A 72,089-nucleotide genomic window follows, 5' to 3' on the forward strand; every position below is an offset into this window, starting at 1 on the left:
AGCCCTGAAACCATAAAACATCCTAAAGAAAATGTAGGGAAAATCTGCTCAGAATTATGCATCTTGGCAAGGATTTTTTTTTTTTTTTATACTAAAGCAAGAGTCATCGTTGCATTTAGATAACCTTTGTATCTCCATATACTCGCCAAGCCTGTATGTTCTTTGCATCTTTCTGTCTTCTCTTACCAGGGTGCCAGTGAATCTGAAACAGACTTAAAACAAGCATGGATAATGAATGGTATCTTATGGGTTTATTTGTTTTACAACACAAGGTTACAATGATCATACAGTTTCAGGAAGTTGAGGACTTGGAGCCCAATTCAGAAACCAAGTTTTTGACATAGCTCTTCAACCAGTTGATCTCTTGTTTGCAAAAACTTGAAATTTCTTGGCCACGATTAATCCTTATTTAGTAACAACTCTAGGGTAATTATTTTTATTAAGCGACTAAAACATCCCACAGACTATTTTGAGACTTAAGGATGGAGTGTAGGTATATGCAGGGTCTTCACAGTAGGATTAAAACCACAAAATTTAAAGATAAAAAGATGATACATACCAATTTACCAGCCAAAGAAGTAAATTATACCTAAGTTTAACAAAAAATGACTACATTTCTGCTTTCTGATGACATACTTTCTATTTGAGATATATTCCATATAGTTTCTTTTTTTTTCTTTTTTAGATTTTTATATATTTTTTAATTTTTTTAAAACCAGAATTGAAAGAGACACGTGTACCCCAATGTCCATTAAGTTTCTAAAAGACTATTTATTTTAAAATTGCTTCTATAAATTTGCATATTTTCAATAAAATTCATTTTGCTTTCTTTTACTACAGATTCTATTTTCTTAAATCTATTCAAAAACTTTATATTTCACTTTTTTTCCATACACGTGACCATTAATTTTTGTCCTCTTGACATATCACTTATCTTTGTCTTTTAAAGCATAATTATAAGTTAATACACTACGTTTTAACTTAATTGAGTTCTGTGAAGTTAAACAGGCTTATTGCTTCACTTAACCTCACCACTACCCTTTACCTAATAGTTGTTTACAAAATGTAAGACTTCCCATTTTTAAATGAACCAATGAAAATTATTTTTGTGTATGTTAGTTTATACTTAACTAATTTAAATAAAACATTATTTTTATATATTAACACCTACTGTCTCTGCACATTTCTTCTTCCTTAAATGTAAGACTCCAATAATTTCACCTTTTTGGAAGGTTGTATATTTGAATCTTTGTGATTATTTCATCCTTTCCAGTGTGTTTGCTTAATTTTCCAACTGTATGACATTCACAGGTTTTGTAAGTTAGTCTCTGATTTCCCAGAATTGCTGATGAATATTGACTGAACAAAGCATAAAGGCATGGGTTTCAAAATTCATTAACTTTAGTAAATAAAATACTCAAAAACCCTTGAATAAGGCAATACATAGTTGATAAGTGGTAGGTGGTAATGTTAAATGTTTAAGTGAAATAAAAGACAGGGACATTAGAGAAACAGAAAGAAATGCAAATAGCAAAAGGCACAAAAGGATGCTACATTCATAAGGGAGGGTTTAATAAATATTGTCTTCTAAAGAAGAGAAGGATAAAATCAAACTCAAAGTTAGAGGTCTCAATGTTTTTACAATCTAAATTTCTTTTGAGTCAAAGAAAATTAAAAAAATATTTTGAATATATTTTACATAAATTCCTTGAATGAGCAAGAAAATATGATTAAAATAATTTTCACAAGCAATTAAAGGCTAAATAATCTTGAGCTATATAAGCAGTACATATTGAGTTAATTAAAATTAACAAATATAATTAAGTGGTAATAGTTCCCAAAGTTGGAAATATTTGAAGACTTTGCAAATGAAAGTAACTAAATATAAGAGACTAGACTTAGAGATTAGAGAACAAGGTTCAAAATATGATATGCAGAATTTTGTGTTTAGTCACTCAGTCGTGTCCAACTCTTTGCGATCCCATGGACTGTAGCCCACCACGCTCCTCTGTTCATGGGCTTCCCCAGGCAAGAATACTGGAGTGGGTTGCCATTTCCTTCTCTAGGGGATCTCCCTGACCCAGGGATCAAACCTGTGTTTCCTGCATTAGCAGGCAGGTTCTTTACCGCTGAGCTTCCGGGGAAGCCCTAAATCACAGAATAAATGGATTTACTCTTCCAAACATTGTTTCTATTTCTAAATTATATTAGAAATTAAAGCATTTGATGCAAGGAATATAATATTAATATTTATTAATGAAATATCTTGACCATGTATATGATTTCATTGAATACTCAGGACAGGGAAAGCATAAAAATATAGCCAATGAAACCAGCTGGTGCAGAAAAATGTGGATGAGTCACTCAATGAAGGAGAGAACCATCTCTGAGAACAGTCTGATTAGTCTGCTGCATGGCCTCCAGGACCAGATACCCTTTGGACCTGTAGGGAAAGAGCATGGTCCAGGGATGAACCAACAATATTGAGGACTTCATGAATATCCCTTTGGTGAAGATTAACTATGTGGACCATAGGGCGATGGATGTTAGGACGGACTGACCTTTCATGCCAGGCCATAAAGTTAGCTCGACAGCATCTCAGGGCTTGTCTCCTCAGCAAGTCCAAGTTTCCTCCAGAGTCCTACTAAGCCAGCTTCCTACCTAACTCCATATAATGCTTAACTTTAACATTAAGACACATCTTAACTCATTTTTATTGCTAACTTGATAACAGATTCCCATACGCAGGAAATCCATGAACTTGTTATAAAGAATATGTGTCACATTCATTCACTGAGCATTGACCTACCTGCTTTGGAGTCATGTACTGTTTAAAAATTGCCATCGTTGAATGTGTGTGCTTGTGGCTTGTGTATATGTCTCAGTCTTGGAGAGAGAAAGTGAGAAAAACATTGGAAAATCTATGGAGAATGGAAGGAATCCAAAGAGTGCTACTTTAATTGGTGCATTCCAGTCAGTCAGCAATTTTCTTGCTAGCATATGTTTGTATAAGCTCATACTTATTATTTAATGAACATATATGTGCATGAGGAGAAGAAGGGAAATAAAAGATCGATTGCTACAATTAAAAGTTGAGTATTGAAATATGACTTAAGCATCTCCTGGGGAAAATAATTAAAAAACTTAAAATGGAAGTCAATTTTAAGCATTTTTGACATATGCAATATATCAATATCTCTTATTAATACTAATCATGAATTCTGACAAAGAAAGCCAAAGGAAAAGCTAAATGGACCTTAAAAATACTCTACATGATTCAGTTCAGTTCAGTTCAGTTCAGTCACTCAGTCATGTCTGACTCTTTGCGACCCCATGAATCGCAGCACGCCAGGCCTCCCTGTCCATCACCAACTCCTGGAGTTCACTCAAACTCACGTTCATCAAGTCAATGATGCCATTCAACCATCTCATCCTCTGTCGTCCCCTTCTCCTCCTGCCCCCAATCCCTCCCAGCATCAGTCTTTTCCAATGACTCAACTCTTCACATGAGGTAGCCAAAGTTCTAGAGTTTCAGCTTTAGCATCATTCCTTCCAAAGGACACCCAGGACTGATCTCCTTTAAAATGGACTGGTTGGATCTCCTTGCAGTCCAAGGGATTCTCAAGAGTCTTCTCCAACACCACAGTTCAAAAGCATCAATTCTTCATTGCTCAGCTTTCTTCACAGTCCAACTCTTACATCCATACATGACTACTGGAAAAACCATAGCCTTGACTAGATGGACCTTTGTTGACTAGATCATATGATATTGTAACTTTTGTCTCTAAATGATCAGGCACTCAGTCCTTTCCCTCTCTGCTACCCCATGGCAGACTGCAGCTCACCAAGCTCCTCTGACCATGGAATTTTCTTGGTAAAAATGCTGGAGTGGGTTGCCATTTCCTTCTCCTGGGGGTCCTTCTGACCCAGGGGTTGAACTCATGTCCCCTGAATCTCTGTCATTGGTAGGCAGATTCTTTACCTCTGTGCCACTTGGGAAGCCCAATAATTAGTCTTTTTATTCTCTAATCAAAGTTTCATTAAAACACATCATACTTTTGAGAACTCAGTAGAAATACAGAACAATTAGATGAAAGTTTTAGAGTTTCATATAAATTTAATAATTTAGCTTATCCTACTGGATATGAGGGTTAGTTGCTAAGTCATTACCAATTCTTTGCAGCCCCAAGGACAGAGAAAACCTCTAGACTTCTCTGTTAATGGGATTTCCCAAGCAAGAATACTGGAGTGGGTTGTGATTTCCTTCTCCAGTAAGATTCATATATTTGGATATAAATACAACATGATTACTTAGAAAATATTGTAATGAAAAATGTTGATCCAGCATTTTAAAGTTCAATATGTACTCTACTAAGCTAAGAAAATGAAGCCCACAATCATAGTAAGCTTCAACCAGTATTTTAAAATTCATTATATACTCCATTTAGTTCATAAAATTAAACAAACGACCCCAGAAATGAAGGGACTCTTTTCCTAGTAATTACATTCCATAAAGCCTTCTTCACTTCCCTGTTCTGGAGGCTGTAGATCAGAGGATTCAACATGGGGATGACCACTGTGTAGAACACGGAAGCCACTTTGTCCTGAGTCAGGGAGTAGCTGGAGGAAGGTCTGAGATACGTGTAGATGGAGGTGGAATAGAACAGGATGATGGCTGTCAGGTGAGACGCACACGTGGAGAAGGCTTTGCGCCTCCCCTCTCCTGCATGCATGCGGAAGATGGAGAAGAGAATGTAGCAGTAGGAGGTGAGGATCACCGTCAGACTTCCAACTATATTCACACCAGCGAATGTGGACAAGATGCTTTCATGCAGGCGTGTGTCAGAATATGAGAGCTTAAAAATTGGAGGACTATCACAGAAGAAGTGATGGATGATATTGGAACTGCAGAATGACAAGCTGCTCACATAACCTGTGTGAATCACAGAGTTCAACAGTCCTGCTGTAAAAGCCCCTGCTGCCATTTTCAGGCAGACGGTCCTGGACATGATCAAGGAGTAAAGGAGAGGGTTGCATATGGCCACATAGCGGTCATGGGCCATTAACCCAAAAAGGATGCATTCAGTTGTGGCAAACGCTATAAAGAAGTACATCTGCAGGAAGCAGCCAGCAAAGGAGATGGTTTTCTTCTCTGATAAAAAGTCTACCAGCATCTTTGGGGTGATGGTGGATGAATAACTAACATCTGCAAAAGATAGGATTGCCAGGAAGAAATACATGGGTGTGTGGAGTCGATAATCAGTCCTGATTAAAAGGATCATCCCAATATTTCCCACAACTGTAAGTGTGTAAATCACCAAAAAAAGAGAAAAAAGGATAGCTTGTAGCTCCAGTGTGTCTGCTAATCCCAACAGGATGAACTCCGTCAGCAAAGTACAATTATTTCTGGCCATTTATTAAAGATGTTGTAGGCTTAAACTTCTATTCCTTGTAAATGTCATTGTCCAAATTTCACAAAAAATAATAGAAATGTTAATGAAGTTTCTAACACATGGAGAAAATAAAATCCTGGGATAATATAGTAGAGTAAGCAGGGTGGCTATCAGTTCAGTTCAGTTCAGTCGCTCAGTCATGTCCGACTCTTTGAGACTGCATGGACTGCAGCACGCCAGGCCTCCCTGTCCATCACCAACTCCCGGAGTGACTGTAGTAAAGGAGAAATTTGTGGACAAATGAACAATCATTGGAATTCAATAAGCAATTGTCTGTATTGAATCTGGGTTGTGGAACTCCCTGTTTGCTGGTCAAAGTCCATTAAAGTTTCTGAAAACGCAGCATATACATTCTATTCTTTCTCTTCTAGCCCACTCACACCCAAAATGCAAAATATAGAGCTATTCTTGCTGAATTCTCTCTCATCCACTGCACAAGTATGTATGGTTAACTCAAATGCCTTCTTTGCTCATCAAAACTACTCTGTACACTCTTCAGCAGCAAAATTCATGCATCACCATCTGGAAATCACTCCGGTGTTCTTCAAGCAGCAGAAACAATGCCTACTGCAAATAACCAATATTTTGACATCTATGACATTCTTAAGAATGCTTTTGTAGTGTTTTGCAAGTGGACCAAAGCAACTGCACTTATTACAAAGCATGCTAGCAAATTAATTCCATGTAGTTGCATATACTGTACCTGTCCACAACAGAGAATGGCAGCAACAAGTATTTATAGCTTCCCTGGTGGCTCAGACCATAAAGCATCTGCCTGCAATGCGGGAGAGCTGGGTTCGATTCCTGGGTCAGGAAGATCCCCTGGAGAAGGAAATGGCAATCCACTCCGGCACTCTTGCCTGGAAAATCCCATAGATGGAGGAGCCTGATAGGCTACAGTCCATGGGGTCGCAAAGAGTTGGACACGACTGAGTGACTTCACTTCACTTCTTAGAGTCTTAGTTATGCTGTCCATTATTTTCCTTTTTATTAGAATTCTTAATACGCTCAGGTGAAATTTAAAACAAAAAGATTTACATTTTTTTAATGAAATGAAAAGTCATAAAACTTTGAATTCAGTTCAGTTCAGTTACCTCTCTGCAAAAAATTCAACCCTCCTTCTGAGCATGTACACATGACTGCCTTTTATTTTGCTTTCCTTAAAGAGGGTTGGGTAAACCATGGGGACTAGATTATAGGTTTTAATTGTGAGTCAGTCCTCTTAAGACAGAAGCTTCAGTCTCAAAGCAATTAAAATATGATCACATGCAGATAACTGAATAAAACATTATGTGGCACTTGGATCATATGAAAATAAATGAAATAAAGCATGCTGCACTTTGATCATAAAGTGGTTTCTGATCTCTATATTACTGTAAAATTTTTTGTCCAGGTAAAATATAATAATTTTAACTGGATATTTAATTGCCTCTTTATTTATAAGTTAAGCTGAATCAAAAAGGCACATGAGCCACAACAAAATTATTATATGTCCCTTTGTATGTATGGGTGTGTACTCCTCCTTTGGTCTGGGTCAGTTTACCTTCTAACTCTGTTCTTGAGTGAAATGCAAAGGGGACACTGACTACATCGTTTGCTTAAAAGAATACTGTACCATGAGCATTAAGACAGTGGATTAAGAACATTTAACTTTTCAAATCTGGGTATACTTGATTTACAATATTGTACTAGCTTCAGGTGAACAGCCTAGTGATTGTTTTGGCAGATTATACTCTAGTCAAAGAGCTAGAGGCGTAGGGTAGGGTAGGGGGAGGGAGGCTCAAGAAGGAAGGGGATATATATATATATATATATACCCTGATTTCATTAGATATAATTATCCTATGTATATGTATCTATGTATAAATATATGCATAATTATAAATTATATCATAAATAATTATATATATAATTATAATGGATTTGTGTTATACATCAGAAACCAAGAAAACTTTTCCACCAATTAAAAATAAAATTAAAAAAATTACAAGACAGTGGCTATAATTTCTTATGCTATAAATACATCCCTATAGGCCATCTATTTTACACACAGTAGCTTGTCCATCTTAATTGTATACCCCTAAACTCCCTCTTAGGCTGTGACATGATGGAGTGGTGAGTGGCCAAGAGGACATACCCCACATTCAAGATCAGAGAAATCACAGTAAGATGGTAGGAACAGGCAGAAGGCATCAGAGGGCATACAGACAGAAACCACAATCACAGAAAGCTAACCAATCTAATCACATGGACCACAGCCTTATCTCAATGAAACTATGAGCCATGCCATGTAGGGCCAACCAAGAGTCAGGTCACGGTGGAGAGTTATGACAAAATGTGCTCCACTGAAGAAGGGAATGGCAAGCCACCTGAGTATTATGGCCTTGAGAACCCCACGAACAGTATAGAAAGGCAAAAAGATAGGACACTGAAGGATGAACTCCCCAGGTCAGTAGGTGCCCAATATGCTACTGGAGATCAGTGGAGAAATAACTCCAGAAACCTGGAATGTTAGGTCCAGGAGTCATGGAAACTTGGAAGTGGTCAAACAGGAGATGGCACGGGTGAACGTCACTACTTTAGGAATCAGGGACTTAAAATGGACTGGAATGGGTGAATTTAACTCAGATGACCACTGTATCTACTACTGTGGGCAAGAATCCATTAGAAGAAATGGAGTAGCCATCATAGTCAACAAAAGAGTCTGAAATGCAGTACTTGGATGCAATCTCAAAAATGACAGAATGATCTCCATTTGTTTCCAAGGCAAACCATTCAATATCATGGTAATCCAAGTCTATGCCCTGACCAGTAATGCTGAAGAAGCTGAAGCTGACTGGTTTTATGAAGATCTACAAGACCTCTTAGATTAAACACCTCCAAAAAGATGTCCTTTTCATTATAGGAGAATGGAATGCAAAAGTAGAAAGTCAAGAAATATCTGGAGTAACAGGCAAATTTGGCCTTGGAGTACAGAATGAAGTAGGTGAAAGGCTCATAGAGTTTTGCCAACAGAACGCATTGGTCATAGCAAACACATAAGAGAAGAGTCTACACATGCACATAGCCAAATGGTCAACCCCGAAATCAGATTGATTATATTCTTTGTAGCCAAAGATGGAAAAGCTCTATACAGTTGGCAAAAATAAGACCAGGAGCTGAGTGTGGCTAAGATCATGAACTCCTTATTGCCAAATTCAGACTTAAATTGAAGAAATCAGGGAAAACCACTAGACCATTCAAGTATGATGTAAATTAAATCCCTTATGAATATACAGTGAAAGTGGGAAATAGATTTAAGGGATTAGATCTGATAGACAGAGTGCCTGACGAATTATGGACAGAGGTTCATGACATTTATACAGGAGACAGGGATCAAGATCATCCCCAAGAAAAAGGAATGCAAAAAAAGCAAAATGGCTGTCTGAGGAGGTCTTTCAAATAGCAGTGAAAAGAAGAGAAGCAAAAAAACAAAGGAAAAGGGGAAGGATGTATCCATTTGAATGCAGAATTACAAAGAGTAGCAAGGAGAGATTAAAAAAAAAAAAAAGCCTTCCTCAATGATCAGTGCAAAGAAATAGAGGAAAACAATGGAATGAGAAAGACTAGAGATCTCTTCAAGAAAATTAGAGATACCAAGGGAACATTTCATGCAAAGATGGGTTCAATAAAGGACAGAAATAGTATGAACCTAACAGAAGTAGATGATATTAAGAAGAAATGGCAAGAATACACAGAAGAACTGTACAAAAAAAGATTTTCACAACCCAGATAATCAAGATGATGTGATCAGTCACACTTACCTAGAGCCAAACATTCTTAGGAAGCATGACTACAAGCAAAGCTTGTGGAGCTGATGTAATTCCAGGTAAGCTATATCAAATCCTAATAGATGATGGTGTGTAAGTGCTGCACTCAATATGCCAGCAAATTTGAAAAACTCAGCAGTGGCCACAGGACTGGAAAAGGTCAGTTTTCATTCTAATCCCAAAGAAAGGCAATGTCAAAGAATGCTCAAGCTACCGCACAATTTCACTCATCTCACATGCTAGTAAAGTAATGCTCAAAGTTCTCCAAGCAAGGCTTCAACAATACATGAACTGTGAATTTTCAGATGTTCAAGCTGGATTTAGAAAAGGCAGAAGAACCAGAGATCAAATTGCCAACATCTGCTGGATCATCGAAAAAGCAAGAGAGTTCCAGAAAAGCATCTATTTCTACTTTATTGACCATGCCAAAGCCTTTGACTGTGTGGATCACAACAAATTTTGGAAAATTGTGGAAGAGATTGGGATACTAGACCACCTGACCTGCCTCTTGAGAAATCTGTATACAGATCAGGAAGCAACAGTTAGAACTGGACATGAAAATACAGACTGGTTCTAAATAGGAAAAGGAGTACATCAGGGTATATATTGTCACCCTGCTTATTTAACTTATATGCAAAATACTTGATGAGAAATGCTGGGCTGGATGAAGCACAATCTGGAATCAAGATTGCCAGGAGAAATATCAAAACCTCAAATATGCAGATGATTCCACTCCTATGGCAGAAATTGAAGAACTAAGGAGCCTCTTGTTGAAAATGAAAGAGGTGAGTGAAAAAGTTGGCTTAAAGCTCAACATTCTTAAAACTAAGATCATGGCATCTGTTCCTATCACTTCATAGCAAGTAGATGTGGAAACAGTGGAAACAGTGCCTGACTTTAATTTTGGGGGCTCCAAAATCACTGCAGATGGTGACTGCAGCCATGAAACTAAAAGACATTTACTCCTTGGAAGGAAAGTTATGACCAACCTAGACAGCATATTAAAAAGCAGAGATACTTTGCTAGCAAAGGTCTGTCTCGTCAAGGCTATGGTTTTACCAGTAGTCATGTATGGATATGAGTGTTGGACTAGAAAGAAAACTGTGTACCAAAGAATTGATGCTTTTGAACTTTGGTGTTGGAGAAAAGTTTTGAAAGTCCCTTGGACTGCAAGGAGATCCAACCAGTCCATCCTAAAGGAAATCAGTCCTGAATATTCATTGGAAGGAATGAGGCTGAAGCTGGAACTCCAATAGTTTGGCCACCTGAAGCGAAGATCTGACTCATTTGAAAAGACCCTGATGCTGGGAAAGATCGAAGGTCGCAGGAGAAGGGGATGACAGAGATGAGATGGTTGAATGGCATCACCGATGCAATGGACATGAGTTTGGGTAAACTCCAGGAGTTGGCGATGGACATGGAGGCCTGGTGTGCTGCAGTCCATGGAGTTGAAAAGAGTCAGACATGACTGAGCGACTGAACTGAACTGAATCTCCCTTTCCCTCTTTCTCTTATTGCTTTTTCCTTCAGAGACAGATCCCAAATATTTTGCTGTGACATACGTCAAAGTGTGTTTGGCCTCTGTTCTCTTCTAGGGAGTTTATGGTTTCTAGTCTTACATTTAGCTCTTTAAGCATTTTGTATTCATTTTTGTGAGGTAGTGTTCTAATCTCACTCTTTTACATATAGCTTTCCAATTTTTCCATCACCACTTATTGAACAGACTGTCTTTTCTCCATTGTATATTTTTCCATCCTTTGCCAAATAGCTAAAAAAAAAAAAAAAAAAAAAGAAAGAAAAGAAAAATTGATCCTAGTTGCAGGAGTGTATTTCTGTGCTCTGTATTCTGTAGAGTTGCTCCCAGTTCCCAGCTAAACTTTCAAGCCTAAATCACCATATGTTCAGAAGGGGTAATCAGGCTCTTACTGTGATAAATGAAATTCTGTTAAGTAACGTTTGTACAAGTAATACCAGATATGAACAAACTCCTTTTTATAAACATATTATGTATTTATTTATTTTAGCTCTGCCAGGTCTTCGCTGCTGTGCACATAACTCTGTAGCCACGGACAGCAGGACTACCCTCTAGTTGTCGTGCGTGGACTTCTCATTGTGGTAGCTTCTCTGCTGCAGAGCACACTCTCCACTCCTGGGCTTCAGTAGTTGTGATCCTTGGGCTTAGTTGCCCCGTGGCATGTGGAATCTTCCTGTCCCAGGGCCCAAATCTGTGTCCCCTATTTTGGCAAGCAGATTCCTAACCGCTAGACCACCAGAGAAGTCTCCCAATCGCTTTTGAATACACACTCAAACCTAGGAATACAGTCATTATTTTCTTAAAGCTTTTAACATGTTTATATCTTACCCTAGATATATGACTGTACCAACATATAAGTTTTCATACTAGTGAGGTGACATTATGTGTAACTAGAAAACATAAGATGAAGTTTGACTCAATCTTCTTGTACCCAAATCTGATTGCTGTTATATACATAATTAATCATCTTCTGTTTTCTAAAAAACTTAAGTAACTACAATTTTATTTAAGACGTGTAACTGCATAATATTTGACCCTGATGGAACAGTAGGCTCTGTAGATATACTTCTGAACAAATGATAAAGGCTTGTGAGCCTGATGGCAATCTTAAAACTAGTAAATTAAATTTTCACTAAAATTTAAAGACTGAATTTAATAGAAGCATTATTTTATATTATCTAGATCACTAACATCTTAAAAATATCTATAAAAGCCATCAGTAGGTAGGGCTGACAGAGTCGGACACGACTGAAGCGGCTTAGCAGCAGCAGCAGCAGCAGCAGCAGCAGCAGCAGCAGCTCTAGGAGTCATTTCAAAGTTTCCCCGGAATCAAGTGGCTTTTTATTCTATCTACACTTCTCTCCACCAGATGGTTGAATCTTTCTGTGGGTTACAAGATCTTCAGATTCTGTGTAACCATCGTTTCTTAGCACTCTCTTAAACAGCAGACCAATATCCAGAATTAGGCATCTGAGCTCATAATAGCCATCCTTCAATGACAAGGCCTTATGCACAAACTGATCCAATTTTTTTTTTTTTTAAGTAAGTAGCAGACATAGGGTTGTCTTCTGGAATGCAAACTTACTACATTCCTGCACTTTTTCCATGTCTCCATAGAATAAGGAGGAGATTGTTGTTTGGTCACTGAGTTGGGTCTGACTCTTTGTGACCACATGGACTGTAACCTGCCAGGCTTCTCTGTCCACAGAATTTTCTGGGCAAGAATACTAGAGTGGTTGCCATTTCTGACTCCAGGAGAACTTCCCAACCCAAGGATTGAACTCACATCTCCCGCTTGGAAGTCAGATTCTTTTCTGTTAAGCCACCTGGGAAACCCACTTTAAAAAAAAAAAAATATATATATATATATATATTTAAGAATAAACACTTTTATTAATTTTTAAATTTAAATTTATTTATTTTAATTGGAGGCTAATTACTTTATGATATTGGATTGGTTCTGCCACACATCATCATGAATCTGCAAAGGGCGTACACGTGTTCCCCATCCTGAACCCCCCTCCCACTTCTCTCCCCGTACCATCCCTCTGGGTCATCCCAGTGCACCAGCCCCAAGCATCCTGTATCATGCATTGAACCTAGACTGGCGGTTCTTTTCTTATATGATATTATTCACTTTTTAAAATATTTCTGCAGGCTTAAAGTCTAGCTGGAAAACTTACCTTGACAGTAACTGATGCTCTTGCTATTTATTTTATAAGCTATTCATTAGCATAATATATAAATAAATATTTCAAGGGATAAATTTTGAGCTCATTAGAATTATTTTCCACAAAAAAGGGGAACCATGAAATACATGTTGGTGTTCAGACATGACAGCGTTACATTCTGCACAGTGTCTTTCCCATGGAAAGCTTTCTCTTCAATGTCATCACTGACTTGCGTTTTGCTAAGTATAGTAGATTTATTTTAAATTTAATATCATTTAAGAATTTTATACATCTCTGGAAACTTCCTTTTGTGCATGTATATATTTTTTGTTTCTGATTATCTTGTGAGGAATTAAAGAATTTATGTAATAATTTGCATCAGAGATAGACTTTTGCATTTCCATAATTATCATTTGATTAGGTGTAAATTGAGTATTCATCAAAGGGACATTGCAGTTTATGTGATATAGGATAAGATCTATATTACCACATGACACTTAACTCAAATATGACCAAAGGAAACTCTACAAAAGGATAACTTTAAATGAGATAGCTATTTTTGTTAATTATCAAGTTATCTCATAAAGATAATACTTAATTTTTGTCAATTCAGTTTTCCACATATAGTGATTTTATTAGATAAAATTATCATATATTCTTTAATTAAACATTTTTAAAGGCTTCAACATCAAAGATAGAATGAAATCCTTAATTCTAAAGATTTATTAAATTATATTAAAATATTCATTAGTAACAGCATTGTTTTCAATTATTTGTTTATATTTTTCTTGTTTTTACTCTTCTAATAAATTTTTTAGAGCACAAATCTTTATAAAGATTGGTCAGGCTGGCAGAACAGTTTCTGTTACATAGTAGACAGTCATTAAATATTTGTGGATAGATGAGAAAATAAATGAAGATATTTGATTATACTTTAAAATGTAAATTTAAAAATAAGTCAATTTTATAAATGAATAGGTTAATGATTAGGTTAATAAAAAAATTATTTTTTAGATTGTGAACATTTTACTGCAAGTCATCTATATAAAGATTAACCTCAGTGTGCCAATATGTTACTGTAATAAGTTTATTTGAAATAATAAAGCAAATACATGTAGTAAACTGTAATTTAAGAATCTAGGAAAAACAGGGCCTTATTTGCCCACTTCTTTTACTAAGATCTAGCTGCATTTTTTTTTAATATTGGAGAATGAAAAATATATTGATTCATTAAATAGCTGTAATGTCTATTGATTTCTCTTAAGATTCAATAAGAAATAACATAATTAGACATTTTTCAAAGGGATTTCATCACACTAAAAAAAAAAGGCAAGAAAGAGTTCTCAGTCCTTTAAAATTTATTCATCAGTTATCTCTCAGGATAATCATTGCTTATGGTAGTTATCCTTTCAGCAATAATTGCACTGTATACTGTTTAAATTTAAGCTAAAAAAATGCACCAAAGATTATTGTTAATGAGGCACATTGGGCATTCACTTTGCATAGTTAGGTCTGTCTCAAAAGATGGCAGCATTAGCAGCAAATTTGTGGATTAAAAAGATGAAATGAAAATTCTTTCCAGAATACTGGACAGTTACCTTGAATGTTACATCTTCTTTCACAATTTAATGGTTAAAAGTTTACAATTTATTTGCTTGATTTTTTTCTTAAAGATTTACTATTGCAAATAAGCTTTTCCTCCATCTTCTTTTATGTCAATAATGATGCATGGAAAGCTGGAGAAATTGCATTTGTAGGTTCAGACATACAGTTAATTAGGACTTAAAACTGAATTGACATCTTTTGATCAAAATTAATGAACAGAAGTTCACAGTTATTCACTTTAAAATTCCTTTAAATGTAAAGGAAAATGATGCCCAACATTACCAACTCTGGGTAATAATTCACTGGAGGGTGCTGCTAGCAGAGGAAGATATCCCAAAACAATAAATTACAGATTTTTAAGATATATAAAGAAAAGACTCATGTAAAAGGGTAAAATGAAAACTATGGGTGTTAATAAAATAGTCTGTGTGGATTGTTAACTATAGAATCAATATTTGATCTGAAAATTAGTTGTATTTTCTCATAACTGTAGAAAATATTTAGATCATAATTTTTAAACAATGGATATTTATTATATAAGGCCCATATGGAAATATATCTTATCAATCAAAACTTTATGTTTATGATAAAACATAACTAAAAGATTTTAAATAAATAGCATAAATAAACAGTGACATCATGTTTATGAGAATAATTCAATATTTGAAAGATATAAGTTTTACAGAATTGGTCTATAAAGGAAATTCACTCCAAATGTAAAAAAAACAATATTCTAAGAGTGACAAGCCTTTTTTAAAGTTTTGGTGAAATAGGTCAGAACAAAAAGATCAAGTCTTTCTTGCAAAATTATCTAGCAGTGTCTGCCATTACATAAAGGAAAACTTATCAATAGACTGATGATCAGAAAACAAGGTCCAGAAACGGATCCACAGATAAATGAAGATTTGATACAACATAGGGTGTCATTAACAATAAATGGAGAACACATTAAAAAAAAAAAAAAGATCGGTAGGGAAAACATGCTATCTGAATTCAAAAAAGAGAAAATTCTAACATAACACAATGGAAAAAATATATATTTCCAGATGTGTTAAAGATTTAAGTAACTGAGAGGTGGAAAAGTGGTAAAAAAAAAAAAAAATTGCCTGCTAATTCAGAACGTGCAGGAGATGCAAGTTTGATCCCTGGGTCAGGAAGATTCCCTGGAGTAGGAAATGCAACTTATCCCAGTATTCTTGCCTGAAGAATTCCATGGCGAGAGGAGCCTGGTGGGCTATAGTTCATAGGTTTGCAAACAGTCAGACATGGCTACACACACACACCTCCATAATGATGGCAAAATATGTTAACTGTCTGACTATAACAGGTATCAAAAAGGATGTAAAAGCTAAGGTCAGATGTGCTGCTCTTGAGGATATAAATATGAAACATAAATTAGGAAAATTCTTGTTATACTTTAAAGCTGAGCATAAGTATATCCTGTATCCAATCAATGTCATATCTAGGGATGGACCTAGACAAACTCCTGTAGAAGTGCGCTGAGTGACCTGTAACATAACATTCGCATCAGCACTGATCATGATAGAAGGAAAGTTACCATTAAATAGACACATTAAAGAAAAATCATCCTATACATTTTTGAAATTAAGAGTACAGGGATACACATGAGCTTCTCGTGGGTAACATTTTCATGTGCAGCAGCTTTTCATGATAACGTTTTGATGGGAAAATGTTAGAAACTAATATTGAAGAAAATCACAAGCAAAGTAGAAGACAAGCTGTATGACAACACATTTATAATGTGATTCAAACAGATTTATTAAACACATAGTTTAGGATATGGATGAATTTATTTTTAAAACTGAAAGCTAGGGATGGTACGGGGAGGGAGGTGGGATGGGGTTCAGGATGGGGAACACGTGTATGCCTCTGGGGGATTCATGTTGGTGTGTGGCAGAACCAGTACAGTATTGTAAAGTAATTAGCCTCCAATTAAAATAAATAAATTTAAATTAAAAAAAAAGAAAGCTAGAGAATAAGAAAAAACAGAAGAGTATTTTATTCATATTTAACTGAGGTACATTTGATTTACAATATTGTATTAGTTTCAAGGGTTCAACATAGTGATTCAGGTTTTTTTTGTCATTCTACACCATTTTGAGTTATTGTAAAATATTGAATATATTCCCTGTACTATACAATATATCCTTGTAGGTTATTTAGTTGGTATTAGTCTGTATTTTTAAAAATATTTTTTTATGTGGACCATTTTTTTTTTTGTCTTTATTGAAACTGTTAGAATGTTGCCTTTGCTTTTTGTTTTGGTGTTTTGACTGTGAGGCATAGGGAACCTTAGCTCCCTCGCCAGGGACTGAACTGGAGCTCTCCTGCATGGGAAGGTGAAGCCTTAGCCACCTGGGCACCAGCAGAGCCCCTCGTTTGTACCTTTGAATGCTCTGCCTCTTGCCCTCTTCCTGCCTCCTTCTCTCATCCCATCGGCCACCACTGGTTTGTTCTCTATCGGCCCGTTTCTGTGTTCTTATATTTCTTATGTGTTTTAGTTTTTTAGATTCCACATAGAAACGGTAACACACAGTATTTGCCTTTTTCTATCTGACTTATTTCACTGAGCGTAATACCCTGCAGGTCCATCCACATTACTGCAGATGGCAAAATTTCATTCTTTTCTAGAACTAGCTAATATTCAACTCTGTATGCATTCCACAGCTTCTTTATCCATTTATCTGTTGATGGACTCTTAAGTGGCTTCCGTATCTTGGCTGCAGTAAATGATGATATGAACACTGGGGTATGCATATCTCTTTGAATCAATGTTTTTGTTTCCTTCAGAAATATACCCAGGAATGAAATTGCTGGGCCATATGGTATTTTCAGCTTTTTTGGAAATCTGTCTACAGTTTTCAACAGTGGCTGCACCAATTTACATTTGCAGCAACAGTGTACAAGGATTCCCTTTTCTCCACATCCTCGCCAATCAGCTATTTGTGGTCTCTTTGATGATAGCCATTTTGACAGGTCTGAGATGATATCTTATGATGGTTGTAATTTTCAAGAAAGTAGGATAACAGAGGTGATCACAGAGAACTTCTGATTTCAGCAATACTCAGTTTTGTTTTGTTTTACTTTATTTTACTTTCCAATACTGTATTGGTTTTGCCATACACCAACATGAATCCACCACGGGTGTACATAAGTTCCCAATCCTGAACCCCCCCCCACCCCCTCTCCATACCATCTCTCTTGGGTCATCTCAGTGCACCAACCCCAAGCATCCTGTATCCTGCATCGAACCTAGACTGGTGATTCATTTCTTACATATTATACATGTTTCAATGCCATTCTCCCAAATCATCCCACCCTCTCCCTCTCCCACAGAGTCCAAAAGTCTGTTCTATACATCTGTGTCTCTTTTGCTGTCTCACATACAGGGTTATCATTACCATCTTTCTAAATTCCATATATATGTGTTAGTACGATGGCACCCCACTCCAGTACTCTTGCGTGGAAAGTCCCATGGATGGAGGAGCCTGGTGGGCTACAGTCCTTGGGGTCTCAAAGAGTCAGACACGACTGAGTGACTTCACTTTCACTTTTCACTTTCGTGCATTGGAGAAGGAAATGGTAACCCACTCCAGTATTCTTGCCTGAAGAATCCCAGGGACAGAGGAGCCTGGTGGGCTGCCGTCTACGGGGTCGCACAGAGTCGGACACGACTGAAGTGACTTAGCAGCAGCAGTAGCAGCATGCTGTATTGGTGTTTTTCTTTCTGGCTTACTTCACTCTGTATAATCGGCTCCAGTTTCATTCACCTCATTAGAACTGATTCAAATACTCAGTTTTTGTTGTTGTTTGTTTTTTTATTTAACTCAGGAGGTACCTTTACGTGTATTCACTTATTTTGTTTCCTAATTTGCATATTTAATTTCTTAGAATAACATTTTATATTTTATGTAATATAAATGCAAGAAAGTTTAAAATCTTAAAAAAAAAAAGAAAAAGAAAAATGTTTGAGAAACTTTTTCGAATTTAGGGCTTGTTTCAGGGGTGCCTAAGACTACTATCAGATTCTGTGATTTAGTAGAAGAAAGGTCTCACAAAACTCCAAAAAGCTATTGTGATAATGTTTTACTACAACTACAGATACAGATTGACAGTGGCAATAGAAAAAAAGTGAATAAACTGTGTCATGGAGAACCAGCCACGAGCTTCCACTGACCTCTCCTGGTGCAGTCACACAGACAACTTAATTCTCCCAGCAATGTTGTCCGATGACTCAGGAATTATTGTTAACCAGAAACGCTTAGCCAAGTCTTAGTGTCCAGGGTTTTATTAAGGGTCAGTTCATAGGCATGGAGAATCCCACAAACTGTGCTTAGGTACTTCATCTAGAATTTCACCACCCTGGGGTTAAAACTGACTATATCACTTCAAAGCCTCAGGCATACAACAATCAGGCATTAACTGTGAACCATGACAGCATAAACTGTTTGATGTGGACCCCAGGATACAAATCTGCTCTTATCAGACAGGATATTCCAAGGTTTTAGATGTTATCTCCCAGGAGCCAGTCAAGTCTTGAAGACCTCTGAAATAAACAGGATGGGCAGCCCAGGATGGCTGAGTTGACCTCTTACTACACGGGACTAATATAAATGACATGGTGATGGTGAGTCATCAGTGATTGCAATTGACTTTCTAGTTTTGCCAATACAGAAAATGACTGAACCTTCCAAATAGGAGCTAATTCTTCTTTGTGAATTTAATCATAAAGTCCCTCTGTTCATAACTGCGATCCCAAGTATGGTGCTCTTAAGGTGCAGCCGGTAGTGAACCTCTGCTGTTGCCCTTTAGCTGCTCAGTTGTGTCCAACTCTTTGCGACCTCTTGGACTGTAGCCTGCCAGGCTCCTTTGTCCATGGGATTCTTCAGGCAAAAATACTGGAGTGGGTTGCCATATCCTTCTCCAGGGGATCTTCATGATCCAGGGATCGAGCCCACGTCTCCTGCATCTCCTGCTTGGCAGGTGGATTCTTTACCACTGAGCATATAGGAAGCCACAGTAAAACTTCATGTAGCTTGTTGTAATGTGTGCAAATGTACTTCCTCAACTTCCCTACCCCACAAGTTAAAAACAAACCTCCCGAATTATTTTCCTTTTTCTTAGCAAGGCTATCAAAGAACTTTCTGTATTTTGTCTCTAAATGTGTATATATAAGTCTCTAGGAAAAAAAAACAAAAACAAATTTGCTTCTCACTATGTCACAAAGTACACATATATCCACAATATTGAAAATAGACTATAAAATGAACAACTGGAAATGTCCAGGATCTAGGTTCGTTGCTTCTGAGTCTAGTCACATAGAACATGTTGGCATATCCTCTGGAAGAGAAAGCATACTTTTCTAAACTTTGTTTCCTCCTACATAAAAGATAGAAGGTATTAATAAACTGCTTTCAGTTTTGGAAGCCGCATCTTCTATATAAATGAGGGCATTTGTAACCACACTGTAAATCTTTTTAAAGAATGACACTTTGTGTAGGATGTATTACCTTATTCAGAAAGACCTGTTTAAATAGCACTGCAGGAAATTCTATATTTCTATAGCTGTCCCAAAATTGAGACTCAGCCCATCAACAAGCTATATGTACTAGCAGAAGAATTTAGATATTTTAAAATGATAGTTTTTTTTTTTTTTTTTGCCTCAGCAATTTACCTTTCTAACTTTGAGGAATAAGCATCATCCTGTTACTGGGTTCTAGTTGAGGCAGAATACCTCACCATGCAACATCAGATATCAGGTTATCATGGGTCCTAAAATCTCTATTATAAACATAGAGGTATAAGGTCTCTTTCATGATAAATCAGGCAATCCATCAAGAACTTTTAACTATTTCATGGAATTTGCATAAGAGGAGCTGGACCTGAGCAAAATCTAAAAGTCAAAATAATTTTCAGGAGAATTTTTCTTACTTTCCCAGGACAGTGTGAGGACCTTTCTGTGACTAACTAAGGAGTGAGTAACATGAAAACTTACAACACCATATGCAAAATAAACAGCCAATGGGAATTTGCTGTATGACTCAGGGAGCTTAAACAGGGGCTCTGTAACCATCTAGAGGGGTAGGATGGGGAGGGAGATGGGAGGGCCATTCAGGAGGGAGGGGGCATGGGTGTCACTATGACTGATTATTGTTAATTTTCGACAGAAAACAACAAAATTCTGTAAAGCAATTATCCTTCAATTAAAAAAAAATCAACAAATTCAAAAATAAAATCAAGAAAGCTCAATAATAGTAATAACAAAAGATAAAAAACACAAAATACTGAGCCTCATGATAGTAGATTTCTTATGCTATCGTGGTCACAACAAAGAATGTATTGCTGCAGTATTATTACCCCAGGATGAAAGTGAAAGTGAAAGTCACTCAGTCGTGTCAGACTCTTTGCAACCCCACGGACTCTACAGTCCATGGAATTCTCCAGGCCAGAATACTGGAGTGGGTAGCCTTTCCCTTCTCCAGGGGATCTTCCCCACCCGGGGATCCAATCCAGGTCTCCCGCATTGTGGGCAGATTCTTTACCAGTTGAGCCACGACTTCCCTGATGGCTCAGTTGGTAAAGAATCTGCCTGCAATGCGGGAGACCTGGGTTTGATCCCTGGGTTGGGAAGATCCCCTGGTGTAGAGAAAGGCTACCCACTCCAGTATTCTTGCCTGGAGAATTCCATGGACTGTAGTCCATGGGGTCACAAAGAGTCGTGCATGACTGAGTGACTTTCACTTCACCCCAGAATAGGGATTCCATATATATATGTATATATATAATTATAGGAGAATGTAATCAACAAACAGAGCTTCCATAAATAAACATTCCATCAATAAGCAGAGCTTCCGTAAATAAACATTTTTGTCTGCACTACTTGGTAAGAGAGATTTATTTGATTTGACAGGTAAGCACAGGGAAGTTCATTTAGGTTGTGTGTAGATGGTCTCCCTGTTATGGTTAAGTGTTTCATATGCGACATACTCATAAAAATGTTGCTACCTTACTCTGTGACTCTTGGCTTAGTCACTTTAGAGACAACTGTTTGCAGGAGATCATTTCCTTTAAGGTAGCATTGGGCACTCCACAGAACTGGCTGGTGTCACAGAACTTTTGTAGGAGCCTTGACTGAGCACTGAAGATGAGGAAACATTTCTCTTCCACCCCCGAGAAGCTGAAGCTCAGGTGTTTGCATTTTCCCTGCTTCCCCTGTGCATGTTTGCTTGGCCACGTCTGACTGCGACCCCATGGACTGTAGCTCCCCAGCTCCTCTGTCCATGGACTCCCCAGGCAACAACACCAGAGTGGGTTGCCATTTCCTTCTCCAGAGCATCTGCAAGACCCAGGGATACAACCTGGCTCTCCTGCACTGGCAGGTGGATTTTTTTTTTTAACCACTGAACTATGGGGAAAGTCCTGTTAATAATTAAAAACAAAAGTTAAAATATAGAACTTCTTTTTAAATTATGAAGAAATACTGTTACAAATACTGCTATAATTACAAAAGAAACTGTGCAGTCTGCTGAAGAAGGGACTAACTCTATACATGCATTATCCCAATTTTCATAAGAATTTGGTGAGGTGGACAATTAGTGTTTATCATTTTATAATTAATAGACAATAACAATAACATTTAAGAAGTGACTCAAAGACTCACAGTTGTGAAATGGCAAATCTCACTTTCAAATCCAGGTTCCCTGAGTTGTAAGCTCTTACATCTTATCATACAAGACATATTTCCTTCTAGTTACTAGGAAAATTGAAAGAAGCAAACTAAAATGTGAGTACCTGGGATTGTTCTCAATAGCATTGAACTTGCACTTTCGGATCCTCTCATATAACTAAAGGCTGTAAAGTATCTTTTAATATCTGGTAGAAATCATAGGATTTATATGAGTTTTTTGCTTGTTTTCTATCACCTGGCAGAACTGAGAGGATTTTTGCTGTTGTTTAATCTGGAATTTCTTTGGAAGGAATGATGCTAAAGCTGAAACTCCAGTACTTTGGCCACCTCATGCTAAGAGTTGACTAATTGGAAAAGACTCTGATGCTGGGAGGGATTGGGGGAAGGAGGAGAAGGGGAGGACAGAGGATGAGATGGCTGGATGGCATCACTGACTCGATGGACACGAGCCTGAGTGAACTCCGGGAATTGGTGATGGACAGGGAGGCCTGGCGTGCTGCGATTCATGGGGTCACAAAGAGTTGGACACGACTGAGTGACTGAACTGAATCTTAGGTTTGTCAGTTAAGGATTACTTTGTAATTGGCTACATAGTAGTCGATTATATTGCTGCTCTCCTGTTTTTCTCTTGGAAAATCATTCAAGCCACACCACTAGGAAAAAGGTCATTGCCAATCTAACATCCCAACATGGGGTTGGGAATTATCTTGGGATAATATCCCACTTGTCTCAAACGAGAGTATAAATATTTACCCCTCATAAGATCCATGTGTAAAAATCTGATATCAGCCTCTTGTACAAAATAAATATTAGAATTCAAACTTCCAGATGGTGCCAAGGTAAGTGACACATTCCCTGAAGCATTATCAAGGTGTGTGGTGTGGATGTAGCAAAGATACAGTTGCCTTCCCTGACTCTGCAGAGTTTTCTCAGTTTGTGTATGTATGTGGGCTAGAGTAGTGGACGGGGGGATGGTGGAGTATGAATCTGACCTGACCTTCCCCATGGCACCTTCCAAAAGCCATTGACTGATTCATTGTGCTCCTATTTCCATGATGGGGAATATGAGTATGGCTCTTTTGGAAATCTTGAGAAATCCAATAATCTAATTAATTGAGTTAGCTAATTTTCATTGGAAAAGACTTTGATGCTGGGAGGGATTGGGGGCAGGAGGAGAAGGGGACGACAGAGGATGAGACGGCTGGATGGCATCACGGACTCGACGGATGTGAGTCTGAGTGAACTCCGGGAGATGGTGATGGACAGGGAGGCCTGGCGTGCTGCGATTCATGGGGTCGCAAAGAGTCGGACACGACTGAGTGACTGAACTGAACTGAAAGTGTCATAAGTTTTCCAATTTAATCCTGATTTCAGTTTTATGGTCTAAGATAGTTGGGTTCAATCCCTGGGTCAGGAAGATCCCCTGGAGGAGGACATAGCAAACTACTCCAGTATTCTTGCCCAGAGAATCCCATGGGTAGAGGAACCTGGTGGGCTGTATAGTCCACAGGGTTGCGCAGAGTCAGACAACTGAAGTGACTTAGCAAGTACACATGTATTATGCTAATTAAATGAAATAAAGAAGTTTAGGCATAGAGAAATTCAATAACTTATAGAACATTCAATGTCACATCTGAGGTTAAACTAAATTTTGCCTAACTCCATATCCTGTGTGTGTTTAGTTATTACAGTACAACACAATCTGAAAAGGAAAGAGAGGCCAAACTTTACATTTAATACTTTAAGCAGAAGAGCAAAAGGAAAATCCACCCATGGGCAGTTTTTAGAAGTAGCTTTGTCACATAAGATCTCCTTGGGAATCAATGGGGCTCAGCTTATGTTAGATTAATCAAGATCTCAGTTCAAAGTAGTATGAGATGGATCCTTCAAAAGAAGTGAAATTGTTGTGGGATGCTCAGTCTCCCATTCAACAACCGACTACAGAAACTCTCTGGACAGTTTTTCAATTTTCATGGGGACTAAAGGAAGAAAAATCAGACTTTGATCTCATAACCTGGTTTTTGCTATGATACACTCATTCACGTCACTAGTGGACATGCCACATGTTGAATGATCTTGGAGTCGTGGCATCTGAAATATAAGAACCTCAGATGATGGCTGAGGTTTTTTTTACCACACTGATATTCTATATTCAAATGATATATCATAAAATTCCTTCAGCAGTATAAAATATTTCATCATGAGACCCACCATAGTACTTTGGTTAAGAAGAGAGAATAGGATTCTGTCAATGTATACTCTGAAAATTTAATCACATTTCTATGTTTCAGTTTTATCACTTGTAAAGATAGAAAAATATCTATCCATAGAATAACATGAGGTTTCAATGAAATGATGCATGCCAAATGATTAGAAAATGTATTGATAAATTTAACTATTGTTGATTGCTTTTGCCACCATCAGTATCATTTTTAATGCAAATAACTAAGTATCACAGTGAATATATCAAGACTCCAGTTCATAGGAAACCCGAATTAAAACTGTTCAAGAAAACAAGTTAAGTTTGCCTTGGTTGTTTTATTGGTAGTGGCAGTTATACTCCATTTATGTTTGGTGAGAGTTTATAACATTTTTATTGCTGCATGTCTGCTCATTTGTTGTTTCCAGTTTTGACAAACCTGCCTGATTCAACAATTCCTATTAATAATCTGTAAACAAGTATAAACATTTAGTAAGCTATTCTGAAGTTCTTGATTATATATACATACATACATGTATGTATATATGTATATAGGTATATTTTGCTTTAGATGACAAGCATAAAAGTAAATACAGTAGGTCTGATTTTATAAATGAAGATATGATGACATGAAGAAAAATAAAATAATTTAAAGTAGTAGAACCAGGATTAGAGTTCAGGTCTCCAGACACTTGCTTTTTCCTTTTTATTTTGGGGGCCTCTTTTGTCCCAGTGATATCAAATCAAACAGGACACAAGCTGTTGGAGAGTCACACACACAGGCACACACGAGAAAATTCAAGAAAGTCCTTTTCATGATTATTGAACTGATTCATTAAAAAAAGGAAGCCAAAGAGTTAAGGATAAGAATCTGAATATTATAAGCATAGAAATAACATTTGTGCAACATAAATACATTATTATTTTTCTCATTTAAGAGTTTGAATTCATCTTTTTTCAGTCTTCTTTCTGACGAAGACTCTATCCTCTAGAAGATTGCAGGTCATCTTGTTGGAGCAAGGAGAATTACAGTGTTCCCACACATAACAGAGAATAGATCGCCCTTATTTGTTTCTCTTCTTACTCACCATAGTGTTACTGACTTAAGCCATTTCCAACATTGCATGTCTTTAACTGCCTGCAAGATATTCCATCTCACTGTATTTTTCATTGACATTCCTCCTAAGGTTATTTCACTTGATAATTTCTCCTTCTGCCTATATAATACATTTTCCCATTATAGTCTCAGTCTAGAAGTTTATTAATAAGTACAGAGACACGGTTGTCCTTCAAAAGAATGTTCCTGTGACCTCACACCAGACACCATTATATCCGCACTCTAGAGTCAAGAAAGAGGCGTAAACCTAGGGAAAGGAAAGCAACAATTATATGCATGCGTGAAGGATTTACTGAAACAAGCAACTTGCTTGTATAGAACACACACACATACACAATGGCTCTTATTTTTAAGAGAAGACATATCCTGTACCCATTATGTCAAAGATAAGAGGAATTTTGTTGTGAGGGGGGTTCAGGATGAGGGGAAACATGTATACCTATAGCTGATTCATGCTGATGTATGGCAAAAGCCATCACATTATTGCAAAGTAATTATCTGCCAATTAAATTCAATAAGTAAAATTTTACAAAGATAAGATGAATTTTGAGACAATTGTCTGGGCATTTCAACCTACTGAATAAGCAATTAAAAGTAAAAGATACATTAATGTGTATTATGTACCAGTTATGTAAGTGTTTTACAAATATCTACTTGTTTTTCCTCTAATCATCACAGAGTGGTTAAATGACTTTATCAAGATCATATAACAAATTAGTATGTATTTTATATGTAGCAAAGCTAAGATTTCAACCCAGTCATCTCTTACATAACTGCGATGCTCTTATCTGGTATTTTAAACCACACCCCAAGATCACAGATATTCTGCAGATTTATCCAGTTTATCTGTGGGAGCATTCTAGGATCTGAAAAATAGGGGTTGACCTATAAGGACTTTGCCAGCTCTTCTGGTTCCACCAGGACTTATCAACTCAACCAAATTCGTTCTTTTTCATCTTGAAAGGAATTAGTACCATATCTTAAAGTGCACAGGTTTTAGAGTTACTGCCTCTTGAAGCATCATACCTGAATAACATTCTCTAGCATCAATTAAAATTTTAATTATTTTTTAAATAAAGTGATAAAAAAAGAAAACAAGTCAAAACATCACAGAAAATGCTTTAATGGTGATTTTATTATCCTTATCTTTGCCTCTTTAGAAGGAAGAATAAAAGTATCCTTTGTTAATCAATCACTCAAATCAATTCATGTGTTCTGATGCCATCTATTTCAGATGAGAAAGACAAGAAAACCAAGATGTTGGAGAATAATTATACCATGCAGACTGAGTTCCTACTTGTTGGATTCACAGATTATCTACCTCTCAGAGTTACACTATTCTTGATATTTCTTATAGTCTATACACTAACTGTGGTGGGAAATGTAGGTTTAATAATTCTAGTTAATATCAATTCAAGCATTCAAACCCCCATGTATTATTTTCTCAGCAACTTGTCTTTCTTAGACATTAGCTACTCAACAGCAATCCTTCCTAAAATGCTGGCAAATTTCTTAGCATCCAAGAAAAGCATTTCCCTCTCTGGTCGTGCACTACAGATGTTTTTCTTTGGTTGTTTTGCTGATGCTGAGTGCCTTATCCTGGCAGCAATGGCCTATGACTGCTATGCAGCCATCTGCAATCCACTGCTCTATTCTGCTCTTGTGTCTGGGAGGGTCTGTGTCTGCTGCATTGTGTTGGCATACTTCAGTGGGGGTGTGACTTCAATGGTCCATGTCAGCCTCACATTCAGGCTGCCATTTTGTGGCTCCAATATCATCAACCATTTTTTCTGTGATATCTCGCCTTTTTTGGCTTTATCCTACACAGACACCTACATCAACAAGCTTCTGCTCTTTTCCTTGTGTGGCTTCATCCAGACCAGTGCTTTTGTGGTCGTCTTTATCTCATACTTTTGTGTCCTCCTCACTGTTTTGAGCATCAAGTCCTCAGGTGGAAGTTCTCTACCTGTGCCTCCCATCTCTTGGCAATCAACTTATTCTATGGAACACTTCTGTTTATGTACTTGCATCCCACTATCAGCTACTCCCCAGACACTGACAAAGTAGTTGCAGTGTTTTATACTGTTGTCTTTCCCATGTTTGATCCAATAATCTACAGCTTCAGAGACAAAGATGTAAAAAGATACTGGATGCTTGGGGCTGGTGCACTGGGATGACCCAGAAGGATGGTACAGGGAGGGAGGAGGGGGGGAGGTTCAGGATGGGAAACACGTGTATGCTTGTGGTGGATTCATGTTGGTGTATGGCAAAACCAATACAATATTATAAAGTAATTAACCTCCAATTAAAATAAATAAATTTATATTAAAAAAATAAAAAAAATAGGCAAAAAAAAATGCCCTCAGAAAGCTATTGGACAGAAACTGGACTTTCAAATGAATAGGAATTAAAGTTATTTAAGAATATTTAAGGCATAGCCTATCCTTCCAATCTGACAATCAGCTGTACACCACCCTATATGTCAAATATTTTAAACATTTCCAGCCTTTCAGAAATAAAAATAACTTTTCATCCTCCATACTGTAAAATGATTTTATCTTCTCTTACAAAAATTTACTTGCCAAAATTCTGCTCTATGAAACATTTCTGAATTAAAATAATAATTGCTCTTTGTACATTGATTTGTTATGTTCTTTATCAAGTAATATTGAAGATATTTGTTGACTTGTCTGTCAACCTATCCATATGAGAAAGTTCTTAGCAACTGGGAATATGTATCTTGGTTGATTTTTCCAAAACCTATGCAGCTTGGTGTAGGGCATGTGTGTGTATATATATATAGTGAATAAATGGATGAATAGATCAGATGAATGAATGGATAGAAGAGTGAGTAAATCCAGTTTTCTGTGTTTGGGAAAATAAGCCTAGATTCAGCACTTACAGAACATTTACCATCAGGGAAATCTAACATTACTCATGATGGATAATGGTGGTTACAATGGGTCTTAGAAAATCAAATAGAAGACACATACAGCAATAGTCACATTTATATTAGGAGAGAGTGAAATTATAGCACATATTTTCTCTTTAGGCTAGATTGGTTATCATAATAGACAGTCACTGTGGATACCTGGTGAAGATCATAGAGACTATTAACTGTATACATTGCTACTTCTTTACACATATGTTCCTGACTCTATCTTCAGGAAGTGAAGTCGCTCAGTCGTGTCCGACTCTTTGCGACCCCATGGACTGTAGCCCACCAGGCTCCTCTGTTCATGGGATTCTCCAGGCAAGAATACTGGAGTGGGTTGCCATTTCCTTCAGGAAGAGGTCAATAATTGTTTTGATCACTGTATTCTGTAAATTGACAGTGTAAATCAACTGAAGTATGAATACGTCTTTCTCTGGATTCAGTTTTGATGATCAGACTTCTTTGGGGTTGCTTTTAATCCTTGAGTCCTAATTTCTGTTTTATTTTATCTTGACAGAGTTGAAGGAAAACACTGTGCAAATATGAACATATAATACTGTTCATTTGGTAGTCATTGTGGAGCTATAAATGACTGGATTTGTTACAAGATTATAACCCTGAAAATAAAGACAATAGAATATTGCCACTGAAATGGGTTGGTTTGAAGTATAAATTAACTAATATATGAAATCTTTCTAGTATATATATAATTTGAGAATCAAATGATCAAATATGTCCCTTGGACTGCAAGGAGATCCAAGCAGTCCATCCTAAAGGAAATCAGTTCTGAATATTCATTGGAAGTACTGATGCTAAAGCGAAATTCCAATACTTTGGGCACCTGATGTGAAGAACTGACTCACTGGAAAAGACCCTGATGCTGGGAAAGATTGAAAGCAGGAAGAGAAGAGGACAGCAGAGGATGTGATGTTTGGAAGGGATCACTGATCTGATGGGCATGAGTTTGAGCAAGCTTCGGGAGTTGGTGATGGACAGGGAAGCCTGGCGTGCACAGTCCATGGAGCTTCAAAGAGTCAGACATGACTCAGCAATGAACTAACTAAACTTGATTTAACATAGTTTCATTCTCTAACTCATTGATATAATTTCATTCTCTAAGTCATTACAGATTTCACTATGCAATATATGTATGTAATATTCATATAGGAAGAAAAAATATATATACACATACATTTTCCTTTCTCTCCTTATTCTACAATGATGGAAACTACACTAGAGAGCATTTTAAAAAATGTATTTGGGCATTTAATTGTAAATCTGGACAAACAAGTTTCTGCTTCTTATGATTAACAAGAAAATTGTGGCATGTTTTCTGCTCTATGAGAGATAATAGCAATGATACATTGAAACACATAAATGGAATTAATTGATAATAAATATAAATCTTTGTAATTTTCTATAGTTGACTATCTATTTAATGCAAGTGAAAATGAAAATAATACAATTAGAGACACAGTAAATACAAATAAGCTTCAACAATAATTTTGTTTCATACAATTTAAAAAATATGTACATTGTAGTTAAAATGAATAAATGAAAATCCTTGGTGGAGAAAAAAAAGAAAGGGGAATATAATTAGCTTAATTATTCTCAGTGACTATGATGAAAAATCTTGAATCAGAACTGAATCAGATACTAAATCCGATACTGTGCTTAAGAAGGAAAAAAAAAATACATATATAAGATTAATAAAGTGGATAAGTGAGGAGTGAAAATCGTAGTTAAAACAGTAGTATAGTTAATGCTATAAAATATATAGGAGTAATAAAGTGGATGAGCGATGAGTTAAAAAAAATAAACAAAGATGAGTTAAAACAACCATATTCCTTGGTGGTCCAGTGGTTAAGAATCTGCTTTGCAATGCAGGGGACACTGGTTTGATCTCTGGTCCAGGAAGACCTCACATGCCATGGAGAAATTAAGCCCATGAGTGTGCCACAGCTAATGACCCGGGCTCTAGAGCACACGAGCTGCAATACTGAAGCCCACGCCCCTAGAGGCTGTGCTCCTCAACAAGAGAAGCCACTGCCATCAGAAGCCCTCACACTGCAACTAGAGAAGAGCCCCCGCTCACCATGAGGAGGGGCTAAAGAAAGTCTGTGCACAGCAACAGCATCCATCACAGTAACAATAAATGATAATAAATAAATGTTAATTTTAAAATGACAGGAGCCTCAATAAGTCCTTAAAATAATGCAACTATTGTTTAATCAGTTGTCACAATGATTTACAATATAAAATATTAAATTGTAAAATGAAGTTTGTAGGAGTCAGACACCAGTGATATAGATCAGAAGAAAATTAAAAGTTTAAAACCAAACATGTACCTGTGCCCATACAGAGCCTTTCTTTACCACTAGTGCCACCTGGGAAGCCAAAGGACTGTGCAAACACCAGAGCATGGTGTAAACGTGAGTGAAGTGGAATCCTTCAATTTAATGAATCCATCACTTGCTGGGCTTTCACCAGCAAACAAAAGCAAAGAAAACATTTACTTACTCGTTGAATAAGTGGTACATTTGCTACATATTGTAGCAAATTCTTCAGGCAAGAATACTGGAGTGGGTTGCCATTTCCTTCTCCAGGGGATCTTCCCAACCCAGGGATTGAACCCAGGTCACCAGCATTGCAGGCAGACGCTTTAACCTCTGAGCCGTCAGGGAATCCCTAAGAAAACATTTATTTACACGTTAAATAAGTGATACATTTGCTACATATTGTGGAGAGCACAAAATGACTAAGCAAATTCTTATCTCAAAGAGCTTATAATATTTTTGGAGAGAAATATTATAAACACACATATTATTTTAAAATTACTTCATAAAATATATCTTCACTTCCTTTCAATAAACATTTAAATATGACTGCCCAATTCTTCTCATTTCTACTCAATGATTCATGCACAGTGAAGGCACGGAGGGAGACTCAAGACTGAGGGGATATATATATAATAAGTGATTTACTCTGTTGTATGGCAGAAATTAACACAAGACTGTAAAGCAATTATACTACAATATAAATAAATACATATCTTAAAAGTGAATAAATATTTTAAGGGAGCCATCAAAATGATAGCACTTCATGCAGATGTTAACTTGATGAATTCATTAACATTTAATGTCCAAAGAATTACAAACTGAGAATCTTTCTCATGTATCAAACACACAGCCATCTTAGATTTCAATGATAAAGGAATAATCAAAGATAATATTTTTAAATGTACACAGAAAGTCTCAAAAAGAACATAGGAAATGTCAGAAATATTGCTTATGTACATAATAAACACACATATATACATAACTGTCAATCTAGAAGAACACATACAAAATGCTTAATAGCTTCTAGGGCATTTCCATTTCCTTAAATTTTTCAATATTTTTTTCCAATATTTAACACTGTCCACTCTAAATCCAGAATTGTGAGGTGTTGAGTGTTTCCTTAGATGTTTGTGTATTTGTCCATTAAATCAACCAAAAGTAATTCTTAAAACACAACTGAATGTTCATCAAAAAAAGCCATTGTGCCCTGAAAACGAGGGATATCAGTATGTTACTGACAAGGGCCAGGATTTATTAGTACTGCCTTAAATGCTTTACATAAATGAACTGATTTGATCTTTACAGTAAGTACGTGTGTGTGCATATGTGTTTACTTGTTCAGTCATAGCCCACCAGGCTTCTCTATCCATGGAATTTTCTAGGCAAGAACACTGGAGTGGGTTGCCATTTTCTCTTCAGGCAATATTCCTGACCCAGGGATCGAAAGCTTGTCTCCTGCATTGCCAATTGTTTACCACTGAGCCACCTGGGAAGCCCCTTAGAGTAACTATATGGATCTGGAATTGTTATTTACCTAATGCAGTTTAAAAAATTGAGGCTTACATTTTCAGTGATTTTTTTTTTAAGTGTTACATAAGTTATAGAACAGCAGGCCTAGAATCTAATTTCTGGAAGGTTTGGTTCCAAAGCAAGTGCTCATAATCACTCTGCTATAATGCTTCTCTATAAAGTAAAGGAAATTATTTCTGAGATCAGTATCATCGTCCCCGAAACAGAACTCTGTTTCATCATAAAATTCAATGAAGTTGGATTATGCATTGGAATATGTGACATAGTTTAAAAGCTGACAAGTATACTTGTTCATTTATGAAATCAATTGCCCTTAAAAATGTATATATTTAGACCACAGTTTGACATGCTTCATTGGTTTCCAATTATAGTTTTATAAAGGCATATTCTTAGAAATATGAGAGATTATATTTAGTCAGGCAACACTGGTTCAACAGAATAAATAGATAAAAACTTCTATTTGCTTCTGGAGAGACAGCAAGGAAATACACTGTAGGAATGAAAAAAAAAAAAAATGAGCTTTGAAATTTAACATCACTCTTATTTTAGTTGTTTGGAGTCCTTTCTTTTCTTTTCTTTTCTTTTTTAAATTAATTAATTAATTAATTAATTTTAATTTTTACTTTACAATTCTGTATTGGTTTTGGCATAGATTGACATGAATCCACCACAGGTGTACATGTGTTCCCAAACATGAACCCCCCTCCCACCCTCCTCCCCACAACATCTCTCTGGGTCATCCCCGCGTATCAGCCCCAAGCATGCCATATCCTGCATCGGACATAGACTGGCAATTCGATTCTTACATGATATTATACATGTTTCAATACCATTCTCCCAAATCATCTCACCCTCTCCCTCTCCCACTGAGTCCAAAAGTCCGCTATACACATCTGTGTCTTTTTTGCTGTCCTGCATACAGGGTCATCATTGCCATCTTTCTAAATTCCATATATATGTGTTAGTATACTGTTTTGGTGTTTTTCTTTCTGGCTTACTTCACTCTGTATAATGGGCTTCAGTTTCATCCACCTCATCAGAACTGATTCAAATGTATTCTTTTTAATGGCTGAGTAATACTCCATTGTGTATATGTACCACAGCTTTCTTATCCATTCATCTGTTGATGGACATCTAGGTTGTTTCCATGTCCTGGCTATTATAAACAGTGCTGCGATGAACATTGGGGTACATGTGTCTCTTTCAATTCTGGTTTCCTCCGTGTGTATGCCCAGCAGTGGGATTGCTGGGTCATAAGGCAGTTCTATTTGCAATTTTTTAAGGAATCTCCACACTGTTCTCCATAGTGGCTGTACTAGTTTGCATTCCCACCAACAGTGTAGGAGGGTTCCCTTCTCTCCACACCCTCTCCAGCATTTATTGCTTGCAGATTTTTGGATCGCAGACATTCTGACTGGTGTGAAGTGGTATCTCATTGTGGTTTTGATTTGCATTTCTCTGATAATGAGTGATGTTGAACATCTTTTCATCTGTTTGTTAGCCATCCATATGTCTTCTTTGGAGAAATGTCTATTTAGTTCTTTGGTCCATTTTTTGATTGGGTCGTTTATTTTTCTGGAATTGAGTTTCAGGGGTTGCTTGTATATTTTTGAGATTAGTTGTTTGTCAGTTGCTTCATTTGCTATTATTTTCTCCCATTCGGAAGGCTGTCTTTTCACTTTGCTTATGTTTTCCTTTGTTGTGCAGAAGCTTTTAATTTTAATTAGATCCCATTTGTTTATTTTTGCTTTTATTTCCAGAATTCTGGGAGGTGGATCATAGAGGATCCTGCTGTGGCTTATGTCGAAGAGTGTTTTGCCTATGTTCTCCTCTAAGAGTTTTATAGTTTCTGGTCTTACATTTAGATCTTTAATCCATTTTGAGTTTATCTTTGTGTGCGGTGTTAGAAAGTGATCTAGTTTCATTCTTTTACAAGTGGTTGACCAGTTTTCCCAGCACCACTTGTTAAAGAGATTGTCTTTACTCCATTGTATATTCTTGCCTCCTTTGTCAAAGATAAGGTGTCCATATGTGTGTGGATTTATCTCTGGGCTTTCTATTTTGTTCCAATCATCGATATTTCTGTCTTTGTGCCAGTACCATACTGTCTTGATGACTGTGGCTTTGTAGTAGAGCCTGAAGTCAGGCAAATTGATTCCTCCAGTTCCATTCTTCTTTCTCAAGATTGCTTTGGCTATTTGTGGTTTTTGTATTTCCATACAAATCTTGAAATTATTTGTTCTAGTTCTGTGAAAAATATCGCTGGTATCTTGATAGGGATTGCATTGAATTTGTAAATTGCTTTGGGTAATATACTCATTTTCACTATATTGATTCTTCCGATCCATGAGCATGGTATATTTCTCCATCTATTAGTGTCCTCTTTGATTTCTTTCATCAGTGTTTTATAGTTTTCTGTATATAGGTCTTTAGTTTCTTTAGGTAGATATATTCCTAAGTATTTTATTCTTTTTGTTGCAATGGTGAATGGAATTGTTTCCTTAATTTCTTTTTCTACTTTCTCATTATTAGTGTATAGGAATGCAAGGGATTTCTGTGTGTTGATTTTATATCCTGCAACTTTACTATATTCATTAATTAGCTCTAGTAATTTTCTGGTAGAGTCTTTAGTGTTTTCTATGTAGAGGATCATGTCATCTGAAAACAGTGAGAGTTTTACTTCTTCTTTTCCAATTTGGATTCCTTTTATTTCTTTTTCTGCTCTGATTGCTGTGGCTAAAACTTCCAGAACTATGTTGAATAGTAGTGGTGAAAGTGGGCACCCTTGTCTTGTTCCTGACTTTAGGGGAAATGCTTTCAATTTTTCACCATTGAGAATAATGTTTGCTGTGGGTTTGTCATATATAGCTTTTATTATATTGAGGTATGTTCCTTCTATTCCTGCTTTCTGGAGAGTTTTTATCATAAATGAATGTTGAATTTTGTCAAAGGCCTTCTCTGCATCTATTGAGATAATCATATGGTTTTTATTTTTCAATTTGTTAATGTGGTGAATTACATTGATTGATTTGCGGATATTGAAGAATCCTTGCATCCCTGGGATAAAGCCCACTTGGTCATGGTGTACGATCTTTTTAATGTGTTGTTGGATTCTGATTGCTAGAATTTTGTTGAGGATTTTTGCATCTATGTTCATCAGTGATATTGGCCTGTAGTTTTCTTTTTTTTGTAGTATCTTTGTCAGGTTTTGGTATTAGGGTGATGGTGGCCTCATAAAATGAGTTTGGAAGTTTCCCTTCCTCTGCAATTTACTGGAAGAGTTTGAGTAGGATAGGTGTTAACTGTTCTCTAAATTTTTGGTAGAATTCAGCTGTGAAGCCGTCTGGACCTGGGCTTTTGTTTGCTGGAAGATTTCTGATTACAGTTTCAATTTCCGTGCTTGTGATGGGTCTGTTAAGATTGTCTATTTCTTCCTGGTTCAGTTTTGGAAAATTGTATTTTTCTAAGAATTTGTCCATTTCTTCCAGGTTGTCTATTTTATTGGCATATAATTGTTGATAGTAGTCTCTTATGATCCTTTGTAATTTCAGTGTTGTCTGTTGTGATCTCTCCATTTTCATTTCTAATTTTATTGATTTGATTTTTCTCTCTTTGCTTCTTGATGAGTCTGGCTAATGGTCTGTCAATTTTATTTATCCTTTCAAAGAACCAGCTTTTGGTTTGTTGATTTTTGCTATGGTCTCTTTTGTTTCTTTTGCATTTATTTCTGCCCTAATTTTTAAGATTTCTTTCCTTCTGCTAACTCTGGGGTTCCCCAATTCTTCCTTTTCTAGTTGCTTTAGGTGTAGAGTTAGGTTATTTATTTGACTTTTTTCTTGTTTCTTGAGGTATGCCTGTATTGCTATGAACTTTCCTCTTGGCACTGCTTTTATAGTGTCCCACAGGTTTTGGGTTGTTGTGTTTTCATTTTCATTAGTTTCTATGCATATTTTGATTTCTTTTTTGATTTCTTCTCTGATTTGTTGGTTATTCAGAAGCGTGTTGTTCAGCCTCCATATATTGGAATTTTTAATAGTTTTCCTCCTGTAATTGAGATCTAATCTTAGTGCATTATGGTCAGAAAAGATGCTTGGAGTGATTTCGATTTTTTTGAATTTATCAAGGTTATATTTATGGCCCAGGATGTGATCTATCCTGGAGAAGGTTCCATGAGCACTTGAGAAAAAGGTGAAATTCATTGTTTTGGGGTGAAATGTCCTATAGATATCAATTAGGTCTAACTGGTCTAATGTATCATTTAAAGTTTGCGTTTCTTTGTTAATTTTCTGTTTAGTTGATCTGTCCATATGTGTGAGTGGGGTATTAAAGTCTCCTACTATTATTGTGTTGTTAATTTCCCCTTTCATACTTGTTAGCATTTGTCCTACATATTGCGGTGCTCCTATATTGGGTGCATATATATTTATAATTGTTATATCTTCTTCTTGGATTGATCCTTTGATCATTATGTGGTGGCCTTCTTTGTCTCTTTTCACAGCCTTTGTTTTAAAGTCTATTTTATCGGATATGAGTATTGCCACTCCTGCTTTCTTTTGGTCTCTATTTGCATGGAATATCTTTTTCCAACCCTTCACTTTCAGTCTGTATGTGTCCCTTGTTTTGAGGTGGGTCTCTTGTAAGCAGCATATAGAGGGTTCTTGTTTTTGTATCCATTCGGCCAGTCTTTGCCTTTTGGTTGGGGCATTCAATCCATTTACGTTTAAGGTAATTATTGATAAGTATGATCCCGTTGTCATTTACTTTATTATTTTGGGTTTGGGTTTATACTCCCTTTTTGTGTTTCCTGTCTAGAGAATATCCTTTAGAATTTGTTGGAGAGCTGGTTTGGTGGTGCTGAATTCTCTCAGCTTTTGCTTGTCTGTAAAGCTTTTGATTTCTCCTTCGTATTTGAATGAGATTCTTGCTGGGTATAGTAATCTGGGCTGTAGGTTATTTTCTTTCATCACTTTAAGTATGTCTTGCCATTCCCTCCTGGCCTGAAGAGTTGCTATTGAGAGATCAGCTGTTATCCTTATGGGAATCCCCTTGTGTGTTATTTCTTGTTTTTTCCCTTGCTGCTTTTAATAGTTGTTCTTTGTGTTTGATCTTTGTTAATTTGATTAATATGTGTCTTGGGGTGTTTCGCCTTGGGTTTATCCTATTTGGAACTCTCTGGGTTTCTTGGACTTGGGTGATTATTTCCTTCCCCATTTTAGGGAAGTTTTCAACTATTATTTCCTCAAGGATTTTCTCGTGGTCTTTCTTTTTGTCTTCTTCTGGGACTCTTATAATTCGAATGTTGGAGCATTTCATATTGTCCTGGAGGTCTCTGAGATTGTCCTCATTTCTTTTAATTCGTTTTTCTTTTTTCCTCTCTGATTCATTTATTTCTACCATTCTATCTTCTATTTCACTAATCCTATCTTCTGCCTCCGTTATTCTATTATTTGTTGCCTCCAGAGTGTTTCTGATCTCATTTATTGCATTATTCATTGTATATTAACTCTTTTTTATTTCTTCTAGGTCCTTGTTGAACCTTTCTTGCATCTTCTCAATCCTTGTCTCTAGGCTATTTATCTGTGATTCCATTTTGATTTCAAGATTTTGGATCATTTTCACTATCAATATTTGGAATTCTTTCTCAGGTAGATTCCCTATCTCTTCCTCTTTTGTCTGGTTTGGTGGGCATTTCTCCTGTTCCTTTACCTGTTGAGTATTCCTCTGTCTCTTCATCTTGGTTATATTGCTGTGTTTGGGATGGCCTTTTTATATTCCGGTAATTTGTGGAGTTCTCTTTATTGTGGAGCTTCCTCACTGTGGGTGGGGTTGTATCAGTGGCTTGTCAAGGTTTCCTGGTTAGGGAGGCTTGTGTTGGAGGTCTGGTGGGTGGAGCTGGGTTTCTTCTCTCTGGAGTGCAGTGGAGTGACCAGTAATGGGTTATGAGACGTCTAAAGTTTTGGAGTAACTTTGAGCTGCCTGTATATTGAAGCTCAGGGGTGTGTTCCTGTGTTGCTGGAGAATTTGTGTGATATGTCTTTCTCTGGAACTTGTTGGCCCTTGGGTGGAGCTTTGTTTCAGTGTAGGTATGGAGGCATTTGATGAGCTCCTATTGCTTAATGTTCCCTGAATTCAGGAGTTCTCTGATGTTCTCAGGCTTTGGACTTAAGCCTCCTGCTTCTGGTTTTCAGTTTTATTTTTACAGTGGTCTCTAGACTTCTCCATCTATACAGCACCAATGATATAGCATCTAGGTTAAAGATGAAAGGTTTCTCCACATTGAGGAACACCCAGAGAGGTTCACTGGGTTACATGGAGAAGAGAAGAGGGAGGGGGTAGTTAGAGGTGACTGGAATGAGATGCGGTGAGATCAAAAGAGGAGAGAGCAAGCTAGTCAATAGTCACTTCCTTATGTGCGCTCCATAGTCTGGACCTCTCAGAGGTATTCACGGAGTTATACAGGGAAGAGGAGAGAGAGGAAGTAGACAGAGGTGGCCAGGAGGGTAAGAGAGAGGAATGAAAAGGAGAGAGACAAGTCCAGCCAGTAATCAGTTCCTTAGGTGTTCTCCACCATCTAGAACACACAGAGAATCACAGAGTTGGATATAGAAGAGATGGGGGGGGGGGGGCGAAGAGGCAGAGGCCCCCTGGTGGAGAAAAAGGAGAGTCCAAAAGGAGGAGAGAGTGGTCAAGCCAGTAATCTCGCTGTCAGGTAAGATTGGGTTATGAAATGTACAAGATTGACAACAAAAACTGAAAAGCAAAGATTAAAAACCTAGAGTAGAGGTTAGATTTTTAAAAATACAATATTAAAGAGACGAAGCAGAAGGAAGAAAGAAAAAAAGAAAAAGAAAAAGAAAAAGAAAAAAGAAAAAAAAAACCCACAAGATTAAAAAAGAAATACCAACAACAACCACGTGAAGACTATATATGGTGTTTGCCTTAAAAAAGTAGTCTTTTTTTTTTTTTTGAAAAGTAATAGTTATAGAAATAAAAAATAGAGAAATAGAAGACTTAACAATTTAAAAAAAAGTTAGAGAAAAAAAAAAGAAAGCAAAAAAAAAAAAAAAAGGAATGATTGTAAAAATTGTGAAGATATATCTGGCCCTTCTCTGATGTTGTGGGCCGTGTGGGGTCACTTCCAAGGCGGTTCCCTCTGTTTAACTTCTGTTTGCTGGTCTCTTCAGTGTCTGAATTCTGTCCTGACACATGGGGGCAGTGGTGGACCCTATTTTTTTTTTTTTTTTTTTTAGGCTCACTAGTTCAGTCGCGCTGTGGGGAGGGGGCGATGCTGCAAACAAATAGCACTGTCGTGGGCACACAGCGTCTCAACCCCGCTGGACCTGTCTCCCCCCATGACGCACAAACCGCTCCGGCTCCACGGTGCTCAGCCGGGAACCATCCAAGGCCGGCCCCAGGCTTCGCGCACCTCCCCGGGCAATCCGCTCAGGTTTGGCGCCCAGGTAACCCTCAGAGGCACAGACTTGTTTGGGACTGCGCTCTGCGCCCCTCCCGGGTCTGAGCAGCTCGGGAGCTTGGCGAGTGCGGTCGCCGTGACTTGTCCCCTTCTCTGTCTCTACTGCTCAGTTTTCTGGGTGTACTGCTGGCGCTCCTTGTGAGTCGGATGGTGACTGTCCTGCACCCCCTGAAGTCTCAGCAAAGAAGCCTGCCTGCAGTTTTTTAGGTAAAGTCTCTCCGGGGCTGCGATTGCCCCTTTCCAGCCCTTACAGCTCTGGCTGCCTGTCCCCGGCGGGGGATAGTCTGCAGCTGGCTATTTCCATTCCGTCCTTTGTTCTGTGCGCGGTCCTGGCGGGGTCTTATGTTCCAGCTTTTCACGTGGTAGCTATCCCCCAGTCTGGTTTGCTAGCCCAAGTTCGATCGCTCTGGTTACGCGTGGGGCGTTTCTGCCTGCTTCTTGGCAGCCCGCGCCTCCCGCGCTTCCCTGCCCTGCCCCCACTTGCTAGTGGCGGATGCAGGCGTCTGCACTGCTTTTCCGCTGGGGGAGTTACTGTTGGGCTTGTAATCTGTTGGTTTTAATTATTTATTCATTTTTCCTTCCTATTATGTTGCCCTCTGTGTTTCCAAGGCTCGCCTCAGACTCGGCAGGTAGAGTGTTTCCTTGTGTTTGGAAACCTCTCTTTAGAATTCCCTTCCCGGGACGGGCTTCCCTTCCCGGGATGGAGCTCCCTCCCCACCTCCTTTGTCTCTTTTCTCGTCTTTTATATTTTTTCCTACCTGTTTTTGAAGACAATGATCTGCTTTTCTGGTTGCCTGATGTCCTCTGCCTGCGTTCAGAGGTTGTTTTGTGGAGTTTGCTCCGCATTGAAATGATCTTTTGAGGAATTTGTGAGGGAGAAAGTGGTCTTCCCTTCCTATTCCTCCGCTGTCTTAGGACCGCCCCCCCTTTCTTTTCTGCATGACTCTACTGAGAGCACTTTTCACTTCCTTGTTTCTAAGACTGTATATGAGTGGATTCAGCATGGGGATGACAATAGTATAAAAAACAGAAGCCACTTGATCCTTTCCCAAAGAGTAGGACTTATACTTTGTTTTAAGTAAGTGAAAATCATAGTGCCATAGAAGATGGTGACTGCCAGGAGATGGGAGGCACAAGTAGAGAAGGCTTTTCGCTTCCCTGAAGTGGAAGTGATTTTCAGAATAGTAGACAGGATGGACGAATAAGACACAGATATTGTCATAAGAGACACCAGTAGGGTGGAACCAGCAGAAATGAATATGATGATTTCAATGCTGTGTGTGCCAGTGCAGGACAGGGATAGAATTGCCCTTCCATCACAGTAAAAGTGATAAATTTCTTTTGAGTTGCAGAAATGCAATCTACTCATACACGGAACACTGACAGAGGTATCAATAAAGCCAATCAAATAGGATCCAAAGACGAGAGAGCAGCATTGCCTGGTGGACATAACCACCTGGTAACGCAGAGGGCTGCAGATGGCTGCGTAGCGATCCCAGGCCATGGAGGAGAGAAGGACACACTCAGTGGCACCCAAGAAGACAAAGAAAGACAGCTGCGTGAAGCAGTTCAGGTACGAAATATTTTTGCTGGAAGTCAGTAAGTTGTCTAAGGTTTTAGGGGTGATGACACTTGAGTAACTGAGGTCAAGAAATGACAAGTGACTGAGGAAAAAGTACATGGGGGTGTGAAGCTGGGGGTCCAGGCGGATTATCAGGATCATCCCCCCATTCCCCAGCACAGTGATCAGGTATATCAGGAGGAAGAGGGTGAAGAGGACCAGCTGGATCTCTTCAGAGTCTGTCAGTCCCATGAGGATGAAGTCAGACACCGGTGTGATATTCCTTCTACTCATAGTGTTCAAATGCTCTGAAATGTTGAGAAATCAGAATTGATACATAGCAAGAATTACTTCAAAAAATTGTGTTTCCAGAAATATCATGATATATTTAGTTTAGTTTAATGTTTCTAGAAAGTGATAATAATGAGGGATGTAGGGAGTAGGAAGAAAAAAAATCTTAATTGATGGCCAAATGTAGAAAGAGAGGTAAGTAAATATTTGGATATAATATAGTAAAAGCTAGTATATTGAATAATTAGAATGGCTGATGCTGCTTTAAATGATTCTCATTATTAATGCATTTAATTCCCCTGAGGTTATACATAGGTAGTACCATTTGTCCCATTCTTCATATGAGAAAAAGAGCACAAATTTTAAGTAACTGAATAAGAGTTAGAACTCCTAAATGTTGGATCTGTAATTCTACCAAGATAAATTTACCTCAGAAGGAATGCCAACAATACTACATTCTTATTAATATTGATTTAAGCAAACCTGTGAAAAAATGTTAGATATAATATATATATACACATATAATAAACAATGATAGAATAGTCTTAATGTAACATGTACTGTTCTTTTTTCCTAATACATTTAATATGAAATATAAATTTCAACCTTAGTATATTTCAGTATGTTATATTAAAATTATGGAGCATGCATTAATATTAATCTTCAAATATAGTGATATTTTCCAAATTAATCACTCAAAATGTAATTTCTCCCATAATTTTGTTTCTAAACTTTTACATTGATTGCAGACCCTAATTACATCAACTCTGTATTTCTGATTCCACAAATTTTGACATTTCTTAGGGAAAAGTTTATGTGATATCGGTGCACATATTTTTCTGAAAATATCTCCATGTTATTTGATTCTACCTAAAGTCTTCTAATTTTGAGAATAATACTCACTGGGAGCCAAGGCTGGTGAAAATAAACTTCTTCCAATGTTATCTATCTAGAAGTATGTCAACCTCAAATTTTGTTCACAAAAAAAAAGAAAGAAAGAAAGAAACAAAGAAAAGCATGTCAGTTGACAATTTCTGCAATACACTTGTTTTCTTTGAGACAAGTTCTTTTTGAAGTTGTAGTCATTTTGTTTTATTCTGAGGGAAAAATAAATCAAACTAGAAATTTTATTCAGTTCCTGATCATATGTAAAATTTTCCAGGAAGTTATGCCTGAAAAGAAATTCAGGAATCCACTCTTCAGGTACTTCAGCAAAGAACAGGCTTTTCATCTCATCCTAATATTTCCAAAGTACTTCATATACTGGGAATTGTTAATAATGAAACGTTTGCTCATCCCCGTGAATCAATTATCAAGATAGATTTCTTTGCCTGTCTACAGGGACAAAGGTTCAAGGACCAAAAGTGGCTATGATAGGATTGGATTTGAGAAGCTAATTGTCTTTTCTTTTAGGAGCCACAAAATGAAAAGCCTAATGGTTTGATCTACCTTTGTGATGCTCTAAATTTATGCCCAGGGTGGTAGAGAAACTATTTCTAGAGAAATATCTACTCTATGACTGAAATCATCAGGGGCAGAATGATACATTTTGACAATAAAACTTTTATATTTAAATGTGTAATACTATTAAGTAAGTATGTTTGCTAAAAAGAAAACTAGAATATAACAAAATTCAAAGATTGATACAAAAACAATTCAAAACTGTTGTAACAATTTAATGAATTTCTCCCAATTATTTTTGTTGTGGCGTGCTTATCGGTATATCTCTAGATTTGCATAAGCATTATCATACTGTATATTCAGTATCCACTCTCATTTTATAACTAAAAGCCACCTCAAAATCCATGATAAATGCAAAAATATGAGGAGAAAGTTTTTCTTATTTAATATTTTCTAACATTGAAACTCATTATTCAGACATTGTGCTTAGAAGAAAAAAACTGATAAATTAATTTTAAAAATGGATAAAATAATTTAAAAAGCTGTTAAATTAATAAAGGGAATGAGTGATGAGTTAAGACAGTATCAATATGTCCCTAAAATAATTCATAGTATGTTTCATCAGTTGTCACTTATAACACTTCATAATGTAAAATATTTCACTGTAAAATGAATTTTACTGGTATCAGGCACTAGTTATACATATCTGAGAAGAAAATTAAAAATTAAAACCAAATGTATATATGTGCACACCCAGATCCTTTCACATGAATTGTCTTCAACTATCCCAAGACTAAAGATCAATTATCACTACAGGACGTTTCTTTTTGATGTATGATACATAAGAAGTCCTAACCAGTTGACTCCAATGATCTAAAATCATATGAACAAGTACAGATCTATGCACACTCATTTCCATATCCTAAACATTAAAGAAAAATATAATTTTGAAAAGAAGTCCATTAATCCCTATGCCATTTTTAATATACCAGTAAGCAATACTTTTGAGTCGGACATGACTAAGTGACTGAACTGAACTGAATGTTTTTGAAAGAATTCTAGATAGAATTTTCAACTGAACTAATGTTTTTTGAGTGCTAATACCTGCACAGGACTGTCCAAATTCCAAGGCAAGGTATAAACATGAATAAAGTAGAACCATTGATCTTAATAAATTCATCACTTTGCTTCTACAAGTCAAAAAGAGCAAAGTAAGTATTTACTTATTACAATTATTATAAATATTACATATGTGTTTGCTCCATGCTCTGGAGAGCAATAGTCAAACTATGACTAAACAGACTCATCTCTCGAAAAACTTACAATCTTGTCTGAAAGAAATATAAACACACATATTTTCTCCTAAAAGTACTTTATGAATATCTTCAGTTCTTTTCAATAAACATTTAAATAGGATTACCCAACTTTCATTACTTCTCAGTGATTCATGCACAGTGAAAGCAGTACTGAGGGTTTCATCTTTTCAGGGCCATTTTGTATCAGCGCTGAAGAGAGTACATTAAACAGGGTTTATGTTCAAGTCTCTTTTCAAGGAAAAATAAAGCGAAAACCCAGTTTATATTTTTAATAATATAGATTTAATGAAAAATTTCTGTCCAATCTGAAGGAATGAGAATCTCTAAATATACCCCAAAGAGCCTCAGGAATATTTTACAGCTAGTACTTTTATGTTTATGCACATACACACAAACATGCATATTGTTGTTGTTGTTCAGTTGCTAAGTTGTGTCCAACCCTTTGCGACTGTGTGGATGGCAATAAAGCATGTCTTTACTTCCCTGTCTTCACTACCTCCTGGAGCTTGCTCAAACTCAAGTCCACTGAGTTGGTGATGCCATCCAACCAACTCATCCTCTATCATCCCCTTCTCCTCTTGTCTTCAGTCTTTCCCAGCATAAGTGTCTTTTCTAATGATTTGTTTCATCACATCAGGTGGCAAAAATAGTGGAGCTTCACTTTCAGTATCAGTCCTTCCAACGAATATTCAGAGTTGATTTCCTTTAGGAGTGACTGGTTTGATCTCCTTGCTGCCCAGGGGACTCTTAAGAGTCTTCTCCAGCACACAGTTTGAAAACATCATTTCTTCAGTGCTCATCATTCTTTATGGTTCAGCTCTCACATCCATGCATGGCTACTGGAGAAACCATAGATTTGACTATATGGACATGTATCCACAAAGTGATGTCTCTGCTTTTTAATACACTGTCTATACTCTAGTTGCTCTTCAGATCATATAAATCTTTTACCTTTTAATATGCTAACTATGTTTGTCCTATATTTTCTTCCATGTCTCAGCTTTTCTTCCATGGAACAAGTGTCTTTTAATTTCATGGCAGTAGTCATCATCCACAGTGATTTTGGAGCCCAAGAAAATAAAATCTGTTACTGTTTGCATTTTTCCCCATCTATTTGCCATGAAGTGATGGGACTGGATGCCATGATCTTAGTTTTTTGAATGTTGAGTTTTAAGCCAGGCTTCTCACTCTCCTCTTTCAACTTCATCAAGAGGGTCTTAAGTTCCTCTTTGCTTTCTGCTTTAGGATAGTATCATCTCCACATCTGAAATTGTTGATGCGTCTCCCAGCAATCTGGATTCCAGCTTGTGCTTCATCCAGCAGTGCATTTCACAAGATGTCCTCTGCATAGACATTAAACAAGCAGGCTGAAAATATATAACCTTTACATACTCCTTTCCCAATTATGAACCAATCCGTTGTTCCATGTCTGGTTCTAACCATTGCTTCTTGACCAGTATACAGGTTTCTCAGGAGGCAGGTAAAGTGTCTGGTATTCCCATCTCTTGAAGAATTTTCCACAGTTTGTTATGATCCATACAGTCAAAAGTTTTAGCATAGTCAATGAAGCAGTAGTAGATGTTTTTCTGAAATTCTCTTGCTTTTTCTCTGATACAATGGATGTGGGCAATTTGATCTCTGGGTCCTCTGCCTTTTCTAAATCCAGTTTGTACATCTGGAAGTTCTCGGTTCACATACTATTGAAGCTATCTTGAAGGATTTTGAGTATTACCTTGCTAGCATGTGAAATGAGAGCAACTGTATTGTAGTTTGAACTTTCTTTGGCATTGCCCTTCTTTGGCATTGGAATGAAAACTGAACTTTTCGAGTACTGTGACCATTGCTGACTTTTCCAAATTTGCTGACATATTGAGTATTACATTTTAACAGCATCATGTTTTAGGATTTTAAATGGCTTGGCTGGAATTCCATCACCTCCACTAGCTTTGTTCATAATGATGCTTCCTAAGGCCCACTAGACTTCACATTCCAGGATGTCTGGTACTAGGTGAATGACTATGCCATTGTGGTTATCTTGGTCACTAAGAACTTTTTGTACAGTTCTTCTGTGGATTCTTGCCACATCTTCTTACTCTCTTTTACTTCTGTTAGGTCCTTTCTGTTTCTATTTATTGTGCCCATCTTTGCATGAAGTGTTCCCTTGTTATCTCTAATGTTTAAAAGTTATCAACTCTTTGCACTTACAGAGGCACATTATAGGGATTAAGAAATAAAATTCTATTGTTTTATGCTGTACCTCACTGCATAACTTGGACAAACTCTGGGAGATGGTGAGGGACAGGGAAGCCTGATGTGCTGCAGTCTATGGAGTCATCAAGACTTGATATGAATTGGCAGCTGGACAACAACCACTGCATAAATGTATCCCTTTATTTTGATATCAAGGTAAAATCATAGTTTGTCAAATAGACTAGAAAAATTAAAAATGCCCGTAAATATAAGAAAAGGTAATATGCTTTTACCAGCTGTGCAGCACTGTAGCAAGTAGTAAAGGGGAGATACCCCACATCCAAAATGAGGAGCAGCCATGATGAGAACCACATGTCCAAGGTCAGAGAAACCCCAGTAAGACAGTAGGAGCTGGAGTGGCGGGGAGGAGATACCCCACATACAAGGGCAAAAGGAGAAGTCCCAGCAAGACGGTAGGAGGGATGAATTTGCATTAAGAATCAAACCCCATTCCCACCAGAGGTGATCAGAGGGCTCAAACAAACATCGTGAGCACCAGGACCCAGGGACCCCACAGAGACTGAGACAGAACTGTGTTTGAGCATCTCCTTTGGAGGTACGGGTCAGCAGTGGACTGCCGCAGGGACAGGGCTCTGGGTGCAGCAGACCTGGGGATGGCATAAGTCTTCTCAGAGGAGGTCCCCATTAATCCCATAATAGAGCCACAAGAGCTTAAGCAGGACTGGGAAATAGACTCTTGGAGGGCACACACAGAACCTTGTGCACCAAGACCCAGGAGAAAGGAGCAGTGACCCCACGAGAGACTGACCCAGACTTGCCTGTGGGTGCCCAGGAGTCTCCAGTGGAGTTGTGGGTCAGCGGTGGCCTGTTGCAGGGTTGGGAGCTTTGAGTGTAGCAGGACATGCATGGGCTCTGTTGAAGGAGGTCGCCATTGTCTTCATTACCTCCACCATAGTTTGGCCCCAGGTGAACAGCAGGGAAGGAACACAGCTACACTCACTAAAAAAAAAAAAAAAAAAAGGATTAAAGATTTACAGAGCATGGCCCAGCCCATCAGAACAACACCCATTTTCCCTCTCAGTCAGTCTTTCCCATCAGGAAGCTTCCATAAGCCTCTTATTCTTCTCCATCAGAGAAAACCACAAGCTGACTGAAAACCACAAGCAAAGAAAACTAACTGATCTAATGACGTGAACCACAACCTTGTCTAACTCAGTGAAACTATGAGCCATCCATGTAGGGTCACCCAAGACGGATGGGTCATGGTGGAGAGTCCTGACAAAATGTGGCCCACTGGAGAAGGGAATGGCAAACCACTTTAGTATTCTGACCTTGAGAACTCCATGATAGTATGAAAAGGCAAAAAGTTAGGACACTGAAAGATGAACTCCCCAGGTCGGTAGGTGCCCAATATGCTACTGGATATCAGTGGAGAAATAACTCCAGAAAGAATGAAGAGATGGAGCCAAAGCAAAAACAACACCCAGTTGGGCATGTGACTGGTGATGAAAGCAAGGTCCGATGCTGTAAAAAGACATTGCATTGGAACCTGAAATGTTAGGTCCATGAATCAAGGTATATTGGAAGTGGTCAAACAGGAGATGGCAAGAGTGAATGCAAAATTTTAGGAATAAGTGAAAAATGGACTGGAATGGGTGAATTTAACTCAGATGACCATTATATCTACTACTTTGCACAAGAATCCCTTAGAAGGAATGGAGTAGCCATCGTAGTCAACAAAAGAGTCTGAAACCCAGTACTTGGATGCAATCTCAAAAATGACAGAATGATCTCTGTTCATTTCCAAGGCAAACCATTCAATATCATGGTAATCCAAGTCTATTCCCTGACCATTAATGCTGAAGAAGCTGAATTTGAATTGTTCTATGAAGACCTACAAGACCTTCTAGAACTAACACCCCCAAAAGAGGTCCTTTTCATTATAGGGGACTGGAATGCAAAAGTAGGAAGTCAAGAAACACCTGGAGTAACAGGCAAATTTAGCCTTGGAGTACAAAATGAAGCAGGGTAAAGGCTAATAGAGTTTTTCCAAAAGAACACACTCTTCATAGCAAGCACCCTCTTCAAACAACACAAGAGAAGACTTTACACATGGACATCACCATATGTTCAACACTAAAATCAGATTGATTATATTCTTTGCAGCCAAACTTGGACAAGCTCTATACATTCAGCAAAAGCAAGACTAGGAGCTGACTGTGACTCACGTCATGAAATCCTTATTGCCAAATTCAGGTTTAAATTGAAGAAAGTAGGGAAAACCACTAGAACATTCAGGTATGACATAAATCAAATCCCTTATGATTATACAGTGGAAGTGAGAAATAGATTTAAGGGGCTAGATCTGATAGACAGACTGCTTGAGAACTATGGATGGAAGTTTCTAACATTTTACAAGAGATACTGATCAAGACCATCCCCAAGAAAAAGAAATGCAAAAAAGCAAAATGGCTGCCTGAGGAGGACTTACAAATAGCTGTGAAAATAAGAGAAACAAAAAGCAAAGGAGAAAAGGAAAGATATACCCATTTGAATGCAGAGTTCCAAAGAATAGCAAGGAGAGAAAAGAAAGCATTCTTCAGCCGTCAGCATAAAGAAATACAGGAAAACAATAGAATGGGAAAGACTAGAGATCTCTTGAAGAAAATTAGAAATACCAAGGGAACATTTCATGCAAAGATGGGTTCAATAAAGGATAGAACTGGCAAGGACCTTACAGAAGCAGAAGATATAAAGAAGAGGTGGGAATAATGCACAGAGCTATACAAAAAAGAACTTCACAATGCAGATAATGATGAAGGTGTGATCACTCACATTTACCTAGATCCAGACATCCTGAAATGTGAAGTCAAATGGGCCTTAGAAAGTATCACTGCAAACAAAGATAGTGGAGGTTATATAATTCCAGTTGAGCTGTTTCAAATCCTAAAAGATGATGCTTTGAAAGTGCTGCACTCAATGCACCAGCAAATTTGGAAAACTCAGCAGTGGCCACAGGACTGGAAAAGGTCAGTGTTCTTCCAATTGCAAATAAAGGCAACGAAAAAGAATGCTCAAACTACTGCACAATTGCACTCATCTCAAATGCTAGTAAAGAATGTTCAGAATTCTTCAAGCCAAGCTCAACAATACAAAAACTGTGAACTTCCATATATTCCAACTGGTTTTAGAAAATGCAGAGGAACCAGAGATAAAATTGCCAACATCCATTGGATTATCAAAAAAGCAAGAGTTCCCCAAAACATCTATTTCTGCTTTATTGGCTATGCCAAGGCCTTTGATTGTTGATCACAATAAACTGTGGAAAATCCTTCAAGAGATGGAAATACCAGACCATCTGACCTGCCTCTTGAGAAACCTATATGCAGGTCAGGAAGCAACAGTTAGAACTGAACATGGAACAATGGACTTGTTCCAAATAGGGCTAGGAGTGCATCAAGGCTGTATATGGTCACCCTGCTTATTTAACTTATATGCAGGGTACATCATGAGAATTGCTGGGCTGGATGAAACACAAGCTTGTATAAAAATTGCCAGGAGAAATATCAATAACGTCAGATATGCAGATGACACCACCCTTATGGCAGAAAGTGAAGAACTAAAGAACATCTTGATGAAAGTAAAAGAAGAGAGTCAAAAAGTTGGAAACAGTGGCAAACTTTAATTTTGGGGGCTCCCGAATCACAGATAGCTGCAGATGGTGACTGCTGCTACTGCTAAGTCACTTCAGTCGTGTCTGACTCTGTGTGACCCCATAGACGGCAGTCCACCAGGCTCCCCCGTCCCTGGGATTCTCCAGGCAAGAACACTGGAGTGGGTTGCCATTTCCTTCTCCAAGGCTGCAGATGGTGACTGCAGCCAGGATATTAAAAGATGCTTTCTCCTTGGAAGAAAAGTTATGACCAACCTAGACAGCATATTAAGAAGCAGAGACATTACTTTGTCAACGATTGTCCATCTAGTCAAAGCCATGGTTTTTCCTGTAGTCATGTATGAATGTGAGAGTTGGATTATAAATAAAGCTGAGTGCTGAAGAACTGATGCTTTTGAACCATGTTGTTGGAGAAGACTCTTGAGAGTCCCTTCAAACTGCAAGTAGTTCCAACCGGTCGATTCTAAAGGAAATCCGTCCTGATTATTCTTTGGAAGGACTGATGTTGAAACTGAAACTCCAATACTTTGGCCACCTAATGCAAAGAACAGATTTTTCGCAAAAGACCCTGATGCTGGGAAAAATTGAAGGATGGAGGAGAAGGGGATGATAAAGGATGAGATGGTTGGATGAGATCATCGACTCAATGGACAAGAGTTTGAGTAAACTCTAGGAGTTGGCGCTGGACAGGGAGGCCTGGTGTGCTGTAGTCTATGTGGTCACAAAGAGTCGAACACAACTGAGCGACTGAACTGAATTGAATATGCTTTTAAAAGAGGAGAGAGGTGCCAAAAAGTGTATTCTTAATCAAATGCAAGTGAAAAAATTAACAATAGCTGTAAATATAGAGTTTAGAAAAGATGAATATCAGAGAAAAATAAGCAAAAATATTAATTTCATGGCATTCAAATATGAAGGGAATTTTTAAAATAAAGTAGGGGAAAATAATGCAAGACAAATTTTTCTAGGGTTTTAGTAAAAATAAGTTATTTATTTATTTATTTTAATGTTTATTTCCTAAAAGAGGGTTTGAACTTTATTTTTAACATTTTGAAAGTACGTTATAAAAAATAAACAGAAGATGGTAGAGGGATAGGATGGGGAGACCACTTTCTCTCCCACAAATTCATCTAAGATCATTTGAACACTGAATACATTCCACAAAACAACCTCTGAACACTGGCAGAGGACACCAGGCACCCAGAATGGCAGCGCATTGTTTTCAAAAGGAGGTAGGACAAAATATAAAAGATACAAAGAGACACGAAAGAGTTAGGGACAGAGACCCATCCAGGGGAGTAAGTCGTGAAAGAGGAGAAATTTCCAAACAGCAGAAAACCCTCTCACCAGCAGGTCTGTGGGGAGTTTTGGAATCTCAGAGGGCAACATGACTGGGAGGGAAAAATTAAATAAATAAAACCCACAGAATACCCACGTAACCACAACTCCCAGTGGAGAAGTAGCCCAGATGCTCATGTCTGCAACCAGCAAGTGGGGGCTGAACAGGGAGGCACGGGCTGCATGCTTAGGGTAAGAACCAGGCCTGAATGCCCTGAGGACAATCTGAAGGAGCTAATGTGAGATAACAACTCAAACTGTGGGATAGCCAGAGAGAGAGAGGAAAATAAGAATCCAATCGTCAGCACCCATTTTTACTTAGGAATGTGATTACTGGCTTGATTGCCCTCTCCCCATTTTGACTCTCTTTTTTCTCCCCCAGGTCCCCTCTATCTCCTCCCTCTCCCTTCTTTTCTCTACCCAACTCTGTGAATCTTTTTTGGGGGTCCTAGGTTGTAGAGAACAATTCGGGAACTGATTACTGGCTAGATCTGTCTCTCTCCTTTGGACTCCCCCTCTTCTCCTGGTCACCTCTATCTCCTTCCTCCCTCTTCTCTATGTAACTCCGTGAATCTCTCTGAGGGTCCTGACTGTGGAGAGCACATAGGAAATTAATTACTGGCTAGACTGTTCTCTCCCCTTTTGATTCCCCCTCTTCTCCTCCTGGTCACCTCTATCTCCCCCCTCCTTCTCTTCTCCATGTAACACTGCGAACCTCTCTGGGTGTCCTTCACTGTTGAGAATCTTTTCTCCTTTAACCTAGATGTTTTATTATTGGTGCTGTATAGATGGAGAAGTCTTGAGGCTACTGTAACAATAAAACTGAAAACCAGAGGCAGGAAACTTAAATTCAAAACTTGAGAACACTGGAAAACTCCTGACTCCAGGGAATATTAATCAACAGAACTCATCTAAAAGCCTCCATACATCCACTGAAACCAAGATACATCCAAGAGCCAATAAGTTCCAGAGCAAGACTTACCACACTAATTCTCCAGCAATGCAGAAACATAGCCCTGAGCATTAATATACAGGCTACCCAAAGTCACACCAAACCCAGAGACACCTCAAAATTCACTACTGAACACTTCATTGTACTCCAGAGAGAAGAGATGCAGCTCCACCCACCAGAACATCAACACCAGCTTCCCTAACCAGCAATCCTTGACAAGACACTCGTCCAACCCCACCCAAAGGGAGGAACCTTCACAATAAAGAGGAATCACAAACTTTCAACATACAGAAAGGCCACCCCACACAGCAATCTAAACAAGATGAAAAGGCAGAGAAATATTCAGCAGGTAAAGGAACATGATAAATGCCCACCAAACAAAAGGGAGTCTACCTGAAAAAGATTTCAGAATAATGATAGTAAATATGATCCAAAATCTTGACAACAAAATGGAGTTACAGATAAATAGTCTGGAGACAAAGACTGAGAAGATGCAAGAAATGTTTAACAAAGATCTAGAGGAAATAAAAAAGAGTCAGTCAATAATTAATAATGCAATAATGCAGAAACACTGATGAAAGAAATCAAAGAGAACACAAATAAATAGAGAAATATACCATGTTCATGGATTGGATTTGATTTAGGTCATAACTGAATGGTCTAGCGGTTTTCCCTACTTTCTTCAATTTAAGTCTGAATTTGGTAATAAGGAGTTCATGATCTGAGCCACTGGAGAAGGCAATGGCAACCCACTCCAGTAGTCTTGCTTGGAAAAGCCCATGGGCGGAGGAGCCTGGTAGGCTGCAGTCCATGGGGTCGCTAAGAATACGACATGAGTGAGCGTCTTCACTTTCACTTTTCAGTTTCAAACATTGGAGAAGGCGATGGCACCCCACTCCATGCATTGGAGAAGGAAATGGCAACCCACTTCAGTGTTCTTGCCTGGAGAATCCCAGGGACGGGGGAGCCTGGTGGGCTGCCGTCTATGGGGTCACACAGAGTCGGACACGACTGAAGCGACTTAGCAGCAGCAGCAGCAGATATGAGTCACAGTCAGCTCCTGGTCTTGTTTTGTTGACTGTATAGAGCTCCTCCATCTTTGGCTGCAAAGAATATATCAATCTGATTTCGGTGTTGACCATCTGGTGATGTCCATGTGTAGAGTCTTCTCTTGTGTTGTTGGAAGAGGGTGTTTCCTATGATCAGTGCATTTTCTTGGCAAAACTCTATTAGTCTTTGCCTTGCTTCATTCCACACTCCAAGGCCAAATTTGTCTGTTCCTCCAGGTGTTTCTTGACTTCCTACTTTTGCATTCCAGTCCCCTGTAATGAAAAGGACATCTTTTTTTGGGTGTTAGTTCTAAAAGGTCTTGTAGGTTTTTATAAAACCGTTCAACTTCAGCTTCTTCAGCGTAACTGGTTGGGGCATAGACTTGGATTACTGTGATATTGAATGGTTTGCCTTGGAGATGAACAGAGATCATTCTGTCATTTTTGAGATGGCATCCAAGTACTGCATTTCGGACTCTTGTTGACCATGATGGCTATTCCATTTCTTCTGAGGGATTCCTACCTGCAGTAGTAGATATAATGGTCATCCGAGTTAAATACACCCATTCCAGTCCATTTTAGTTTGCTGATTCCTAGAATGTCAACGTTCACCCTTGCCATCTCTTGTTTGACCACTTCCAATTTGCCTTGATTCATGGACCTGACATTCCAGGTTCCTATGCAATATTGCTCTTTACAGAATCAAGTCTTGCTTCTATCACCAGTCACATCCACAACTGGCTATTGTTTCTGCTTTAGCTCCTTCCCTTCATTCTTTCTAGAGTTATTTCTCCACTGAACTCCAGTAGCATATTGGGCACCTACCGACCTGGGGAGTTCGTCTTTCAGTATCCTATCATTTTGTCTTTTCATTCTGTTCATGGGGTTCTCAAGGCAAGAATACTGAAGTGGTTTGCCATTCCTTTCTCCAGTGGACCATATTGTGACCATCCGCATGGAAAAGCAATACAAAAAAGCAAAATGGCTGTCTGGGGAGGCCTTACAAATAGCTCTGAAAGGAAGGGAAGCAAAATGCAAAGGAGAAAAGGAAAGATATAAGCATCTGAATCCAGAGTTCCAAAGAATAGCAAGAAGAGATAAGAAAGCCTTCTTCAGCGATCAATGCAAAGAAATAGAGGAAAACAACAGAATGGGAAAGACTAGAGATTTCTTCAAGAAAATTAGAGACACAAAGAGAAGATTTCATGCAAAGATGGGCTCGATAAAGGACAGAAATGGTATGGACCTAACAGAAGCAGAAGATATTAAGAGGAGGTGGCAAGAATACATGGAAGAACTGTACAAAAAAGATCTCCACTACCAAGATAATCACGATGGTGTGATCACTCATCTAAAGCCAGACATCCTGGAATGTGAAGTCAAGTGGGCCTTAGAAAACATCACTACGAACAAAGCTAGTGGAGGTGATGGAATTCCAGTTGAGCTATTTCAAATCCTGAAAGATGATACTGTGAAAGTGCTGCACTCAATATGCCAGCAAATTTGGAAAACTCAGCAGTGGCCACAGGACTGGAAAAGATCAGTTTTCATTCCAGTCCCAAAGAAAGGCAATGCCAAAGAATGCTCAAACTACCACACAATTGCACTCCTCTCAAACACTAGTAAAGTAATGCTCAAAATTCTCCAAGCCAGGCTTCAGCACTACGTGAACCGTGAACTTCCTGATGCTCAAGCTGGTTTTAGAAAAGGCAGAGGAACCAGAGATCAAACTTCCAACATCTGCTGGATCATGGAAAAAGCAAGAGAGTTCCAAAAAACATCCATTTCTGCTTTATTGACTATGCCAAAGCCTTTGACTGTGTGGATCACAATAAACTGTGGAAAATTCTGAAAGAGATAGGAATAGCAGACCACCGAACCTGCTTCTTGAGAAATCTGTATTGAGGTCAGGAAGCAACAGTTAGAACTGGACATGGAACAACAGACTGGTTCCAAATAGGAAAAAGAGTGTGTCAAGGCTGTATATTGTCACCCTGCTTATTGAACTTCTATGCAGAGTACATCATGAGAAACGCTGGACTGGAAGAAGCACAAGCTGGAATCAAGATTGCCAGGAGAAATATCAGTAACCTCAGATATGCAGATGATACCACCCTTATGGTAGAAAGTGAAGAGGAACTAAAAAGCCTGTTGATGCAAGTGAAAATGGAGAGTCAAAATGTTGGCTTAAAGCTCAACATAAAGAAAATGAAGATCATGGCATCTGGTCCCATCACTTCATGGGAAATAGATGAGGAAACAGTGGAAACAGTGTCAGACTTTATTTTTCTTGGCTCCAAAATCACTGCAGATTGTGATCGCAGCCATGAAATTAAAAGATGTTTCCTCCTTGGAAGGAAAGTTATGACCAACCTAGATAGCTTATTGAAAAGCAGAGACATTACTTTGTCAACAGAGGTCCATCTAGTCAAAGCTATCGTTTTTCCCGTAGTCATGTATGGATATGAGTGTTGGACTGTGAAGAAAGCTGAACGCTGAAGAATTGATGTTTTTGAACTGTGGTGTTGGAGAAGACTCTTGAGAGTCCCTTGGACTGCAAGGAGATTCAACCAGTCCATTCTGAAAGAGATCAGTCCTGGGTGTTCTTTGGAGGGAATGATGCTAAAGCTGAAACTCCAGTACTTTGGCCACCTCATGTGAAGAGTTGACACATTGGAAAAGACTTTGATGCTGGGAGGGATTGGGGGCAGGAGGAGAAGGGAACGACAGAGGATGAGATGGCAGGATGGCATTACTGACTCGATGCATGTGAGTCTGGGTGAACTCCGGGAGATGGTGATGGACAGGGAGGCCTGGCGTGCTTCGATTCATGGGGTCGCAAAGAGTTGGACACGACTGAATAACTGAAGTGAACTGATTCATTGGAAGAATCAATATAGTGAAAATTACCCAAAGCAATCTATAGATTCAATGCAATCCCTATCAAGCTACCAACAGTATTTTTCAGAGAACTAGAACAAATAATTTCACATTTTGTATGGAAATACAAAAAACCTCGAATATCCAAAGAAATCTTGAGAAAGAAGAATGGAACTGGAGGAATCATCCTGCCTGACTTCAGGCTATTCTACAAAGCTATAGTCATCAAGGCAGTATGATACTGGCACAAATTCAGAAATATATATCAATGGAACAAAATAGAAAGCCTAGAGACACAAAAACCTCGAATATCCAAAGAAATTTTGAGAAAGAAGAATGGAACTGGAGGAATCATCCTGCCTGACTTCAGGCTACTCTACAAAGCTACAGTCATCAGGAGAGTATGGTACTGGCACAAAGTCAGAAATATATATTAATGGAACAAAATAGGAAGCCTAGAGATAAATCCCTGCTCCTATGGACACCTTATCTTTGGCAAAGGAGGCAGGAATATACAATGGAGAAAAGACAATCTCTTTAACAAGAGATGCCGGGAAAACTGGTCAACCACTTGTAAAAGAATGAAACTAGAACACTTTCTAACACCATACACAAAAATAAACTCAAAATGGATTAAATATCTGAACATAAGACCAGAAACTATAAAACTCCTAGAGGAGAACATAGATAAAACACTCTCCAACATCACAAATCACAGCAGGATCCTCTATGACCCACCTCCCAGAATATTGGAAATAAAAGCAAAAATAAACAAATGGACCTAATTAAACTTAAAAGCTTTTGCACAATGAAGGCAACTATAAGCAAGGTGAAAAGACAGCATTCAGAGTGGGAGAAAATAATAGCAAACAAAGCAGCAGACAAAGAATTAATCTCAAAAATATACAAGCAGCTCCTACAGCTCAATTCCAGAAAAATAAATGACCCAATCAAAAAAATGAGCCATCAGTGATATTGGCCTGTAGTTTTGTTTTGTTTTGTTTTTGGAGGGGGGGAGGGAGGCATCCTTGTCAGGTTTTGGTATTTGGTGAAGGTGGCCTCATAGAAAGTTTGGAAGTTTACCTTCCTCTGCAATTTTCTGGAAGAGTTTGAGTAGGATAGGTGTTAGTGCTTCTCTAAATTTTTGGCAGAATTCAACTGTGAAGCTGTCTGGACCTGGGCTTTTGTTTGCTGGAAGATTTCTCTTTACAGTTTCAATTTCCGTGCTTGTGATGGGTCTGTTAAGATTGTCTATTTCTTCCTGGTTCAGTTTTGGAAAGTTGTACTTTTCTAAGAATTTGTCCATTTCTTCCAAGTTGTCCATTTTATTGGCATATAATTGTTGATAGTAGTCTCTTATGATCCTTTGTTTTTCTGAGTTGTCTGTTGTGATCTCTCCATTTCATTTCTAATTTTATTGATTTGATTTTTCTCTCTTTGTTTCTTGATGAGTCTGGCTAATGGTTTGCCAATTTTATTTATCCTTTCAAAGAACCAGCTTTTGGCTTTGGTCTCTTGTGTTTCTTTTGCATTTATTTCTGCCCTAATTTTTAATATTTCTTTCCTTCTACTAACCCTGGAGTTCTTCATTTCTTCCTCTTCTAGTTGTTTTAGATGTAGAGTTAAATTATTTATTTGACTTTTTTTCTTGTTTCTTGAGGTATGCCTGTATTGCTATGAACTTTCCCCTTAGCACTGCTTTTACAGTGTCCCACAGGTTTTGGATTGTTGTGTTTTCATTTTCATTCATTTCTTTGCATATTTTGATTTCTATTTTGATTTCTTCTGTGATTTGTTGGTTATTCAGCAGCGTGTTGTTCAGCCTCCATATGTTGGAATTTTTAACAGTTTTTCTCCTGTAATTGACATCTAATCTTACTGCATTGTGTTTGGAAAATATGCTTGGAATGATTTCATTTTTTTTGAAATTACCAAGGCTAGATTTATGGCCCAAGATGTGATCTATCCTGGAGAAGTTTCCGTGTGCGCTTGAGAAAAAGGTGAAATTCATTGTTTTGTGGTGCAATGTCCTATAGATATCAATTAGGTCTAACTGGCCTATTGTATCATTAAAAGTTTGTGTTTCCTTGTTAATTTTCTGTTTAGTTGATCTACCCATAGGTGTGAGTGGGGTATTAGTCTCCCTCTATTATTGTGTTATTGTTAATTTCCCCTTTCATACTTGTTAGCATTTGTCCTACATGTTGGAGTGTTCCTATGTTGGGTGCATATATATTTATAATTGTATATCTTCCTCTTGGATTAATCATTTGATCATAATGTAGTGTCCTTCTCTGTCTCTTTTCACAACCTTTATTTTAAAGTCTATTTTATCTGATATGAGTATTGCTACTCCTGCTTTCTTTTGGTCTCTATTTGCATGGAATATCTTTTTTCACCCCTTCACTTTCAGTCTGTATGTGTCTCCTGTTTTGACGTGGGTCTCTGGTAGACAAGATATATAAAGGTCTTGTTTTTGTATCCATTCAGCTAGTCTTTGTCTTTTGGTTGGGGCATTCAACCCATTTACATTTAAGGAAATTATTAATAAGTATGATTCCGTTGCCATTTACTTTATTGTTTTGGGTTTGAGTTTATACACCCTTTTTGTGTTTCCTGTCTAGAGAATATCCTTTAGCATTTGTTGCAGAGCTGGTTTGGTGGTGCTGAATTCTTTCAGCTTTTGCGTGTCTGTAAAGCTTTTGATTTCATAATCCTTAACAAAATTCTAGCAGTCAGAATCCAAGAACACATTAAAAAGATCATACACCATGACCAAGTGGGCTTTACCCCAGGGATGCAAGGATTCTTCAATATCCACAAATCAATCAATGTAATACAGCAATTAACAAATGAAAAATAAAAGCCATATGATTATTCAATAGATGCAGAGAGAGTTTTTGACAAAATTCAACATCCATTCATGATAAAAACTCTCCAGAAAGCAAGAATGGAAGGAATATACTTCAACATAATAAAAGCTATATATGACAAACCCACAGCAAACATTATCCTCAATGGTGAAAATTGAAAGCATTTCCTAAGTCAGGAACAAGACAAGGGTGCCCACTTTCACCACTATTATTCAACATAGTTTTGGAAGTTTTGGCCACAGCAATCAGAGCAGAAAAAGAAATAAAAGGAATCCAAATTGGAAAAAAAGAAGCAAAACTCTCACTGTTTGAAGATGACATGATCCTCTACATAGAAAACCCTAAAGACTCCACCAGAATATTGCTAGAGCTAATCAATGAATATAGTAAAGTTGCAGGATGTAAAATCAACACACAGAGGAATCCTTTGCATTCCTATATACTAATAATGAGAAAATGGAAAGAGAAATTAAGGAAAAAATTCCATTCACCATTGCAATGAAAAGAATAAAATACTTAAGAATATATCTACCTAAAGAAACTAAAGACATATATATAGAAAACTATAAAACACTGGTGAAAGAAATCAAAGAGGACACTAATAGGTGGAGAAATATACCATGTTCATGGATCGGAAGAATCAATATAGTGAAAATGAGTCTACTACCTAAAGCAATCTGAAGATTCAATGCAATCCCTATCAAGCTACCAACAGTATTTTTACAGAGCTAGAACAAATAATTTCACAATTTGTATGGAAATACAAAAAACCTTGAATAGCCAAAGCAATCTTGAGGAAGAAGAATGGAGCTGGAGGAATCAACCTGCCTGACTTCAGGCTCTACTACACAGCCACAGTCATCAAGACAGTATGGTACTGGCACAAAGACAGAAATATCGATGATTGGAACAAAATAGAAAGCCCAGAGATAAATCCATGCAACTATGTACACCTTATCTTTGACAAAGGAGGCAAGAATATACGATGGAGAAAAGACAATCTCTTTAGGACGTGGTGCTGGGAAAACTGATCAACCACTTGTAAGAGAATGAAACTAGATCACTTTCTAACACCATACACAAAAATAAACTCAAAATGGATTAAAGATCCAAACGTAAGACCAGAAACTATAAAACTCTTAGAGAAGAACATAGGCAAAACACTCTCCAACATAATTCATAGCAGGATCCTGTATGACACACCTCCCAGAATACTGGAAATAAAAGCAAAAATAAACAAATGGGACCTAATTAAACTTAAAAGCTTCTGCACAACAAAGGAAACTATAAGCAAGGTGAAAAGACAGCTTTCTGAATGGGAGAAAATAATAGCAAATGAAGCAACTGACAAACAACCTATCTCAAAAATATACAAGCAACTTATGCAGCTCAATTCCAGAAAAATAAACGACACAATCAAAAAATGGGCCAAGAACTAAATCGACATTTCTCCAAAGAAGACATACGGATGGCTAACAAACAGATGAAAAGATGCTCAACATCACTCACCATCAGAGAAATGCAAATCAAAACCACAATGAGGTACCATTTCATGCCAGTCAGAATGGCTACAATCCAAAAGTTTACAAGCAATAAACGCTGGAGAGGGTGTGGAGAAAAGGGAACCCTCTTACACTGTTGGTGGGAATGCAAACTAGTACAGCCACTATGGAGAACAGTGTGGAGGTTCCTTAAAAAACTGCAAATAGGAGTTTGCTGGGCATACACACCGAGGAAACCAGAATTGAAAGAGACACATGTACCCCAATGTTCATCACAACACTGTTTATAATAGCCAGGATGTGGAAGCAACCTAGATGTCCATCAGCAGATGAATGGATAAGAAAGCTGTGGTACATATATACAATGGAGTATTACTCGGCCATTAAAAAGAATACATTTGAATTAGTTCTAATGAGGTGAATGAACCAAAATGAACCTAAACTAAAAATAACAGCTTAGTTTCTTCCAACAGCTAGAATTAGTTGGCATAACTAGATATATAGATGTTTCATGATTTAGCCCTTGTTGAATGTACTGCCATGTCTTCTAGGTGATTTAGCCTGAATGACTTTTAAGATCATGAAGTCATTCATTCCACATTTTCTTCTTTTCTTACAACACCAGATTCACTTATTTAAAATCCATATCCTGCAGATGAATGGATAAGAAAGCTGTGGTACATATATACAATGGACTATTACTCAGCCATTAAAAAGAATACATTTGAATCAGTTCTAATGAGGTGGATGAAACTGGAGCCTATTACACAAAGTGAAGCAAGCCAGAAAGAAAAACACCAATACAGTATACTAATGCAAATATATAGAATTTAGAAAGATGGTAACAATAATCCTGTATGCAAGAAAGCAAAAGAGACACAGATATATAGAACAGGCTTTTGGACTCTGTGGGAGAGGGAGAGGGTGGGATGATTTGGGAGAATGGCATTGAAACTTGTATAATATCACATATGAAATGAATCGCCAGTCCAGGTTTGATGCATGATACTGGATGCTTGGGGCTGGTGCACTGGGACGACCCAGAGGGATGGTACAGGGAGGGGGGAGGGAGGAGGGAGGGGGAGTTCAGTATGGAGAAAGAAAAAAAAAGAAAATAAAAAATAAATTTAGTTTTAAAAACCAACCCCCAGAGGTCCTAAGATGGTTGAGGGATAGGATGGCGATACCACTTTCTCCCCCACGAATTCAGTAAAGGATCATTTGAATGCTGAGTAACTTCCACAGAACAACTTCTGAACACTGCCAGAGGACACCAGACACTCAGAAAGGCAGTCCATTCCCTGCGAATGGAGGTAGGACAAAATATCAAAGAGAAAAAGAGAAACAAAAGAGTTATGGATGGAGACCCATCCCGGGAAGGGAGTCGTGAAGGAAGATAATTCCCAAAAAGCAGGAAACCCTCTCACAGTCGGGTGTTTGGGGAGTTTTGGAATCTCAGAGGGCAACATAACTGGAAGGGGAAAAAAAAAAAACAAAACACAGACACAGAATATGCACCAAACATCAACTCCCAGTGGAGAAGTAGCCCAGATGCTCACATCTGCCAGCAGTGTGCGGGGGCTGAACAGGGAGTCACAGGCTGCATTGCTTAGGGTAAGGACTGGAACGGAATGCCCTGAGGACAATCTGAGGAAGCTAACATGAGATAGTAACCCAAACTGTGGGATAGCCAGAGAGAGGAAAAAAATGAGAGAGAGAGAGAGAGACAGAACTTTCCTGCAAAAATCTCTAACCTAAGGCACAGCCTGGCCCACTCACAGAACAAAGGACTGAGTGAATACCAGAGGAGAGCTAGCTGGCTGAGGACCAGCCCATCCCCCTGCTGGAGGCAGAGAGGCAGGCGGGCGACAGCCAGAGCTGGAAGGTGAGGGGCAATTTCAGCCCCAGAGATGCCATCTTCCACCAAACTGTGAACAGGCTTTCAGCTGCTAACTAAGTCTTCCTGGGATCCTGGACGGTTGACATCTGCTGGGAGAGTCGCAGCCAGGGATCACCTCCCCAGAGGAGACACACAGCACACCTGAGACAGTACTCTTGTTGTGCACCCAGGAAACCAAGCGGCTGGGACCAGGGAGGTGATAAGATGCACTGCACACCTGGGATAGTGCACTCGCCAAGCATCTGGTTGCCTGAGCTGCTTGGACCTGGGAAGAGCACAAAAACACGGGCCTAACCGAGTCTGTGCCTTTGTGGAGCACCCAAGAACCTAAACCTGAACAGCTTAGACCTGAGAAGTGCACGCAACCCAGGACCCACTTTAGACAGTTCCCTTGCAGAGTAACCTGGAACCTGAGCAGTGTAGACCAGGAAAGCACACATGCCATGACCAGGGGCAAACCCTGCGGCTTAGACACTGTGGGCACTCCCCACACACACCAGTGATATTTGTTTGGAGTGTTCCTCCCTCCCCACAGCACAACTGAACAAGTGAGCCTAAATAAGTGACCACCACCTTCACCCCCTGGTGTCAGGGCAGAAAAGAAATTAGACACTGAAGAGACTTGAAATCAGAAGAAGCCAAAAGAAAAAGAGGGAACCCAGTTTGGAAGTTGAGAGTCAATTCCTAAGCAGGTTGATAAGAAGTCCAGGGATCCCCAAAAAGAGAGGGGTCTGGAATTCTCAAGGAGGAGGAAAAGACAAACATTTTTTTCCCCTCTACATTCCTTAGTCTTAGTCACATAAAAGTTTTTTTATCTTTAAGCCTTGAACTGATGATTACACAACAAACAACTCAGTTTAAACTCTGTACTAAGGATTATATAACAACAATGTATCCTGACTGAGGACAATCTCTCCTTCCTGAAAACATTCTGGCTAATTCTGTTATCTTAAAATGTAAAATATGGGAGAGGGTCTAGTAAGATTTTTACAACCTCCAGACATTCTTTTGATTCACTCTAATAACTAATTACAAAATATATAACTCCCTTGCTAACACTAGGAGGACGGTACTGCGGGGGGCGCTCCGCAGAAAGAGAGAGGCAGTGGAACTTCCTGCAGCAAAGCCTAGGGCTCCCGAGGAGAGGTGAGCCTGCTGTCCGCCAACCCAGCCCTCGGCGAGTGAGAGACAATCAGACGCAACAGGGGTTCCGTCTAAGCAGTTCCGCTTTATTGCTGCAAGCTCTTGGTTTATAAAGGCAAGCAGGGAGGGGTTTGCGAGGGACTTTCCATAGTTGCACCAATCACATTAAAGGTCAAATCGTCATGTGCCATCATTATAACAGGAGTCTATGGTGATCACGCACTGTCTACATGCACGGAAATCAAGAGAGCCAATCAAAAGTTTTGACAAACAACTTAGGCCGTGCCCTCATCTCTTCCACCAAGCGCCATCTTAGCTCTAAACTGCAAAGCTAGCCCTTCTTTTTTAAGGTTTCCCATTTAGGGCCTCACAGGTACTCTTTATGCCCTCTTCTGGTGTCTACGTCAGAAGCTTTCTCTATACTTTTTATACTTTAATAAAACTTTATTACACAAAAGCTCTGAGAGATCAAGCCTTGTCTCTGGCTCCAGATTGAATTCGTCTCCTCTGGAGGCCAAGAATCCCAGTGTCTTTCATGGTTCAGCAACAACCTTGCATCTTGGGGGCTCATCTCAGATTCTTCAGGATAAGGTAAGGATGCTTTGAGCCCTAGTTCTTTGTTCTCCTAGCGAACACATTTTCTGCTGAAATTACTAAGTCTATGGTATGCTTGTGTGAATGCATGACATGCCCTGCACAAAGCAAGTGAGGAACCCTGCTCTGCGGTTCCATGGTGACCTCATATGGCTAATGGCAGAAACCTGTCGTGGGTTTATACCAATCTGTCAATGCCAAGAGGCATCCAATGTCTCCTTCAGGGACCAACCAGAAATGGGCAAAGAGAGTGGAACAAACTCTCCTTTCTCAGTCAAACTTTCTGGTCTCTTTGACCATTTCATAACTTCTTGGGAATTAGAACTACTAACCCACTTCCAAGGAGCGGTGGCTGCTCTGGCGCAGGAGGGCCTAGAGGAGCTATCCCACGTTGAAGGTCAGGAAGAGCGGCAGTAAGGAGATACCCTTCGTCCAAGGTAAGGAGCAGCAGCTGCGCTTTGCTGGAGCAGCTGTGAAGAGATACCCCATGCCCAAGGTAAGAGAAACCCAAGTTAGACGGTAGGTGTTGCAAGAGGGCATCAGAGGGCAGAAACCCTGAAACCATACTCACAGAAAACTAGTCAATCTAATCACACTAGGACCACAGCCTTGTCTAACTCAATGAAACCAAGCAATGCCCGTGGGGCAACCCAAGACGGGTAGGTCATGGTGGAGAGATCTGACAGAATGTAGTCCACTGGAGAAGGAAATGGCAAACCACTTCAGTATTCTTGCCTTGAGAACCCCATGAACAGTATAAAAAGGCAAAATAATAGGATACTGAATGAGGAACTCCCCAGGTCAGTAGGTGTCCAATATGCTACTGGAGATCAGTGGAGAAATAACTCCAGAAAGAATGAAGGGATGGAGCCAAAGCAAAATGTGACTGGTGATAGAAACAAGATCCAATGCTGTAAAGAACAATATTGCATAGGAACCTGGAATGTCAGGTCCATGAATCAAGGCAAATTGGAAGTGGTCAAACAAGAGATGGCAAGGGTGAACATTGACATTCTAGGAATCAGCGAACTAAATTGGACTGGAATGGGTGAATTTAACTCAGATGACCATTATATCTACTACTGCGGGTAGGAATCCCACAGAAGAAATGGAGTAGCCATCATGGTCAGCAAAAGTCTGAAATGCAGTACTTGGATACAATCTCAAAAATGACAGAATGATCTCTGTTCATCTCCAAGGCAAACCATTCAATATCACAGTTATCCAACTCTATGCCCCAACCAGTAATGTGAAGAAGCTGAAGTTGAACGGTTCTATGAAGACCTACAAGACCTTTTAGAACTAACACCCACAAAAGATGTCCTTTTCATTATAGGGGACTGGAATGCAAAAGTAGGAAGTCAAGAAACACCTGGAGCAACAGGCAAATTTGGCCTTGGAATGTGGAATGAAGCAGAGCAAAGACTAATAGAGTTTTGCCAAGAAGTGCCCTGGTCATAGGAAACACCCTCTTCCAACAACACAGGAGAAGACTACACATGGACATCACCAGATGGTCAACAACAAAATCAGATTAATTATATTCTTTGCAGCCAAAGATGGAGAAGCTCTATACAGTCAGCAAAAACAAGACTGGGAGCTGACTGTGGCCCAGATCATGAACTCCTTATTGCCAAATTGAGACTTAAATTGAAGAAAGTAGGGAAAACCACTAGAACATTTAGATATGACCTAAATCAAATCCCTTATGATTATACAGTGGAAGTGAGAAATAGATTTAATGGCCTAGATCTGATAGATACAGTGCCTGATGAACTATGGAATGAGGTTCATGACATTGTACAAGAGACAGGGATCAAGACCATCCCCATGGAAAAGAAATGCAAAAAAGCAAAATGGCTGTCTGGGGAGGCCTTGCAAATAGCTGTGAAAAGAAGAGAAGCAAAAAGCAAAGGAGAAAAGGAAAAATATAAGCATCTGAATGCAGAGTTCCAAAGAATAGCAAGAAGAGATAAGAAAGCCTTCTTCAGCATTCAACGCAAAGAAATACAGGAAAACAACAGAAAGAGAAAGTCTAGAGATCTCTTCAAGAAAATTAGAGACACCAAGGGAATATTTCATGCAAAGATGGGCTCAATAAAGGACAGAAATGGTATAAACTTAAGAAGCAGAAGATATTAAGAAGAGGTGGCAAGAATACACAGAAGAACTGTACAAAAAAGATTTTCACGACCTGGATAATCACCATGGTGTGATCATTCATCTAGGGCCAGACATCCTGGAATGTGAAATCAAGTGGGCCTTAGAAAGCATCACTACAAACAAAGCTAGTTCAGGTGATGGAAATCCGGTGGAACTATTTCAAATCCTGAAAGATGATGCTGTGAAAGTGCTGCACTCAATATGCCAGCAAATTTGGAAAACTCAGCAGTGGCCACAGGACTGGAAAAGGTCGGTTTTCATTCCAATCCCAAAGAAAGGCAATGTCAAAGAATGCTCAAACTACTGAACAACTGCACTCATCTCACACGCTAGTAAAGTAATGCTCAAAATTCTCCAAGCCAGGCTTCAACAATATGTGAACCGTGAACTTCCAGATGTTCAATCTGGTTTTAGAAAAGGCAGAGGAACCAGAGATCAAATTGCCAACATCCGCTGGATCATGGAAAAAGCAAGAGAGTTCCAGAAAAACATCTATTTCTGCTTGATTGACGATGCCAAAGCCTTTGACTGTGTGGATCACAATAAACTGTGGAAAATTCTCAAAGAGATGGGAATACCAGACCACCTGATCTGCCTCTTGAGAAACCTATATGCAGAGCAGGGAGCAACAGTTAGAACTGGACATGGAACAACAGACTGGTTCCAAATAGGAAAAGGAGTACGTCAAGGCTGTATATTGTCACTCTGCTTATTTAACTTATATGCAGAGTACATCTTGAGTAACACTGGGCTGGAAGAAGCACAAGCTGGAATCAAGATTGCTGGGAGAAATATCAATAACCTCAGATATGCAGAAGATACCACCCTTATGGCAGAAAGTGAAGAGGAACTAAATAGCCTCTTGATGCCAGGTGGGAGAGGGATTCAGGATGGGAACACGTGTACACCCATGGCGGATTCATGTTGATGTATGGCAAAACCAATACAGTATTGTAAAGTAAAATAAAGTAAAAAAAAAAAAAAAAAGCTAAAAATAGAAATCCTCACTAAGAAAAATAAATAAATAAATAGCCTCTTGATGAAAGTGAAAGGAGAGTGAAAAAGTTGGCTTAAAGCTCAACATTCAGAAAACTAAGATCATGGCATCTGGTCCCATCACTTCATGGCAAATAGATGGGGAAACAGAGGAAACAGTGTCAGACTTTATTTTGGGGGGCTCCAAAATCACTGCAGATGGTGATTGCAACCATGAAATTAAAAGATGCTTACTCCTTGAAAGGAAAGTTATGACCAACCTACATAGCATATTCAAAAGCAGAGATATTACTTTACCAACAAAGGTCTGTCTAGTCAAGGCTATGGTTTTTTCAGTGGTCATGTATGGATATGAGAGTGGGACTGTGAAGAAAGCTGAGTGCTGAAGAATTGATGCTTTTGAACTGTGGTGTTGGAGAAGAAGACTCTTGCGAGTCCCTTGGACTGCAAGGAGATCCAACCAGTCCATCCTAAAGGAGATCAGTCCTTAGTGTTCATTGGAAAGACTGATGCTGAAGCTTAAACTCCAATACTTTGCCCCTTCATGCAAAGAGTTGACTCACTGGAAAAGACCCTGATGCTGGGAGGGACTGGGGGCAGGAGGAGAAGGGGACTATAGAGGATGAGATGGCTGGATGGCATCACTGACTCGATGGACATAAGTATGAGTGAACTCCGGGAGTTCGTGATGGACAAGGAGACCTGGCGTGCTGTGATTCATGGGGTTGCAAAGAGTCAGACACGACTGAGTGACTGAACTGAACTGACCTATTTTCAAAAGTTACAAAATATAACCATGACTTTTTTAAAGTTTAGGGGAATAAATGGCCTTTTAAAATCAATGAATCTAAATAAAAATAAAGAAGTTAAAAATAATAATAGGAAAAATCAAGAAAAATAGAAATCCTAGAAGGTATAAATAAGTCCAAAAGCATTAGTAAGGAAAATAAAAATGGACTAAACTCATCATTAAAATTCAAAGATTGTGTATGTGGATTTTATAAATATAAATCAAGCCATTTGATATAATATACAAAGATGGAAAAGAAATAAAACAAGTAAAAATTAAATAAATAATGTCATAGAGAAGAACATCATGTATTAATGAACATGAATTCACAAGAGCTACATTTTTCAACCCAAATTAAAAGAAATAATATTGAGGGAAAGATCTTATTAATTATAGTACAGTATAATACTGAGGCTTTACTGGTACTGGTGATGCTTTATATTTGGTGGTTATATGTGTTGGTTGTATATTCTATGTCTTTTGTAATATAAAATATTATTTACACCCCCCAAATTGCCTTTAAAGCACAAGTTACAGATATACCACCTCTCTCAGCAAGTCAAAATGCTGCCAGTTTTACTAAATCAAAGTCACATCTCCTTTGCTGGACGTTAAAAGACATTACCATTTTCAAAATTAAAAGACAAGTTCGTACTAAAACATATTTGGGATTATATAAACTAGAGATGTGAACAACTAGTGATGGTAACTCCAAACAGGATGCACAGGACTGCTGTCCCACAAAGTAAGGGCAAGAGGCACAGGCACTCACATACACAACTATGGAGCGTTGTTCTAACTGGCAGTAATTTCTATATTAATATACAACAGATTTTTTCTTATATTTCTTTCAATGATATTCTTTGTTTTCCCAGATTTACTGATATATAACATGTAAGTCTAAGGTGCATAATGTGATGATTTGATACCCAAATATATTGCCAAATATTTATAGTAAGATTAGTTGACACATCCTTCACCTCACATAACTGCCACGTTGTCTTTGTTATGGTGAGAAGGTACAAAATCAACGTTTACAGCAACTTTCAAGTATATGGTTAACTGCACGTTAGATCCTCAGAAATCACTCATCTTATAACTGGAAGTTTGTGCCCTGTGACCAACATTTCCTTCACTCTCTGTTCCCTGGCAACCACCGTTCTACTCAAAGATATTCTTAAGTAAGGTAAATTATGGTTCTATAATTTACCCCTTTCCCCAAAGTGTTAACTGGTAACTAAGATGAATTATTTCAATTGCAAAAATTTCAGAGTATTGGCAATATCTGAGGTATTGTTTTAAATACTGATGTTCAAAGTGTTCCCAACTGTCCTGGTCAGCAGATCCTGCTACTCATTTCCACTCCTGATTTTCTGGAAGAGGATTCTTCTGGAGTCTGCAAAGAATCAAAGAGAAAATTCCTGGTATATTTTTCTGATATATAGGCTTGGATTTTCCCTCCAAGACATATAGCACGTGTCTGCTTAGAAAAATTCGACAAGAATTATTATTTTAGGAAGTCCCATTTATGTTAGAATATCCTTCTCTATATGTGTAGAAAAGCAATATTTTGCTTTTTCTACAAATGGGTGATTTATTTTTAAGGGCTGTTGGATTAAGGACCATTCTCATGAGAATCTTAAACACTGGGGACTAAGTTGAACATAGCAGTATTCAGCTTCCCAGCTGAGACCATTTAATTTTTTTTCCATGTCTGTCCATTAGGAAATTTGCACTCCTTTACTTCCAAGAGTTTGAGGGCCATCTGTTCCAACATGTAGCTGATCTTGGATTTTGAAACCTTGGCTCTGCATCCTGGATTTTCCACTTACTCTAAATCTCAGTTTCTCCCCTCATGCAATAGAGCTAATGACACCAGACATCCCTGCCTCGCTGTTGCTGAAAGGGCGAGTGTGCAATGCACACACATGTATACGCCTTTTGAACTGTGGAGGGTATTGCCATGAAAGGATTATCAGAATTATTCCTGTTAGAAGACATCTCCAAATCTGGGTGCTCCTCTATCTTCTTTCCCTGAATCTGTCACCTACCTGAATGACTCCTGGGGCCTTACACAGCCAGGATCCTCAACTTGAACTCTGTTCCCATCATGAGAGAGATTCACATGCCTCAGTTTATTAACATAATTAACTTCCTGCCTCACTTTATTAATGTTGCCAAAATCTTGGCACTGCTTCTGAATAGAAATATGGAGCAGGGTTTTGGAGAAAAGACATAGAGTAACTTTATTTCTTTGCCAGGTAAAGAAGGAACATAGAAGGCTAGCACCTCAAAAACTGTGCCTTCTCTCAGGGAAAGAGGGAGAGGTTTTGTAGTCAGGGCTCATGGTCTGGAGTAGGTGAAAAGGATCAGAGGGATGAGACTTGCATTTTTCCTTTCTTCTGCAAAATCTATGGTCAAGCCAGCATCAGTAACAGTCTAGTATCTCTGAGGTTATCTGCCTGTGACCTTTCTGTTTTGAAACACAAGACTGTTACAAGAGAGCTTAGCGGGAGAAGAATGTCAGGTGCAGAACATAATTCATATGGAGTCAGAGAGTAATCAGCTTTGTTAAAGACTTGTCTACCTACAAGTGTTTGTTAGTAGCAACAGCCAAATAACAACCCAGATTGTTTAACTCCTGCAGACCTGTTTGACTGGTTTGTGCTTAAGGCCGTTTATTCATTTCTATTTTTGCTGCAACATTATTCTTGCGGTGGTCTTTAGAAGAAAGCTCACAAGCATTATCTTATGGTTCTAGATTCAATGAAGAGGGTGAAGCATGGTAAGTAATGCTGACCACTCACTGGTTCAGTGTAAATTATTTGTTAAGTACAGTGAGGGTTTGGTCAATCAAATTACAACTACTACAGTGTCTGCCTGCTGTTGCTGCTGCTGCTAAGTTGCTTCAGTCGTGTCCAACTCTGTGCGACCCCATAGATGGCAGCCACCAGGCTCCTCCATCCCTGGGATTTTCCAGGCAAGAACACTGGAGTGGGTTGCCATTTCCTTCTCCAATGCATGAAAGTGAAAAGTGAAAGTGAAGTCGCTCAGTCGTGTCCAACTCTTCGAGACCCCATGGACTGCAGCCTACCAGGCTCCTCTGCCCATGGGGTTTTCCAGGCAAGAGTACTGGAGTGGGGTGCCATCACCTTCTCCCAGTATCTGCCTACTTGATAGATATTCAGGCAACATCTTCACCCTCTCTCACTGAATCCCTTTCATGACTCCTTATTCTTTGAGGATAAAATTCAAACTCATTTTAGCAAGCTGTTTTCATGTTCTTGAGCTCAACTGCTGAGTGATTCTACAAAATTCAAATCCTTTCTCCTCCAGGCATTAGATGCCTGGCAGGGACTCTGGCTGAACAATGAAAAGATGTTATACATTCATATTTTATTGCCTCCTCTTCTTATATTTGGTAATCTCCAGGATTAAATGGCTGTATTCATCTTTTACCTAGGTGGATGGGCAATTCTGTATGTCACATGAATTTTTAAAGTAAGAACTCTCAGAGACATTCTGCCTGTGCCCAAAGCCTAGCTTTGCTACCCACTAACCTGGCGAATGTGGGCAAGTTC

At 38.4% G+C, this 72,089-nt stretch overlaps 3 protein-coding genes across 3 annotated transcripts; 1 reads left to right on the forward strand and 2 right to left on the reverse strand.

Moving 5' to 3' along the window:
- Window positions 1-4,457: 4,457 nt before the first annotated feature.
- LOC120875987 (olfactory receptor 5F1-like) lies at window positions 4,458-5,414 on the reverse strand. The gene has a single exon (XM_040257718.1). The coding sequence runs from the start codon at window positions 5,412-5,414 to the stop codon at window positions 4,458-4,460; it is 957 nt and encodes a 318-aa protein (XP_040113652.1).
- Window positions 5,415-26,854: 21,440 nt separating this feature from the next.
- Window positions 26,855-27,997, forward strand: LOC120877012 (olfactory receptor 5AS1-like). Its single transcript, XM_040259315.1, is given in 3 exon segments — window positions 26,855-27,551; window positions 27,554-27,732; window positions 27,944-27,997. Coding segments are annotated over 3 exon segments (930 nt in total).
- Window positions 27,998-40,872: 12,875 nt separating this feature from the next.
- On the reverse strand, window positions 40,873-41,730 carry LOC120877013 (olfactory receptor 8H1-like). The gene has a single exon (XM_040259316.1). It carries the CDS (start codon window positions 41,728-41,730, stop codon window positions 40,873-40,875), a length of 858 nt encoding a protein of 285 aa, XP_040115250.1.
- Between the last annotated feature and the right edge of the window lie 30,359 nt (window positions 41,731-72,089).

This window comes from Oryx dammah, unplaced genomic scaffold (genome assembly GCF_014754425.2).
Source record: "Oryx dammah isolate SB20612 unplaced genomic scaffold, SCBI_Odam_1.1 HiC_scaffold_17, whole genome shotgun sequence".
Lineage (NCBI taxonomy): Eukaryota > Metazoa > Chordata > Mammalia > Artiodactyla > Bovidae > Oryx > Oryx dammah.

Bases quoted from the DNA above. Each gene is read 5' to 3' on its own strand.
- LOC120875987 (XM_040257718.1), bottom strand. From the start codon at position 5,414: ATGGCCAGAAATAATTGTACTTTGCTGACGGAGTTCATCCTGTTGGGA.
- LOC120877013 (XM_040259316.1), bottom strand. From the start codon at position 41,730: ATGAGTAGAAGGAATATCACACCGGTGTCTGACTTCATCCTCATGGGA.